This window comes from Thermobia domestica, chromosome 1, assembly GCF_964235325.1.
Source record: "Thermobia domestica chromosome 1, izTheDome1.hap1.1, whole genome shotgun sequence".
Classification (NCBI taxonomy): Eukaryota; Metazoa; Arthropoda; class Insecta; order Zygentoma; family Lepismatidae; genus Thermobia; species Thermobia domestica.
The window spans coordinates 6057820-6129908 of NC_137454.1; the positions used below are offsets into that span (position 1 = coordinate 6057820).

At 35.0% G+C, this 72089-nt stretch overlaps 1 pseudogene; it reads left to right on the forward strand.

The window, feature by feature from the left end:
• Window positions 1-5998: 5998 nt before the first annotated feature.
• LOC145668442 (uncharacterized) lies at window positions 5999-46928 on the forward strand (annotated as a pseudogene).
• Window positions 46929-72089: the final 25161 nt, after the last annotated feature.

A 72089-nucleotide genomic window follows, 5' to 3' on the forward strand; every position in this document is an offset into this window, starting at 1 on the left:
CACTTCAAATATTACCCAATATTTAGCAAATGATGAGTCGCGTAAAGAAACGGCCTTTAGCAAGCAATCTTATTGGCTAAGTGCTGTCACAAGCTCGTTGTGTGCCGTAGTGATCTTTACATTGGTATTATAGAGTAAAATGAATACAAAAGGGATTTAATTTAAGATTAGAAACAGCGCTGTTTCCTTCTATACTGTTTCCTTCTATATTATTATTATTATTATTATTATTATTATTATTATTATTATTATTATTATTATTATTATTATTATTATTATTATTATTATTATTTTGGTAACCTATTTACCTTCCTTTTTCCTCCCTGTATTCCACTACAGTATATTTTTGCGATATTGAGTTGGTGTTTTCTTAATTTAAATGATCTGGTATTATGGTTAGTCTTTTGTCAATGTCATGTGATTGCTATATTTAAATTTGATTGGTTGTCTACCCTTCCGATGAAGGAGCTTTGAAAATAAGTGATTGGGCCCGTCACTTGTTCTCTTCGCGAGGTATGTGTTACACCATATTTAATTTTGTGTATAGTATATTTTATTTTGTGAATTTAAAATCTATTCTGTTCTTTTTCCGTGAGTATATATATAAAAAAAGCATGTAGATAGAAAATTGATAAATATTCTAATTGAACCATCAGTTCAAATATTGGTATTGAATTTCTATAATATAAATATGTGTATTTCAAATATGGTTTATTCTGAATATGTCTTGTGATAAGGCAGGAGCCATCTTGGACTTTTACTTCATGCAACATGTGCCTGATAAATTTTTCAGTAATTATAAATTTCTTGTGGTTTTTGCATGAATCGAAATTGTTTAAATCTACTAGTAGTTGAAAACATTTTTCAAAATCGGACAAACTTTTACGAACTTTACAAATTCGTTGTTAGATTCAACATTACGTTTATATTTTTTTTACAATAATAATAAAATTTGTTAATGCTATCGGAATTCTTTTTGTGTTGTTTATCAAGTAGAGTTATGTTCCTGCAACCTTTGAAGAATTATTATTATTTGTTGAACTTTAGCATACCATTTTCTTTCAGTAGCTCATATTTTTACGTGCGTTAAGCGGCGTTGTAAACCACATACCTGGCCCGGGAAACTCTTCTCGGAGGGGCTACTTGTTTGAGTAGAGGGAAGGGAACGTAAAACTTTCTTTCCTGATTTTCAAAGATTTAGTTTTTCTGGGAAGGGACGGTAATGGCAACATTACCCACCTTGGCTGTTACAGTTGAATTGCAAATTTATGATCTAATGATATCGAAAATTCGCTTTCCTGACATATCAATAGTTGCGACTTAATATCATTTTATTACAAGATATATTTTCTAGTAACACAATTCTGATCATTACATCACACCGAACTTTCAAGATCATGTCAGTATTTTCCAATCTCACTTTCGTAAATTCTGACGTCACAAAAAATGACATACGTACATTACAAAACAATGCATTTCCCATTTCTACATGTTCAATAAGCAATAAGAAAAGAGGTCAATATATGTTTCTCATGAATCATGGTGACAACATTAGATATATTATACGCTTATAGTACAAAAAAGTAACATGATGCGGCCGACCTTAAACGTTTGGTTTGAAGTTAAGACACAAAGAAGCGTTTGAAATATATTTCAGCATTGGATTTAATTCACAAAAAACAACGATATTTATTAATATGTTACATAATAGGGTTCTTAATGCCAGCTTTCACAATTCTTAGACAATATATTTATCCTTTCAGGGATAAATTATTTAAAGGTTATGCAACATAGTTCGGGATCCACTAATCAAACTTGAACTTTGACACTCAATATTAACTACCCCTGCTGAAAGTTTTCGATTTTTGGTAATTTTATACCCATTCAAGGAACGAAATCAGTCCTGCACAAATAATAATATTGACCTTTGCCCTTCAAATTATCTACCTTTGCCAGGTTTATGAGATGACTGAAATTTAAGAGGAGTATAATACATTCTGGACCTTCATGTAGCCATGATCTTATCAAAGAAAGTAAAAACCGTCGAATTTGTTACCTGGAAAAGGAAAGGATAATATTTAAGAGAGGGCTATACATACACCATGAACTTTATCATATACAAAAGTGCTCATCAAAGAAGATATCAATCTCTAAATGTTATACCCGTGAAAGGGAAGGATCATATTTAAAGTTGGCTTTCGAGGGGTACTTCTATATTAAATCATAAAACAATATAAGGTACAAAAGAGGATAACCACTTTCAATTTTCATACCCGTAAAAGGGAATGAAATAAGCACCACCGCTTTCCTAATTTAAAAATCGTGGTAAGAAGAGGAAATGAGGGCTTACCTGGAAGGGTGGAGCCTAAGACCACTTGACCTCATGACGTCACAGCACATGAATTAGGTGAGGAGCTAATTTTGAATTTTCCGCATGTAAGGTGTCTAGAATCACGTGACCTCTATCAGCCAATCAGAATCGATAAAACTTTGCTGACTCAACTCGATATAATAGGCCTCTACAACTGTTACGATTACTGGTAACCATTTCCCATAATTTGCTGCAGTTCCGGTTGCTGGTGTTGTGAGTCTAGAGATCGCTGCTTCTGGAAACGCTTGAGTCGATGCGATACGTTTCTCCGTTTTGGATATCAAACGCAATTAGAAAACGACGCAAGTAAATCATTCTCCATCATTTTAAATACTATTAGGCAAAAACAGTATAAACAATAAGGGAAGGGAAGCGTATCGTAAAAAAATATATATGTAGCGGCTGTGTGAGTGATGAAAATTCTAACAGCCTAAATACGAAAGTGTTTGGTTGACCTGACTTCCTGCGAGGAAACATATAGAAATAAGGTCAAAAAGGACAAAATATGGATTGCAGGGAGTGATGGTGGTTCATGGGATAGGACACCGAAAAAAGTATAATTCCAGAGAAAAAATAATAAAAAATGGATGGATAAAGGACCACGAAAGCAAGTGTGAGTCAATGCCCTGATTTTCCCCAAAGATAAGTAGTTGGCAGGGGGAATAGCTCAATATTTAGTAGTTTGTGATGAAGTCTGTAAAAAAGAAATGCATTGATATCGGATGCATAATAAACATATTGGAGAGCTGCGGACTGTGGACAGAGGTAAATAACGTGAGAGTAAAAACGTTACATTGAATTTATGAGTCGGGTTTTGGCTGGTAGACGATTGTTTGATAGTGAGTAAGCTAGAAGAAGTTATTTCAAAGCAAAATGATAAGCTGCATCGGCACTAATTCATAGCAAAACATGGAAGAATATGGTCTAGAGTGAGGAGCAAGTTTGTGTATCTGTGATACTATAGTATACGGTGATATTTACCAAAAATGTATAGCAAGATTTTCTTGGGTTGTTCAATACAGGAAGAAGGATTTTCTCAAACTCGTTTTGAGAAGGAAATAAATGTAACATAATTTTTAGGAATTGTATTTTCTAAAAGGATGTGAATATCAGACGGTTCATGCTGGCACAACTGGAACAACCTGAAATATCAAAAAGGTATAGGTTGGCACCAAATTAATTCTGACTTGCGAAGACTAACGTTTCGTTGAATGGAGATGATTATTGACTAAAAGGGAAACAGTGCAAGGTATACACGGAGAAACCCTGCCCACAAATGTTCAAATTTGACCATTCTAGAAACGTAGGTTGACTCAACACATATATTATTATCTTGAAAAAAGTATTCAGTGATAATTATTCTATACCCATATCCGACTGCTGAGACTAGTAAAAATGAAACAACAACGTAGAAATACACGTATAGTCATGAAAGATGTTCCTACAAGACAAAAATTACTACGTGAGGATAAACATCGCAGTATTTTTCTCTTTAAACTAAACGAGATGGATCATTAAAGTAATAGAGGGATGATGGAAGAATTTGTGAAGTGAAAATATTAGAGAAAGCAAAACATACTTAGACGATGTTGACCAATGCAATCTAGCCGCGTTGAAAATCCAACCAGTATACCCAGGCACTATATGGTAACTGCTCTAGTTCTGGCCGACAGAGATCCCAAAAATAATATTTTCAGTTATAATTGTAAAATAAATGTGAGAAACAAATCATTATATACATTATTTTTATGTCTCTTATATATTTCTAATATATCCGTTTGTATATTTCTTATTATTCATTGTTTTAAGTGTTTCATGACCTTAAATTTTAGATATTGATTTGAGTTACTATATGTTGTAAACATTTATAGTATGACTCTTAGAATGACACAATAAGAACTACAATAATGATAGAATTAATAGGAAAGGAATCTAATCGTTGAAAGAACGACTTTTAAAAATATTCAGTTCAATATTACTCTGAAAGTCCTTACAGTATTTTAGGTTCTATTATTATTAAGACATTTATGCCTGTTAAAACCAACTAAGAGTTTTTAAGTAATAATTGTCTGTAAAATGTTTTCAAGCAAATAATGATTTGATGGTTTGTTTAACGAATTTGAAGATAACAATTACTTATACTATCTAGATGAAAGGGCCTCAGAACATTTTGGCACCAATGCAACAATCGTACATAAAATAGTACACCAATTTTTAATTCAGTATGTTTTGAAATGTCCAGTTTGCATTTTTAGTATCGTTGTATTCAAAAAAGTCTCTCTCTTTCTCTCTCTCTCTCTCTCTCTCTCTCTCTATCTATCTATCTATCTCTCTCCCTCCTCATGTGTAAGGAACCATTTATTACTTGAAATTTGTTAAAAACCATATATGCAAATTACAAACATATGAATTTAAAAGAGATTTTTAAAAGAATATATTGTGTTTATTTACCATTCAAATTGACATCTGGAAAGTAAACTTGATTGTATAAATAAATCACATTCAGATACGCTTATCATTAATATAATTAATTTCTTATATTTTGATGTATTATTTAATGAAAAGAATATAAACTAAGTACAACGTTCTGATAAGCTTTCTTTGTTTTAAAACATACAAAAGAATAGGATATCATCTAATACCAAAATCTAGAAAATAAATTTTTAATATGTCGAGTTATTTTTATACTCACACATGATAAGAAAAATATACAAATATGACGTTCTGGAGTCTCTATTCTAAGTTTTATAATCAACCATAATACAATACATGTGAATTTAATAGTAACCGTAAAAATTTGTATACATATATATATATCAAAAGGCACTCTAAAACCTTAATAATTTTGGGACATTTTTAAGACAAAGCATGAATAAAATACCGTTTAAATTATTACTATTTTCAAACATTATTCTACTAGTAAGTTATTTAAAGTTTCTGCTCTACAAGATCATTTATCTTCCATTTTTCATAGTTATTGAACTCATAGTTCTATGAAACATAACGACTATTTATTAAGGTCTAGATATGAAATGTGATGTTATTCATATGACTGATTTGTTTCTTTCTCATCTAATTTTGTATTACATATGCATTGTAGAAAGTGTGTGTTCCTTTTGAATACGATTCTTGATTTTCGTTCTATAGAGGTTCAAAAATATACAGAGTATAAACACACACACACACACACACACACACATATATATATATATATATATATATATATATATATATATATATATATATATATATATATATATATATAGTATGGCACTAAATTCGGTGTAGAAAAGCTGAGGAATGATTCCTGAGAGTAAAACAAAAAAGTTCCAATAAACATTGGGCGAAAACCCGCATCGTTCACGCATTATAGGCTGAGAAAACAAATTTTAGAGTTAAATATTGGACAAACTACTGAGCTAGTCGTGATGTGGCATGATATCGTCAAACGATCCTAACCAGCTCTATCCAAATTTGTAGTTTTCAGATGTGTACAAAGACGGCGCAAGGGATTCTTCAAAGGATTTTAGGGATTCCTGGACATTTTAAGCGCAAATTGAGTGGACGTCTCACTGGCTGGAGATAATACTACGTAGCAGGTCAGTACTCATACACGTAGATTGAAAGATGGTGGATAAGGTAATTGTTATTATGCATGTCTGCATACCTCCTCAAGAAGTACTAGTGAAGAGGTTGTACAAGAATTCACTAGAAACGTCAAGTCGCTTCCACGTAAAAATATTTACAACACAAGCCAATCGGTAACAGAAAATAAAGACATTTCAATTGCTGATCTGCTCATATTAATAATAGAGCCACGCTTTTAATGATCTGTCACTACTGCTACTGTCGTTTAGTTTGTTTGTGTTTTATAATGTACTACCATGAGCAAAATAAAAGATGCGTCTCTTTATTCTGAAGTTTTTTTTTTTTGAAAATATCTCTGTTTTCTTACCCGTTTTTAATATTTGTGTTAGATATTAGCTTAAAATAAATAAATTAGAAGCAAAAAACATTAAATCAACAGAAATCTCGAGAATTACCAACTCTGCTAAAGTGGGAAATTTTCAAGAACGCGAGGGAATTCTGCAGTTCAACACGAAGCAGCGACATCTATGTCATTGAGAGAGACGTCGATTAGATCTACAAACGAAACTTTTAACGAAACATTTCTAATGTGTCTTATTGCATGCATTATCAGCGAAATCCAAATATATGAATCTATGCTAAGTATTAACGTATAGATAGAGCAAATAGTGGAAATTACCTATGGAAAAATACGAATTCTTAGCACAATCGTAATGAAAAATCGTCTTTACCGTTGAACAGGTTCAGTTCACGTAAAAAAACAAGTAGCTCAGTTAGTTAAAACAACTAGTCTGTATGCCGAAGGTATTGGGTTCGAACCGCATGGAAGTGCCGTTGTAATTCTTATTACTGTGGTTATTTTATTTATTTTTTATGTGGGAAAAAATCAAATTGTAACATATGTGTAAAACTCATGACGATACCAAAAAAAATGCCGTTCTCGCACTTGCATTAGTGTCTCTAATTTTTGTTTGCAAACAGTTTCGTAATAATTTCCCCTGTGCTCACTACTCACTACATGCTCACTGGGGCATAACGAATGTTTTCCAGTAAATGTTAATTCTAATTTGGAGAATTTTATAAAGTTTCACAGTTTCTCGCTTGATAGTCTTCTATCTACTTTTTTGGACACTTTGATAACATATTTCTCTATTAAATGTTTAATTTCCCCTATATATATTTAATTACAGAAAAGTTTTACATGTATTTGTCTTAAATTGAAATTGTCTTGAATTTACCACATGAGGTAAGTAGCCCGAAGGAGGAGAATTGAAGTAACTGATATTCTACGTAAACGCAACCTATTGTAGAATTATTATGCTTCTTAACTTCAGCACATAATCTTTACGTTGGTCAGACAGTGAAAAACCCTGTTTTTTCCTCTCCTATGACCACTGATCTTAAAGCTCTACATGTAATGATTCGTGTCACATAATTTCGGCTCTATAAATACATTTATTATTATTATTATTATTATTATTATTATTATTATTATTATTATTATTATTTTATTATTATTATTATTATTATTATTATTATTATTCCTGAATATTCCACCCTTACATAATGTAACTTAAAATATCTTGGTTTAAAGTGCTTTCTTTAGTAATAATTTGAGCAACCATGTAACAAAATTTAAAATGTATGAGGGGGCACGAAGTTTTATTTCCCCCCTCTCTTTTCAGCACCGTTTCAACAGAAAGTATATAATTTCTGACAAGCAGAGTGGACAAAATGAATAAGAAATATATTTAAAGTAACCTTTCCTCCTTCGTGAATGGAATATCACGTAACATTTTTTATTCTACTGAAGACGACCCTAGGCCGTTATGGTTAGGTAACAAAAGTTGCTGTGACCAACTGAGTTTCGATTTCTTACGCGAAAGAAGTCTGTTATATTACGAGGCATGCTTTTCATTAGCAAAACTGTTCGAAGTAATACGAACATGGGTCAAGAACAGAGACGGAACTGAATTACCACTCGATTGACCTTGAGGCCAAATCACCAAAGAGTAGCTATAAACGTAAGTTCAGCATGCATTTCTGTGGAGTTCTGTTCAGTATTCCTATCTACCAATCACGCTTGTTTGTAAGAGTAATATTTTACAAACCTAACCTTTCGATAGAGCACAATAGGAAAATAATAAAAGGGAAGGAATTCATGCTCTTGTGAACGTTGGATATCACCATGTGCAATAAAACTGTCGCGTCTCCTTGAAGTGATATTTTATCGAAAATAACTCTTTCCCTTTATATATCCGAAGTTTTTGAGGGTTTCAAAATGAGGAAACGTTACTGACAAACAAGGACGCATTTAGAGGTGGGTACAGGGTGTCCGGACCCCCTCTGAAATCCCAACTTTTCTGTAAATTTAGCCTGTAAATTTTTGGGATTATCTTTTAAAATTTTATAATTTATCCTAATATTGAAGTCGGGCCCCTTCCGAAATAAATTACTGTATACGTACCTGCTGACAATTTTCAATATATTCGTTAAATAATAAAGTAAAATAATTAAATTAGGAGCAAAAAGCTTCAACACGGCTAACTTTTGTCCACTGCCAATATTGTTAGAAGGGATATTAATAGCAAAAACTGCTAGTCAATGCTGAACCTTGAAACTTCACCCCGAACAGCAAGCCTATTATTGAGAACTATATATGAAACATTTTATCAAAACTTATCTAGCTTTTATCTGGCATGAAATTATTATATACACTAAAATGCACTATCCTAAAATGAATGAAAATGAAATGAAATCTTTGTTTTACGTCCCGCGATTATGCCGGTTAGGCTAAAGGAGACGGTGATTATGAGAAATGAATGAAATGGTGGAATGAAGAAAGTGCGAGGAAACGGGAGAACCCAGAGAAAACCCACGCACACGGTGTTTGTCCACCACAAAGTTCACTTTATCCTAAAATGTGTATCTAAACATTGCTCTACGTATCTACGAAGCAATGAAATTTTTTTATCGAAATATTTGGGCAGGAAACTCTAACAGCCAGCCATTTTATTTAAATCGTAATAAACCCTGTAACCGTGCGTTAACGTGAAGTCAAAGCTTGGTCCATTGGTAATGTGTTGGAAGAATGAAAACTCAATGTTCGTAGGTTCGAATTTATCCACTCACCAGAACATTTTATTCTTATGTGTAACGATGAAATAAGAAAGAACAAATGTATAACCGTTAAGACAAAACTTCAAACAAGTCTGAAGAGAACAATACTAAAATAGTAACACAATGACGTCAACCAAGAATTATTTCATGTAGCGTTTGGACGAAATTACAACTGTCAACAATTGCAGAAGTAAAAACAGGCTGATAGGCGTAATGTAGTCTAGACTTCTGAATGCATTTACTTCCTCAAAACTTCCGTCTCGTCATTGGTATGCCGTTAGTCATGGTAAAGCCTTTCAATTGGAAGTGAAATGACAAACTAAAACAGTTTTAAATCAATAAATGTCTATGTGTAAAAGTAGGTGTCTCTTATCTATAGTTCTGAGTTCCTTTTACTTTGAAGTGACAAATGAGAGAAGAAAGTATGGTGATCGAAAAAAAATCAAATTTGAGATTTCAACGAATTTACACGTATTGTAGCCCCTAATACCGAAAAAGTTATTTTCTGATAAATGTCCATCTGTTCGTCCGTCCGTTCGCTACACTTTTCTGTGCACTCGCCTAGAGGTCAACCGTTCAACTTATCTGCACCAAATTTTAGTTTAAGATTTTCATAGTATTTCCTATAGTTTCTTTTATTTCCCTCCTACTCCCAAAACAAGGGTAGTTTCCTGTACGATGAAAATAGAAAAATATATTTTCTAATAACTGGCTCTAACGATCTTGTTTTCTTTCTTTTTTTATAAATCAATATTTAATTAGCAACCCTATTTTGTGGTATAAGGCATTTATCTGAGAAAAATCTACAAGGGGTAGTTTATGCTTAGAAGTGAGGTTTTTCTCAGTGATTTTCTCAAAATGGACTCAAGTGTTTTTGTTCATATTTCATAAATAAATATTTCATTAATAACTCAACAATATGGCATAAATAACTCGTTTGTCCTAAAAAAATGCGAGGGGTAGTTTATTCTTGGTGGAGTGTGTTGTCTGGGTGATTTTCTCAAAAATGGCTCAAAAGAGTTTATTCGTATTTCAAAAATGCATCTTTCGTTAATAACCAAACAATATGGCAAAACTCGTTTGTCCTGAAAAAAAATATACGAGGGGTAGTTTACTCTTGGGGGTGTTTTTCCTCCACGGTTTTCTCTAAAGTGAATCAAGCAATTTTGTTCGTACTCAGAAATAAATATTTCATAAAAAACCTAATAATATGGAATAACTCGCTTGCCCTGAAAGAATCCTCAAGAGATAGTTTATTCGGGGAGTTATTTTTCCCTCAAAATTTTCTCAAAACTTATTCAAAACTTATCTCAAAAATATTTCATTAATAAGCAAAAGTATATCTTAACTCATTGTTCGAAACAATTCACAAGAGGTAGGTTACTTCTGACGTGTTCTTTTTGAACGACTTTCTCGAAAATGACTCATTTGATTTTTTCATATTTCATAAACAATTATTGCATTAATTGCTCTATTATATGTCTAATGAAAATGTGCTCAAAGTATGAGTTAGTTTTGTAGTGTGGATTTTCTTCAATCGAAGTTTTTTATTCGATAATCTGACATTCGATGTATTTGAATAATACGATATTTTTTTTTCGTATTATCCAAATACACACTTCAGTAACAACTGCGGCCTAACACAGTTAAGAAATTGAATTGAAAACGTTTAGTGCGGTGGCCCTGTAATTGAATATTTTTTGGTAAACACCCTAGCTTTTTGTGGTAAACTCAGGCTTTTCTTTTTCGAGCGACAAAAGAGAGAAGAAAATATGGTGATTGTGAAAATAGTATATCAAATTCAGATTTCAACGGATTTACATACTTAATGGCGTCTACATACCGGAAATGTGATTTTTCGATACCCGTCCTTCCGGTCCGTCCGTTCGGTACACTTTTCTGTGCACTCGCCTAGAGGCCATACCATTCAACGTATCTACACCAAATTTTAAACTTAGGGTTTACATAGTATTCCTACAGGAGATTTTCCCATTTTTTCCTACCGCCTAAAATAAGTGTGGTTTACTAACAGCCGAAAATCGAAAAAAGCTATTTTCTCCAAAATGGTTTTAACAATTTTGTTTATTTTTCATTAATCAATATTTCATTAACAACCCTATATTGCAGTATCAGATATTTCTCTTAGAAAAATTTACGAGGGGTAGTTTATTCTTGGAGGTGACTTTTTCTCGACGATGTTCTCAGGAAGGACACTGGCAAATTTTGTACACACTTCATAAACAAATATTTAACCTTGCAGCATGGTATAAGTCAATTGACCTGTAGTAGCTTATTCTTGGAGTTGAATTTATTTCCAGTGAGTTTCTCAAACACGACCAGTTGGCAACCCTGTATCTCGACAACGAAGCTGAACTCGAAAACTGCAAGAGGGTAATTTGTCTCCTTTTGATGTCACGAATCATCTCCCGAAGTTTGTGGACATCTTTCAGGTTCACCCTTAATGAAGCTTCTTTTCGAAAAGTTAACTATTAACTTTAGACATTGTTTATTTTTTAAAAAAAAATCACAAATGCCATTATTAATTTTAAGGCAGAGAGCTATTTTTGAGAGAATAGATCTTTAAAAATAATTTTAAAACTTAGACTTTTGTTTTCGAGACATTCCAGACAAGATGAGACATTTTAAAAGCTATCTCGTGTCCAAAACATTTGTTACGTCTTCTTTGGGATGTCACAAAGCGCGTCTCGTCTCTTTCTCGAGACATGTCTTATCTCGTGCGCATTCGTTAACACTTGGGAAGGATTATCTTTCTACTCAAAGCATTGTTTTTATAATGGTTGCATCTTTATGATAATTGCCGTCAACATAAATTACAGTTCTTTCAGTTGAATTAATTGTTTATTATTATTATTGAAATTAAAATTAAATGGAATATCTAGTTTAACGTTGCACGATTATGCACCTACGCTAAGGAAGAATGATGATGAATGAAATGATGAAATGAAGAAAGTGGGAGGAAAATGGAAAATTCCAAGAAAACCCATACCCATGCACACGGTATTTGTCTACCTCAAATTTCACTTGGCGCAAAGTGGAGTCGAGCCACGGACCCCATGAATGCTCTATTATTATTATTATTATTATTATTATTATTATTATTATTATTATTATTATTATTATTATTATTATAATTGAAGTGAGCTTAACGAGTTTCAACCGTCCGACTCAACCAATGTTTGGGTGCCTGTTCGTTCGTCTACTCCATGACAACTTTTCATAAAAGACATTTCCTTTTAATGAAACTAGTAAGTGCCTTTTAGCTTTGAGAAGTAACTATGCTTGGAATTTGAAATCTGCAAAATATAAGAGGTAAAATTAACCAAATGGTGCAAGTTTACACTAATGTATACAAAACAATTTTGCAATATCAATTACGTGAATCTTGTCCCATAAAGAAGCCGAAACCCCTACATCAAAGAGCCCTCCGAGATTTGATAATTGTCCACAAGGACTGAAATTGTCATTTGAAGCCAAGACTTTAATATGAAGCCAATAATTTCTTTAAAATAGACGGAAAATTCGAAAGTTATAAGCATTTTCATATTTTTGCCTTTTCCCATAATGGAGCCGTAGCACACTATACTGATGAGCCCCCCCCCCCCGACTCCAGGATTTGATCATTCTCCATCGGACTGAAATTGCCATTTGGAACCAACACTTTAATACGAAGCCCAACAATTCTTTAAAATAGACGAAACATTCGAACGTTAGAAACATTTTAATTTTTTTGCCTTTTCTCATAAGGGGCCCGTATTAGCCTACACAGAAGAGCCCCACGAGATTTGATCCTTGACCACTGAGACTGAAATTTTTATTTGAAACCAAAACTTTAATATGAAGCCAAAAATTAAACTTTTACATCAATTTAAACTGACTGGGTTCCAGTTCATCCCACTATTATGTTTAGTTTAGTTAAGTGGTAATTTGTGACATCTTCACATCATCAAAAGATTCTTTCACTACCCCCCCCCTCCCAGAAGTTTGTGCTGGATCTGCCACTGGATTAAATAGACATTTTTCCTATTCTTTTTATCACCTTGTTGGGGCTCCCTCGTACAAATAAAGAAGCGGTAATATTACAATCAAGGGGCGCTATATATTAGGTATTTCTTTAGTTACCTACCCCTAACCGCACAGGGCCATCTTTGGTAGAATAAAAAAATGCTACGTGATATTCCAATCATGAAAGGGGAGAGGATGCTGTAAATATATTTCTTATTCATTTTGTCTACCCTGCTTATGAGAAATTACTTTCTGTTGGAAGGGTACTGAAATGAGAGGGGCAAAATAAAACGCCGTACCCCCTCCTACATGGTTGTTCAAATAATTACTAAAGAAAGCACTTTAGACTAAGATATCTAAGATTTAAACTAAGAAACTAAGATATCCTTACATTATGTAAGGATAGCATATTCAGGATTATTATTATTATTATTATTATTATTATTATTATTATTATTATTATTATTATTATATGAATGTTTTTGGAGCACCGAAATTTTGTGAGACGAACAATGGAATGTAGAGGTTTAAGATGGGTGGTCATAGGGAGGAAAAACCAGAATTTTTTTTTTTTGTCTGACTCTCTAACGTGAAGATTATGTGCTGATGGCAAGAAGTATCATCATTCTACAATAGGTAGCTTTTACGTAGAATATCAATTACTTGAGTTTTTCTCCTTCGAGCTACTTATCTCATGTGGTAAATTCAAAACAATTTCAATTTAATACAAATACATTGTAAAACTTTTCCGTAATTAAACATCTAGGGAAAATTAAACATTTAATAGGGAAATCTGTTATCAAAATATCCAAACAAGTAGATAGAAGACTATCTAGTGAGAAATATTGTGAAACTTTATAAAATTCTCCAAATTAGGATTAACATTTACTGGGAAACAACGCGCCAGCGAGCATTACGTATAGTGAGCAGTGAGCACAGGGGAAATAATTACTAAACTTTTTGCAAATAAAATTAGGGATGCTAATGCAAGTGCGACAACGACATTTTTTCTTTTTTTGGTATCGTCATGAATTTTACACATATGTTACAATTTGATTCTTTCCCACATAAAAAAATAAATGAAATAACCATAATAATAAAAATGACAATGTCACTTCCATCTGGATTCGAACCCGCTACCTGCGGCATACAGACTAGTTGCTTTAATTAACTGAGCTATTTGTTTCCTTACGTGAACTGAACCTGTTCTACGGTAAAGACGATTTTTCATTACGGTCCTGCTACCAATTCGTCCTTTTCCATAGACAATTTCCAATTTTTGCTCTATCTTTACGTTAATACTTGGCGTATATTCATATATTTGGAGTTTGCAGATAATGCACGAAATAAGACATATTAGAAATATTTCGTTAAAAGTTTCGTTTGTAGATTTTATCCACATTTCTCTCAATGACATAGATGTCGCTGCTTCGTGTTGAACTGCAGAATTCCCTCGCGTTCTTGAAAATTTCCCACTTTAGCAGAGTTGGTAATTCTCGAGATTTCTGTCGATTTAAAGTTTTTTGCTTCTAATTTATTTATTTTAAGCTAATATCTAACACAAATATTAAAAACGGGTTTGTTATTAACCTGTCCTGCTGGGGAAACCTTCCGAAATTTCGAACATATAAAGGAAACAGAGATATTTTCAAAAAATTTCAAAATAAAGAGACGCGTCATTTATTTTGCTCATGGTAGTACATATTAGTCTCTCATTCTTTCCAGTATCCTTTTGACCTCATTCGTGACTAAGCGTTCATCGTAAGCGCCTTTTACGTGGAATATCCCTTTTTGATTCCCGGCGGGACATCATGTGGGTCGGATTCCACGTTAACCAGTAGGTTTCATCCCATATAGCGTCGCTGCTGAATGGAACGTTAAGCTCAAAATGAACTCATCTCTCCATTATCAATGCAAGAAACAACGGAACTTCGGCAATTTGATGTCTGTTTGGTTCTTTTGCGATCCTCTTTCATTTCTTTGCTGCGTTTGAGTGCGCTGGTGTCGCTGCACATAAGTAAGTGACCTTGTTTGTTCTCCACTTGGATAAGAACGCGGATAGACGCCACTTGAATAAGAATATTTCCGAACAAATGCATCGGCAGAGAAGGACCAGTATCTTAGCCACCTCGCACAAAGGACCTTAACCTCTGAGATTTCTTTTTCTGGGGCCATATGAAACAACTAGACTATGCTACGGCTGTACAATCAGAGGAGAATTTGGTTGCTCGAATTGTTGCTGCTGCCTGGAGTATCAGGAAAACGCCAGGAGTGTTTCAACTCCTCCGCCGCTATAACCTTAGCATTGAAGTGGCGGGTAAAAACTTTGAACATCTTTTGTAGTGACACTTCCGATATCCATCCTGTTTCCATTTCAATAAATACTCCCTTCTGTATCTTGCTCCCAAACCTCTCTTCGGTATGTAGTCCCGTTATATGATTTCGGACGAGAAATGTCAGTCCCTGTTACATTAATATCGCGAGTGCAACGAATGGGTTGTTTCACCTCCGCCAGTTTCGAACACTGAAAAAAACGTATTGTAGTTGCTTTTGTGTAATTTACTGATGGAAATAAATGTGTTGAAGCAGTTATGTGTATTATTATTATTATTATTATTATTATTATTATTATTATTATTATTATTATTAATAATAATAATAATAATAATAATAATAATAATAATAATAGTTCTTTATTTCTCTCTTAATAGGAGTCTTTGTTCAATTCCTGTAGTAGTAAAATTATACGCGTTCTTAAAAGCTTGGTCATATTATAAACATGACCATATTAGCAATCGAAATATTTTATAGTTCCTAATAACGATCGGCTTGAGCTGTAAATATTTTTGCATTGTAGCGGTTTGACTATTTCCAGTAAATTCTTGTACAACGCCTTTACTACTAACTTTTGAGGAGGTATGGAAGCATGAACAATGATTATTACGTCATCGGTCATCTTTTAATCTACGTGTATCTGTACTCACCTGCCGCGTAGTATTTTTTCCTGGTAGTGACATGTCCGTTACATGCTCTTGTCCACCAAATTTAAGTCATACAATGTCCGAGAATCCCCAACGTACTTTTTGTGAATCCCTTATGCCGTCTTTACACAAATCTCAAAACTGAAAATTTGGATAGAGCAGGTTAGGATACTTTGACGATATCATGCCGCATCACGTCTACGCTCAGATGTTTGTGCAATATTTAACTCTAAAGTTTGTTTTCCCACGCTTTCGGCAGCCTATTACACGTAAGCGACGCAGTTTTCCCCTTATGTTTATTGGAACTTTTTTTACTCACAGGAATCACGAATTACCCATTTGTCTTTGTACAACGAATTTAGCGCCATATTATATATATACATATATATATATATATATATATATATATATATATATATATATATATATATATATATATATATATTAGCAAAACTGAAATGAAATATTTGTGTCTTATGTCCCACGCATATGCTGGTTAGGCTAAAGAATACGGTGATGATGAAAAATGAATGAAATGGTGGAACGAAGAAAATGGGATGAAACAGGAGAACCCCGAGAAAACCCACGAGCGCGGTTTTTGTCCACCGCAATGTCCCACGGCGCGAGCTGGGATTGATTAAGGTGCCCGAATAGGAACGCTCTACCACTGAGCTACTGTGCCCTCCATATATTAGCAAAGCACTCTTAGGTTTCATAAGGTATGTCTTTATCAGAATAAGTCTAAAAGCAAGGAAAAGAGATATGATAGAATTTTGATAGAAATTTGAACAAGTAACCTTTCTTTTTACCCAATGTATTTTAACAGTGGAAAACATATATAAATAAGACAAAAAATGTCAATTTTATCTTTATATTTAACAATGCACTGCGTAGTATTTTACGTAAAAAACAACCTGGCATAACCGTTCCTCATCCACAAAGCATACATTTATATGTAATATAGGGTGGCTTAAAAGTAGGTGTACATTTATGTACTGATCAGCTCACTGTATTACACATTTTCTGGCTCTTTAAAGCTGTTAAAAATGGAAAATATACACTTTTGGGAATTTCCTATATAGTTCCTGGAGGCTACAAACTTTGACAAATATAATCGTAGTAGCCCTACTGGAAATGCCTAATCATTTTTGGCTGCACAAAATGTTCCATAAATACCTTGGGAGACTTTAAATTGAAATAACTAACTAACTAACTAACTCTATTGCCTATGGAACCCGGAGGTTCAATGCCGCGTTCACAAAAGCTCTCCATTGACTTCTATCCTTAGCCAACTGCATCCAGTTTCTACTTTGTATTCCAATCTCTGCGAGATCAATCTTATTATTGTCCTCCCATCTGCGCCTAGGTCTTCCTAATGCTCGTTTTCCGATTGGTCTTCCAGTCAAGACTTTGAAAGCGCTTCCACCTTCTTCCATTCTAACTACATGACCCGCCCACCTAAGCGTCCTAGACTTGACGACCCTAACAATGTTGGGTGAACCATATAAATTATGTAGTTCCTCGTTATGAAGTTTCCGCCATTCCCCATTCCCGCTCCTCTTGGGTCCGAATATTCGTCTCAGGATCTTGTTCTCAAATACTTTCAGTCCATGCTCTTCACTCAGAGTAAGTGACCATGTTTCGCAGCCATACAGAACAACAGGCATGATTATCCTTTTATATATTTTAAGCTTCAAATTCCTCGACAGAATTCGCGACGACAAGAGATTTTGAAACGAATAGTAACAAGAATTTCCTGCTTTTAGTCGACATTTAATTTCTTCGTGAACACGATTTTCGTCTGTTAATATTGATCCCAGATATTTGAAACTATCCCCTTTATCAAAAGTATTATTTAATATTTTAACGCGCCCATAACTTGCTGTATTCCGGTCCCGACGCACTTCCATGTATTTAGTTTTCTCTGCATTTACGTCTAAACCCATGTCCCTGCAAGCGTTTAACAAGATCTCTGCATTCCTTTATATTGTTCTCCTATCATTCTCTATTAAATTCACATCATCAGCATATGCCATAACCTGGTGAATACCGTTCAACTCTAGGCCATGGTTCCTATCTTTGATTTTCCTTATAGCGTATTCTAGAACGAAGTTAAATAATAATGGCGAAAACGCATCTCCTTGCTTCAGGCCATTTTCGACGTAAAAGCTCGTGGACGAAAATTTTCCTACCCGGACTTTACTTTGGAATTCATTTAAACATATCTTAATTAATCTAATTAGCTATCTCGGTATTCCAAGTTCTGTAAGAACGTTGTATAATGTTTCTCTCCTAACCGAGTCGTACGCCTTTCTAAAATCAATAAATAGTTGATGTACCGGGGTATTGTATTCCCACTTTTTTTCGAGTATTTGGCGAATGGTAAATATTTGGTCGATAGTTGATCGATTTCGTCTGAATCCGCACTGGTAATCTCCAATAATTTCATCTACTTATGAGGTCAATCTTGCTAATAAAATATTTGAAAGGATTTTATAGGATGTTGACAGAAGAGAAATGCCTCGATAATTATTACAATCGGGTTTTGTCGCCTTTGTTGTGAATTGGGATAATGATAGATTCTTTCCACTCTTGTGGCAATTCTTCCTTGTTCCAGATAAGAAGAATGAGTTTGTGTATCTTGTTCCACAATTTTTTGCCTCCAGCTAAAATTAGCTCAGCCGGAATTTCATCTACACCCGGAGATTTGTGTTTCTTTAATTTCTTTATAGCGGTTTCTACTTCTATTCGGTTGGGATCTGGAATATACGGTTCTGCGGTGTGTATCTCTTTTTCTTCACGAACACTAGTTTTTGGTTGCGTGTTAAGCAAATCGTCAAAAAAATCTTTTCGTCTATTTAAGATGCTACCCGTGTCAGTGAGAACTGTACCGTCGGATTTCTTTAATATATAACCACGAGGTTGATAGCCTTTCTTAAATTCGTTGATCCCTTATACATGTCCCGGATGTTTTTATTTTTACTATTATCTTCAAGTTCCTTAATTTTAGCTTTCAGAAAATCGCGTTTCTTTGTTCTAAAAGTATTGGAAGTTTCCGGCCTGATATCTGCCAAATTTTGTGTAGTTATTTCATTCGGGTTTTGTAGCCAGCGTAATTTTGCCTGTTTTCTTTTCTCTGCTAGTTTTATGCATTCCTGGTCGAACCATGGTTTGTTCCTACGTATTACCGCGTGTCCCAATTTTTCTTTTGCTGAAATTTTAATATTATCTCTAATTTAATCCAGGTATCCTCAACAGTAGTGCATTCCGAATCTTCTAAAGCCAAAAATCTATTCGAAACTTCAATCTGGTATTTCTCTCTTACCTGGGTCTCTTCTAATTTCTTTAAATTGAATCTCTCCGTTTTCGGTCAATGAATATTACCTTTATTCAACGATAACCTCTCTCGTATCATCGCGGCTACCAGGTAGTGGTCAGTGTCACAATCAGCCCGTCTAAACGATCGGACATCAATTATGCTAGATTGCCTTCTTCTATCTACTAAAACGTGATCAATTTGATTGTGTGTTTTCCCGTCTGGTGATGTCCAAGTGTATTTATGAACGTCGCGATCTGGGAATTTTGTACTCTTCACGATTAGGTTTTTGGATGTTGCAAAGTTCACGAGTCTAACTCCGTTGTCATTACTTTCCTTATGCAGACTTTCGTTCCCTATAATCGGTTTGAAAATATCCTCCAGTCCTACCTTCGCATTGAAATCCCCTAATAGAATTTTCATATGGTATCGCGGGAGCTAGTCAAATATCCGTTCCACTTCTTCGTAAAAACTGTCTTTTATATCGTCATCCTTATCTTCAGTTGGGGCATGCACATTTAAAACAATAATATCACACCACCGTCCCTTAAGAGTAATAAAAGAAAGTCTGTCATTAACAAATTCAACCCGTTTAATTGCTGGTAATATACGTTTATGAACGAAAAACCCTGTTCCTAACTAGTGATATTTTTCCCTTCCCCATAAAAGAACGTAAAATTTCCGGAAATAGCAGATCCATTTCCTTCCCACATAACTTCCTGATCTCCTACTACGTCCATCCTGTATTTCTCTAACGCTCTCGCCACGGATTTTAACGCGCCTGCCCTATAAAGACTCCTAATATTCCATGTTCCAAATTTCATGTCCATTTTCTTTTGCTGAGGTCGTGCCAAGTTATCAGTCCTTGTCCGAGGCTTTTGGGAATATTTCTGAACAAGTGCTTTTTTTTTTACTGGATGAGGTTGTTAGCCCTACCCAAACACCCAAGCTGGAGGACCACTCCTAGTCGGCTGTCCGCGACTGCTTATTCAGTATATTCGCAGCTAACCTCTATATCTAGAGGCCTTCTCCTCGATCCGAAACCTGAGGACGCGCCATGCCGTGGTGACAGGAACCCACGTTAAAATTGATGGAATTATTTTCAACGCCCTATAAAGCACAACTAATTTTTTAAACTGTTATTTTAATTATTTATTTATTGTAATTTTCATAGTCAACCCTATCCAGACCCTACAATACCAAATTTTAATTATTTTTTTTCAAATTTCAATTTGTGAACCCTCTGGCGTAGTCGCTAACGCGCCGTATCCAAGAGCGGTGCCGTTTTTGATTCCCAGTAGGGCCACTAGATCAAATAGGTGTACAGCCTTTTTAGGCCAGCTATCCCGAGAGAGGATTTTCCTGGGTTTTCCTCACTCACATCAGGCAAATGCCGGGGTTTGTACCTCACATATAGAACCCACGCCGCTTCCTTCTCCTCCTCATTCCTTTCTTATTTTTCCCTCCCGGGATTCAGTGCTCCTCGAGAGACGCCACTCATCAAACGTGACGGGCTTAAGGCTGTCGATGCCACTGACGCCAATACAATTGAATAAATATATAATATATAAAACTATATGAACTGACAGAAAATAAAACATACTTCAGGTTAACGTGGAAACTTCAAATTTGGTATGTTTGTTCATTTCCGGAAACGACCTACAGTAAAAAGTGCCAAAAGTGGACATTTTTAGTTTTTAGAAGGTCTAATGGGAAGGAGAAAATTGTCTCCATGTTATTCTTATGGATTTTTTTGGTCATAAAATGTCATGATTTAGGTACCTAGAATTGAAGTTAAAAGTTCAAAGTTGGTATCCTTGTACGTTTCCGATAGCATCATAGGTGTAAATCACCAAAAATAAAAAATCCAAATTTAATAATGTTTTAGGGGCAACTGAAAAATGCCACTAACCAACAAGAAAATTAATTAAAGTGAATATTTTGTGTTTTTAGGATCTAATGGAAAAGCAAAAATATTCCCCACGCTATTCTTAAGGGAGATATTTTGGCCACCAAATTATTGGACATTTCGAATAGGGCCCCAATGGTCAGCTACAGTATGAGTGTAGCATTTCGGGTATAGTGCAGAGGAAAATTCCGAGAAGTGAATAGTTTCAGTTTTTAGGAGGTCTAATCGGGAGGAGAAAATTTTTCCCATATTATTCTTATGGCAGATTTTCTCAGCCTAAAATCTTATGTGTTAGGTACCTAGAATTGGAATTAAAACTTAAAAGTTGGTACCCTTGTACGATTCCGATAGTATCATCCAAGTAAATAACAAAATATTAAAAAAAATCCAACTTTGTTGAGGTTTTGTGGGCAACTGAAAAATGGTTTGCATAATATTTAAATGGGACATAATTTTCCACCAAAATTATTGGGCACTTCGTGTAGGGCCTCAATGTTCAGTTTTGGCACGATTGTAGCAGTCTGGGACTAACCCACAGGAACACTCAGAAAAGTGAATATTAGAGAGTTTTTAGAATCTAATGGGGAGAAGAAAAAACCCATGTTATTTAAATGGACGATTCCTTGAGGCATAAGGAATTTAAAATTTTGCATGGTTGTAGCATCATAAGTTGCAAGGTCGAGACCGAGCTGAAATGGATTCCCCCTCCCTGTGCTCCTTTGTTTCCAGGTCCATTCGGCTGAACTTGGGCTTCACTGAAACTAATCGTTTGATTTCCCCAAATACTATTAATTAGACACTAATATATATATATATATATATATATATATATATATATATATATATATATATATATATATATATATATATATATATATATATATGTGTGTGTGTGTGTGTGTGTGTGTGTTTGCATGCGCTTGTCAAAGGAGACCTTAGGATAAACTAATAGTAAATTGAGAAGATTTCTCTTGAAACCCGATTTCCGTACCACAAAATGCAAGGATTTTTAAATAATAAATAAGACGTCGGTGAACACGGCTTGTCTAGGAACTGTTTAGTGACACATTTTAGTTTGAGATATAGTACATGAAAGGCAATTGGTGTTTATTCCGAGAAGAAATTTAAAAAAATCTAAATAACAAAGTACTTGGTCGAAAACCTTGGGGGGCGCCCCCCCTGGGCCCTCTCCTTCGTGTACAAGATTGGGAAGATGTATGCTTATGTTTCTGTTTTCGATTATATATTTATGACTATCTGTCATTTATTTATATCAACAAATCTTACTATTCTTCTGTCTATATTGTATCATGCCATTAAAGTAGTAATTATTTGTCAATTGTATGTTACATAAAGGAAACGATTATAACACAAAAAATGAACTGATGGAATCAATTGATAATGTAAAAATGGTAATGCAACAATTCCTCTTAGTTCACCAAATAAAATACATACAAAAGATCAGTTTGAATTTACTGTTTACTCTTACTACACTAAGAATAACACCATATATTTGACTAGTGATACGTAACTTGTATGTTGGAAAGAAAAAAATACAGTATACTGTATCCTTTTTTCTCCTCTACGATCAGTGCCGACTTTGAAAACATTCATCGTCCATATTTATGCTCAACCAGTATACGTAACAACAACTGTACAATGTTCTCCGAAAGGTAATGTAATAGTTAATACGCATTACGAACAATAATACAATTGAACGATAAACGTGTTGAAAAAAATAAATATGATATTATTACGCAAGTTAAATCATGTCATCTTTAACGAACGCTGCACTTCAGTCCTAAAATATGAATCACTCTGTACAGCGTGTTGGATATTTACAGTTCATAATATTATCGAACACTCCTTTATACTATTAGGTTCATATAACTCAAGTTCCAGAGCGCTTGGAATATATTGGAAAAAATAAAGTAAAGTCGCAGAAATTGTATATGACATTAGTGTCATGGAAGTGGTGGAATATGTACAGGGTGAACCATTTTTCTTGAAACGCACTTGTAACTAGTAAATCAATGAATATAGAATGCTGAAATCGGCAGAGGGATGAACCAATGAATATCGGTAGAGGGACAATTTATCATGTACAGCTCTATACCAACAAATTAACAGTGTCGCCAACCCAACACAAAGTTATATATATATAAACGATACAACGTCAGGTTATTACAACTTTTAAATTTACATTTAAAGCAAAACAAACACACTTGTTGTGCAGTGTTACAAACCAAGGAAGCATCAAATCACAAACATTCACAAATATAAAAATTTAATAGGCATTTACAAGAATAATAACTAATGTGAGACGGACGGGGCAATACACATCCTACTTACGTTAGTGTAGTATTCTACTATCATGGTATGACGTATTCCGAATAAATACGAGCAAAGCTGCAACGATTTGAAAATTTGACTTTAAAAAAAAATACTCTATTTCAAAAAAGTGCTCAGATAAGTATCACATCTCATTACATAGACTAGTTTCAAAAGACTAAGAGGGGGTAAATTGAAGAGGAGGTATTTTGTGATATTAAAGGGAAAAGGTTAAGACGTTGATGAAACTTGATATACCGGTATAACATCCTTCCTAGTAACTTTATTAAATATATCTTTGCCTGGAAGAAAACGTAGATTATTTAGAATTTTTAGGTGCTCATCTTGCGGGGGGAAGAGGGGAAGGAAAAGGTTCAAAAGGGAAAAAGAGGTAAAAAGTAATGCAAAATTATAATATCTTACGAGGTGAGGTGATATATAGCATGTTGTCTCTTTCAGCAGCGACTCTATGTAAGACGTGAATCTACAACTTAGCGTGTATCCGAACAACACGAATCTCATCGGGGATTGAACTCGGAAGAATACATATCGAGCCCCTTATGTTAGGAATATGAAACTCAATACAGTATATAAGTTTCTTCTAGGTAAATTCATCAAGAACATCATAGAAAAGACTGGTTAAGACTGTAGTAAGTCTATATTTATTTATTTTTTTCTTGCGGATCGTAGGGGCGGGGTTCAATGGGGAGAGGTTTAAACTTTGTCAAAAATAAAATATCTCAGAAAGGAGAAATTAAGTTCAAGTATACCTTGAGGCACTTCCGATAACTATATTTCCCTGTGCATTTCAGCTAGGATTTCATAAATGAACGTCAATGCTTACATGTATAGGTCTAAATATTACCATTCGATATTCTTGCTATCTTCCGTTTTCTGGTTCAATTCTGTGTAGATGCCTGCCGAACAAAGTTTAATTTCATTTGGTACGTCTGACGAGACTACACTTCCTTACCCAATAATGACCTAACCACAATTTGTACATTGAAAATGCACTAAAATAGTTTACGAAAAGATATTTTCTATTACTCAACACCTCCCGTTTAAATATGACTCATACCTAGGAAGTGGCGTATCGAAGGGGTTTTGGTGGGAGTTGTAAATCCTCCCATTGAGTTTTTCATACACTACAGAAGGTCAATTCACCTAATGTGGTCAATTTTACAAAGCCAATAACGAGCACAGCGTAGGAGAAGGAACCAGAAGTCAGTAGCACGTGAATCCAAAAGTGAGTCACGTACACCGCTGTGTGGAAGTTGTTGTGGTGAACAGCCAGCATGTCTTCGCAATAAGGTGTCGCTTGTTAAAGTGACACCTTATTGCGACGGTCACATATGTGCACTTTCCGATGCAAAATGCAAAGAGTCAATGATTGAAGAAATGTGTGCGGCTAGCGGTAACAATAAAAGCATGCGTATAGTAGGAAGGGTAATCCAGCGCTGTAAAAGCACCGTCTCTAAACATCAAGATCAAGTTGTGAGAGTGGAAAGAAAACGGGCATCTCCAGTCAGGAAAAACGCGTTGTGAGAAACATCAGGGCAGCAGTTGTGAAGGAGAATGGACCCACCCAAAGCAACCTTGTCATCTTATGCAGTGTGTGTATGTGAGCACAGTATGTTGTATCATCGAGGACGATTTGCGACTAAAAAAAACGACATAAGGCGATGGGTGATAAGTTATCACCAAGGCATATTCAAGAGAGATAATGAAAGTTGTATGAACAGTACTTTTCAGATGACAATTGGTAGTGAGATGTTACTCTGGATGAAGCCTGGATCTACCTCGATGACACCAATAAGCCCAGGGCAACTTTTATTCACTACATGATGTGAACGGACGCGGCGACGTATATTTTTATAAAAATAACAAGACTTTAGAATAAAGTTGAAGTGAAGTGTAATGAAAAAGTTAAATCAATAAATGAAAACAATAAAATTTATAACAATAAAATAATTTTAATTACAATAATAGTATAACACTACAGGCGAACTCTAAAATGAATGCAATCAGAGAATGTTTGTTAATTCAATTTTACAAGTAAACACGATAATACATCCACAAAAACCCGCAATTCTCCCAGAACATCTAATAATGTTAGTTAGTTTCAACACTTCTACTCATCTAATTCCGATACTCATCATTCGTTTTTCACATTCATTATTATTGCACTTTCAACAGTGGCATACTTAACAAAACATAGCAATTAAAACAGTAGCTAAAGGATTTACATTAATACGAAGTTAATAATTTTCTGGATAAAGTTTCTAGAAATCAAATTAATTTTTATTGGTACATTACGTATTTTGTAAAATATACAAATCCTACATGTGTACGATAACATGATAATACTTTAGAAATATTTTTTTAAATAAAGGCTTTTATATATATAACTTTTTTACACATGGTTTACTTATTCTATTAATTATAATAATATCAGTTATGTGATATATGTTTGTTGTGAATGTTTCTAAAAATACTTTATTTCTAAGCACAATTGAAAGACAAGGGAAAGACAAGGGAAAGAAAATCGCAACAGTTACAAGTGAACTTATTACTGACGCTTACTTTGATAAAATTACTACCATATTTAATATGATCGGAACTTCTATCAGTTTGGGAATTTATAATAACAAAATTAGACACATTATTGTCTTGAATTAATAGTGCATTGCACAAAAGGGAACGAATATACAGTTTTGGGTTCTTCTAACACTCTAATAATTCTAACTTGTTCTCATAGCGAAATTTGTATTCAAGAATTGACAGTGTTATTTACATATTGATTATTGTTATCTGCTGGACCTTCTCTAGTTTTACTCTACATATTGTAAACAGCAGCAATAACCTTTACTGAAGGCTGTTCTCAACCCTGAATTTACTCAATTTTTAAAAGAAGTGTATCAATTATATAGTATTGTTCGTATTTCCAACTATCGATCTGCATCGAAACAACTTTACGGAAAACCTTTTAAGTTGAGAGATGTTTAAAGTTCCAGCAAATACGATTGAAGTTACTAAAGGTAATTACATACTCCTTATCTTCTGTTTTATGTCAATCAGAAAAGTGGATTATTTATAGTTTTTGTGTATCGAGTTCATTGTATGTTTCTTCAGACTCATTGCAAATACTACTAACAACTAATATCTTCTTTGTGAAGATAAATAAACGCATCAGTAACTTCCATATGAAACTCTTATTTCTATAATGCTCATTCCGACTATTAAATGGACGTCTGTTTATATCATTTTTGGGGGGGGAGATTTTGCAATGAAAAACTCTTAATATACTCACTCCTATCCATATGCTTTAAGGAAATGTCATCCACATCTTTTTTACTATATCAATTCTTTAATATTGTCTCTCATTAAAAGAAAAATTAAATATAGAAATGTTTGTATACAATTTTATGATATAATTCACATTTTTCTGTATCCTTAAGCATAACTTTTAACAAACTTCCATTAGTACACTAGCACAACCCATATTAGAGTAATCAGTGATTTTGTCGGAAGCGTGAGTTTTTAGTAATTTTTCAAATATGTTATTTTGATTTCCTCTATTTTTGGCATGCTCAAAATGAGGAATAAAACATATATTCTACATTTGTAAATAGTTATCTTTTACACGTTTCCAGTTTCTGTTGTAAACCATTTTCTAGTACTTATATGTAGAATTTTAAAATATTATTATTGACATTTCACATTGCCCTTCTAGAATAGCAATTTCTCTATCATCATATTAATTCGATGTCTTTATCTTCTTATTCTCTTGCTAAAGAATATACTACAAACATCGTCGTAACATATATTATTATTGTGTAATTCATATGACATCATTCCTTTATTTTTAAATTTTTACCAGTCAATTTAAAAACCTTACGAATCCATTAAGATATAGCAAAGAAATATGGTTTATTTTCCAGTGTGTATACAAAGGAAGAAATTAATAAATTTTGAGTAGGTATTAACTGAAAATTAGAATGGAATACAATGAAGAAAAAGAAAGGATTACATCTTTTTACATGTGCTTATGACGGCGTAATCACTTTATCTGCCACAAAAAAAATTTATCAGTATATGTATTCGTCTTCTTATTTAGTCAATTATAACAACCTTTTGGGCCATAAAAACAAGCGAATTACAAGTTTATCATCAACATTTAATACTAACAAGAAGAAATATGATTATAATGATGTTTCTTTCTTACACAACAATTGGAAATGATGTTAGGCCAAAGTTTAGAGTCTGCTTGATGTAACGTTACCCTCTTAGATATGTGACGATTTACTAATTAAGTACCACATAAAAACGTAAGCTCAATTGTTTAAAGATAATGGATCATAAAATATCTTGCGTAAAAATTGTAAATAAACCATCCTGAGGTCGTTGATGTAACTCCCATTCCAGGATGCTTCTTCACAATATCAAGAGAGGAAAAAAAGAAGAAAAGAAAACGTAAAATATAATTGTCAATAATTGGAAAATATGTAAATGAAAGAACTGTTGAAAGAGTCTTCTAATCGCTTTGTTTTAAAAAAATCATTGGCTAATTGTTCTCCTTTTAAATAGGGGTTAAAAAAAGAATAAAAATGAAGAGTGCCAATGTATGAGTCGATTCGGTAGTTCGCGTGAGTCGCTGTAAGCGCGGTTCCCTCCCCTCCAAGTCTTCCTCCTAGATACGCCAGCTGGTTGCTTTGTCTTAACGTTTTGTCCTTGACGTGACGAAGAGTTTCCGCTCTGTCTGTTCCTGTTGGAGTGGTCGTTTCCAGCTTTGTTCTTCTTCGTAGAGAATGACTGTATACTGGAGCAAGTGAGTATCGAGCAAAATAGTTTGAATGCTGAAACTTATGTTACTATATTTTTCTGTTTTTAGTAACATGGTTAATGTATTTTTGTATTTAAGGAACGAATTTTGTAACCTTTTTTCAAGAATGAACTAAGCAAGGTTCTAAGAGGATATTCCTGGAAGTCACAAACATAGTTACTTTCAATATTACGTATAATATAGGTTATATATATATAACCGTAACCGTATTTTCCTCGATTGGATGTTTTTCCTTTATCAGTGGTCACAATTTTTTTAGACCCTCGAATAAATCAACTTCGTTGTGCACTTTGGTGCAAATAATGTTACAGGAAGAAGCCGGTTGGTTCCAAAGATCAGGGTTAAAGTAAGTAATACTTGGCTTGTAATTTCATATGGCACGACAGTGCAGGGGTAACCTAGTGGCCTTATGAATAATACAGCTATCGAACATACCTTGAAATCCTGTTCACGCGAAAGTTAATCTTTTAAGAAAGTTATTGTGAAGAATCGACTTATCATACTGGACAAGCAATGCATAAGAATGTGGAAGCAAAAACCTGTATCATGATAGACACGATTTACGTATGCTGGTTGGGAAAGAGCAAGGGAATTACCAACACATTCCAAAGACAATATTGATCTGCAGTACAAACTTTTCGTGTTATCGTTCTCAGAAAGAACCACTGCACCATTTGTTAAACAAAGATTGGCTAAAGCAATCGGTGATGTAGTGGTAACGTGCCAGACTTTAAAATTGAAAACCTTGTTTCGATTCACCAACAGGTAGTATGATTTCTTCGCATAAAATAATGGCTGCAGAGATTTATCTTCTGATGGAGAAGTTAAAAAGCATCACTGGCGATAATTCAAATAAACGGTGTGTGCATTCTATATCATACGTGCAATGATAAATATGTTTCATATTTATATTCGTTCCCCTCTCTCTATTTCTTGAAGTTTCCCTATTCTGTCTTTGCATCTTCACTTCTCCCCCTCTCTCCCTCTCACACATACACGCACTTCATCTTCCAAAGTTAAAACGGAGCAAGAGCGCGACGTACCTGGTCTGGAGAATTTAATTAATTATTAACTTTGGCGTCGTGTTTTTCGTGCTCTGGGGATAACATCTCCAGCCCTGGTGATCTCTGACAAATACTGTTTAAACGCAAGGGAATAAGTAAAATCTCTTTTTTATCCTCCGGGTTTAACGAGTCTCAGTCGAATTATCGGGTCACTACGCATTTGAATCCTCGACCCAGTGGTGGTCTATAATTTAACCAACATCATTCGACTGACACGATGAACCGCTTGAATTCTTAGCGTGTTCATTTTATCTGTGCAAATTACGTTATATTCGGAAGAGATAAAATCAAAGTTGGATGTTCGGAACAGGTAGATCTTCGGAAAAGAGTAGAAAATGTTGTTTATTTGAAAAGAAACTTTTATTTATACTAATTGGACACAAACTTTATTCCCATTCTTTAATTTAATGTGTTTTTCCACGTTGAAATTTGAAACATGCTACGTCTATGAGGAACATTAATTTTTGCTTTCCAAAATTTATAACTTTTCATTACAATACAATTTGGACTTTTAATATGGGATATTTCTGATAGAAATTAACAGTAAAATGGAACTCTTTCTTCTTTCTTTTATTTTCTCTTTCGTTCTTTCTCTTTTCTTTTCTTCTGTTTCTTTTTAATTTGCACTAGTAGTCCCCAACTCTATTAGGGGATTTCAGTGCGAAGGTAGGACGAGATGACATTTTCAAACCGGTTATAGGGAACGATAGCCTGCATAAAGAAAATAATGACAACGGTGTTAGACTCGTGAACTTTGCAACATCCAAAAACCTAATCGTGAAGAGTACAAAATTCATAAATACACTTGGACACCACCATACGGAAAAAAACATATTCAAATTGATCATGTTTTAATAAATAGAAGAAGGCAATCTAGCATAATTGATATCCAGTTGTTTAGAGTTGCTGGTTGTGACACTGACCACTACCTGGTAGAAGCGATAATACGAGAGAGATTATTGCTGAATAAAGATAATATTCATTGTCAGAAAACAAAGAGATTCAATTGAAAGAAATTAGGAGAGAGCCAGGTAAGAGAGAAATACAAGATTGAAGTTTCGAATAGATTCTCGGCTTTAGAAGATTCGGAGTGCACTAGTGTTGAGGATACCTGGATTGGAGTTAGAGATAGCATTAAAATTTCAGCTAAAAATATTGGGGCACGCGGAAATACATAGGAACAAACCATGGCTCGACCAGGAAACTAGCAGAGAAGAGAAAACAGGCAAAATTACGCTCCTACAAAATCCGAATCAAATAACTACACAAAATTTCGCAGATATCAGGCGGGAAACTTCGGATACTTTTAGAACAAAGAAACGAGATTTTATAAAAGCTAAAATTAAGGAACTTGAAGATAATAGTAAAAATAAAAACATCCGGGACATGTATAAGGGAATCAACGAATTTAAGAAAGGCTTTCAACCTCGTGCTTACATATTAAAGAAATCTGACGGTACAGTTCTCACTGACACGGATAGCATCTTAAATAGATGGAAAGATTTCTTTGACGATTTGCTTAACACGCAACCAAAAACTAGTTTGCGTGGAGAAAAGGAGATACACAACGCAGAACCCTATATTCCAGAACCCAACCGAAGTGCAGTAGAAACCGGTATAAAGTAATTAAAGAAACACACATCTCCGGGTGTAGATGCAATTCCGGCTGAGTTAATTTTAGCTGGAGGCGAAAAATTGTGGAACAAGATACAAAACTCATTCTCCTTATCTGGAACAAGGAAGAATTGCCACAAGAGTGCAAAGAATCAATCATTGTTCCAATTCACAAGAAAGGCGACAAAACTGACTGTAATAATTATCGAGGCATTTCTCTTCTGTCAACATCCTATGAAATCGTTTAAAATGTTATATTACCAAGACTGACCCCATACGCAGATGAAATTATTGGAAATTATCAGTGAGGACATAGATGAAATCGATCAACTATCGACCAAATATTTACCATTCGCCAAATACTCGAAAAAAGTGGGATTACACTACCCCGGTACATCAACTATTTATTTAGTTTAGAAAGACGCACGACTCGGTTAGGAGAGAAACATTATACAACGTTCTTACAGAACTTGAAACACCGAGAAAGCTAATTAGATTAATTAACATATGTTTAAATGAATCCCAAAGTAAAGTCCGGGTAGGAAAATGTTTGTCCGCGAGCTTTCACGTCGAGAATGGCCTGAAACGAGGACATGCGTTGTCGCCACCTGGACATGCGAGGACATGCGTCAAAGATAGCAACCAAGACCAAGAGTTGAACGGTAATCACCAGGTTATGGCATATGCTGATGATGTAAATTTAATAGGTGATGATAGGAGAACAATAGAAACAAATGCAGAGATCTTACTAAACGCTTGGTGGGACATGGGTTTAGAAGTAAATGCAGAGAAAACTAAATACATGGAAGTGCGTCGTGACCGGAATACATGAAATTATAAATGCGATAAAATAATAAATAATTATTTTGATAAAGTGGATACTTTCAAATATCTAGGATCAATATTAATAGACGAAAATCAAATTCACTGAGAAATTAAACGTCAACTAAAAGTAGGGAATTCGTGTTATTATTCAATTCAACATCTCTTGTTGTTGAGGAATTTGAAGCTTAAAATATACAAAACGATAATCATGCCTGTTGTCCTGTATGGCTGCGAAACATTGTCACTTACTCTCAGGGAAGAACATAGACTGAAAGTATTTGAGAACAAGATCCTGAGACAAATATTCGGAGAAGCGGGAATGGGGAATGGCGGAAATTTCATAACAAAGAACTACATAATTTATATGGTTTACCAAACATTGTTAGGGTCGTCAAGTCTAGGAGGCTTAGGTGGGCGGTCATGTAGTTAGAATGGAAGAAAGTAGAAACGCTTTCAAAGTCTTTACTGGAAGACCAATCGGAAAATGACCATTGGGAAGACCTAGACGCAGATAGAAGGACAATATTAAAACGGATCTCGCAGAGATCGGAATACAAAGTAGAAACTAGATGCATTTAGCTAAGGATAGAAGTCAGTGGAGAGATTTTGTGAAAGCGGCATTGAACCTCCGGGTTCCACAGGCCATAGAGTTAGTATATACCAACTAGTATGGATGCCGTAAATCATTTGCTTATGGTATAAAACGTTAATACGTTCTGGTTATGGGTTCTGAAACAAAAAAAAAAAAAAAAACATCGTTAGCACATCTTTGAATGTGTTCTACCATTAAATTATACAATTAATTGATTTTAAAAAAATGCAAATCAGGTACAAAAGATTAGTAAAACGCTGGCAGAGGCTTAGATGATAACTATAGTTTCATTAATAAAAACAAGATGATTAGCGAATTGGCTTCAACGATGCTTGAATTCATCTTTTCTAAATATCAATCCTCAACATGGCCAACCTTTAATAGCTTTATCAATATCACGGTTTTGAGTGGTTCGAGAATGTGAACCAAGCAAGGATAACTTAAAACAATTTAAACTAGAATTTAAGCTATTACGTACAACATCAATTATCACTGTTGAGGGAGAATTAAAGGAAAATATGAAAATAAATAATAACGTTGAAATAGTTCCGAGAGATCGCTTCGTGCTGAAGCGTACGATACAGTAGTAAGGGATCATTTATATCGGGTCGAATCAGCAAAAGGTTGACGATTCTGATTGACTGATAGAGCCATGTGATTATTGGACCCGCCATGAAGGGGAATTAGCTCCTGCTCTTGAGTCACGTGTTATGACATCATGAGGCCATGTTGTCTTAATACTACACTGCCGGGTAAGACTTTACTATCTATTGAGACTAATATTTCTAAACTAGGGGATATGCAATGGGGCTTATCTCTTTCTCTTTAACAGCCATAAAATTTTGAGATGGTTATCATCTTTCTTGCCTAATATTGTTATATGATCGAGTAGATAAATTACTCTGAATGACCCACCTCAAATAAAAGTTATGTGTGTATTCTCCTAAAAAATTAGTTACTTTTTGATGGTATAAATACTGATGTTTTTTATTTTCTTTTACGTGCAGGACAGAAATGCACTCCTCCTCAATTTGAGAATCATCCCTTAAATTTGACATGGGTACCTAATTTCAGGGTCAAATATCAAGATTATATTTTTGGAAGACTCGCGGTTTTTTACAAGGACTAACTTCGTTCCACTGGATAGATATATAATTATGAATTTTTGGTGCATACGCCTTTAAACATGGAGCTTATTTGTCAACCAGTATGTGCCTATAAGGATACATTTATTATCTAAAATTTGTGAAGGGTAACTTTTAGGACCCTCTTCAATAGAACATTAAACATAACATTGGACTAAAAAAAGATTATGTCGCATTTACTCTTTACTTAAGTCTGATAGTTCCATTGTAACAACTATTCTAATGACACAGCAATTAGTAGGAACAATTGTTATAACGTTTAGCAATTTAACGGCTCAGAATCTTTCTGCACAGTAACAGCGTTGCTTCGTTCATGGAAACAGTGTTGCTAAGTCTTTTTAACTAAACGGCTCCGACTCTTTACAGAACGGTTCCGTTAAGTGCAAGAAACTTCAGAAAAATCCCAAATTGAAAGCTTGAAAACCAAATTTTTGGAAACTACAAATTTTCAAGTTAACAAATATTCAAATCAAAATTTTGGAACTAAAAAGTTAATAGCGAATTCTGGAAAATGAAAGATTCATAAACGAACATTTCCGAACAAATCTTGTTCAAATCAAAATTGTCAACGAAATTTTGAAGTATAATTTTAAAACCAAAATTTATGAACTAAAAGTTTAAAACAAAAAATTGAAAAACTAAAAGCTATTAAATAAAACTTTCAAACATTTTCTTTGCACAAAAAATTAGAATAAAAAGATCAATACAAATTATTGAAACTACATTTTTAAACACAAATTGAAAAATAGCCTAAAATTTTCAAACCTACGTTTTAGAACTAGAAACTAAAAAGCAAATTTTGAGAATTTAAAACGTTTCAAATCAATTTTAGAAATATAAATTTTCGAACTAAAAGTGTAAATGAAATCTTTCGCATCCACATTTTTCTGAAACCAAACTATTCGAAATAAAAATCTTGGAACTAAATATTTTCGAGCTTTCGTTTTAAACACAATTTCAAACTGAAGACTTTGAAACACTAAAAACTCTCAATTTTAATTCGAAATAAACATTGAAATCAAATATTGCAAACTAAAATTTCTTAAATCAGTACTTAAAAATCAAATTTTTCAAACTAAATATTTTGGAACGAATAGTGTTCAAACTAAATAACAGTAAAAACAAATTTTGGAAACTACAATTCTTAAAAAAATGAAATATTTTTCTCGAAATAAAATTTTCAAACAAACTTAACCTTAGCGAAACATTAGAACAGTTTTCAAAAATTTAAAAAAATCAGATCAAAATTTTTGATTTCAAAATTTCAAATTTTTGGTACTAAAACTGCAAACATAACATTTTAAAATATTAAATTTTGAAATCAACAATATCAAGCTAACATTATTTAACACGAGAGAAATGTATTCAGTGTTCCTGAAGATGTGTTTGATGAAATCAGAGAAGATGTAACATTTTCAGCTAGTTGTATTTTAATTAAAGCCATTTGCTTATTCATAGAATATGTAGTTTCCCCGATACGAATATTGAATAATGAAAATGTTGAAGAATTAGTACGCTAAACGTGTCATCTTCGAATCGTGCAGTTGTACCTTGAAAAGAAAAAAGAAGCAATATATTACTTTGTATACTGGTACAAATTTGTTTTTTTCGGAAAGAAGAGAAACAAAGAGTCGTTGATTTTAAACATGATAGAGAGAATAAAATTATGAAAAATTTACTCGTATTGGCACATGTGTCGTAATCCTTGCCCTTGCTCGCTGCTCACTATTTTTGGCATCCCTCGTCTGGGTTTTATTGTATGATATGGATGTATTCAATTTTTAGTTCGTTGTTGCTCCCTTACGCCAATTTGAAAAGGAAAAGTAGGGAAAAAACTGTTATACAAGGGAAAAATATTTGATCATGTATTTACGGTTTTCCATGTTCACTTTCGTGCTTGTGTTTTCGCTTTTCAACGCACTCATACCGAACCGTGTCATACGAGTCGATCACAATGATACGTCGCTTTTTCATAGTTGATAAAATATTTTTTTTCTTTTTTGCGGGTAACGATACTATAACCTTTGGTACGACTTAATTTATGTGGACTTATGATGGTCATTGTCCACGGCATTGATTAGAAATCTTTTCATCTAATGTGTTGAAATTTAAGTGTTTTCAAGCTTCATAGTTTAGCGTAAATAATATGATCTTGCATATATTGCTCGTTGCTTTGATGTCTGGATTATATATTGGTAAGCCGTAGTCCTCTTGGTCATTCACTAACATATGTCTTCATGTAGACTCCTTCTCCATACGGTTGCGTAATATCTGATGTAAAAAGCAAAATAAATTGATGGTTCAATGGTTGCATTCTCGGGGTTTTGTGTGAAAATTACATAATACTTGTCAAAGTATACAACAATTTTGTTAATTTCCTTAACGCCGTAGATAAGAAATAAAAGGGTACAATAAATGTTATGTTTTTTAGTGTTTAAGGGCGGCCGCATCATGTTATTTTTTGTACTATAAGCGTATAGTTGTCACCATGATTCATGATAAGCATACATTGACCTCTTTTCTTATTGCTTATTGAACATGTATAAATGGGAAATGCATTGTTTCGTAATGTACGTATGTCATTTTTTGGGGAACCGGTCAAACCCCCCACAGCCAAAACACCCACACTCAAGAAATGTCAAAATGCCCACACAAACGGTCATAAACCCCACACAAATGGACAAATCTCCCAAACACACGAACGGTCATAACCCCCACAGCCAAAACCCCCACACTCAAGAAATGTCAAAACGCCCACACGATCGGTCATAACCCCCACACAAATGGACAAATCTCCCAAATACACGAACGGTCATAACACCCACAGCCAAAACCCCCACACTGGTAATCGGTCATAACCTCGAACGGACATAACTCCCACACAAATGGACAAAACAACCACAAATAGCAACGGTCACAATCCCCACATAAATGGACAAAACCTCCACAAAAATGGACAAAACCCCCACACAATCGGTCAAATCTCCGCAACTCTGAAATGATTCTGGTTGTATGTCTTGCCCTTGTACTTTTTAATAACAATTTTTATTCCACTTAAACTGATGTTGCAACTATTCTTCTTGCAGCACTGTTTTGTTATGACAGAAACACTAAAGTGGGCGTCGTAAAGAGCCGCAACAAAGACGTGCAATCACTATATTTTCAAAGTGTGTGGGATTTGTACGATTGTGTAGGGGTTTTGTCCATTTGTGTGGCAGTTGTGACAATTTCTGCATGTGGGAGTTTTGTCCCCCACATAATGGGAGTTTTGTCCCATTTGTGTTGGAGTTATGACCGATCGTGTGGGCGTTTTGACATTTCTTGAGTGTGGGGGTTTTGGCTGTGGGAGTTTTGACCTAGACCCATTTTTTGTAACGTCAGAAATTACGAAAGTGAGATTGGAAAAAAATGACATGATCTTGAAAGTTCGGTGCGATGTCATGATCAGAATTGCGTTACTAGAAAATATATCTTAAAATAAAATGATGTTAAGTCGCAACTATTGATATGTCAGGAAAACGTATTTTCGATATCATTAGATCATAGATTTGCAATTCAATGAGCTCGTGACAGCACGTAGCCAATAAGATTGCTTGCTAAAGGCCGTTTCTTTTCGCGATTCATCATTTGCTAAATATTTTGTAATATTTGAAGCGACATTAATTCTTATTGGCTCCCAGTTACATCACTCGTTAATCTCCTCATTTCTAATTGCTTGAAAGTGAAGTCAGCTAATATTGATAACATTTGTGATCTACATAAAAAATCAAAACTTAATTTTATATACTGCATCAGTGAAGATTGTTAATCTAACAAGGTGTGCATTTTTTATCACTGTGAATTTAAAACTACAAAGCAGCCAGTTTAGTTGGAAATAATTTGAATGACGTTCACAAGATATTAATATTAACATTTAAGATTTTTTCCACAGGCATATTGAATAGTTTTTGCGAAACCTTGTTCCTTGATATGAGTGGAACATTTTGTTTTGCTCCGCATTGTTTTTCTAAAACTAGGCATGATTATCATATTGTTGTTCCCTAAGAGTTTGTTACGCACTACTATTTATAAGCTGTACAAACTTATAGAATTGTTTCGTTCTTGTAAATTCGTTAAATGCTGTAACTAATGCACTCATATTAATTTTACTTTTTCGGAAACCTATTCATGAAATATTTCGCTTTAACGCTCCAGGATTGTGTCCTCTTAGCTAAAAGAAACAATGATTAAAAGAGGTGAATGATAATGAAATAAGTGGGGGAATGAAAACGTCTAGCAAGAAGGGAGTACTCACCTCAACGTGGATGCAAACCACATTAGCGCCCACCGAGATATGGACCCAGACCGTCGCTGACCGCTTAGCGACGAGGAAGAGCAGTATTTGAGAAATATCGCATGATATTTTGGTAAAAACTTTTAAACTATACAGATTTAAAAAAACAAAAACATCAGAGTTTGTTTTCTTTTTTTCTTCTTCTTCTGGAAAATTACGTTTTTGTAATATAAGAGTTTTATTTATATCTTAGGCTTACTAACGCATCAATTTGAAGTTCACTGTAAGAAAAAAAAGCTTACTACAATGATTCTCTCTCACGTCTCAGTATAGCAAGAAAACAATCTCATTCCTGCATTGTTTTATCTATACAGTATCTTAGATCAGTTACACGCTGATGTAATTTATATTACTTTTTACTAAATGAGGTCTACGAATTGATTTCCAGTATGGTCACAATAACACATTTTGAGCATCAATTTCAGACATGGAATACGAAAAAAAAAACATCGTTCGACATTAGACACGATTTCATATTGAAGATCGAATGCTGGAATTCCAATTCAATATATCACACGCAGGGACTAATATCATTGATTGAGTACATAATAGACTTCAAGCGATACTGGATAACTTATTGCACAGTGGCAGTCGTCAAGCTATGATAGGCTCATTTATAATATCTCTATGTAATACCAATAAACCGTATAGGGTGAGTTTCTGTCAGGACCGGAATATGAAACTGGAGACTACCTGGGCCTCGAATCTCTTGAACCACCCAACCGATCTCGATCAAACCTTAAACATAGATAAGCTTTGGATCTGGGACGACTTTTATCATTTCAGTTTGACGGTGCAACGTAGAGGAATATATAACTAAAAAATGAAAATGAAGGTGATTTTCTTTGTAACTTCATCATCTTGAACCACCAAACCGATCTCGATTAAATTTTCAACATAGATGAGATTCGGGTTTAAGATGGTATTTATCTATTTACTTTGACGATATAACTTAGGGATGAGGAGTGGGATGAGTTAAAAATAATAAATGAAACTTGATACCTAGTGAAACAAAGGATCAATCACGATCAAATTTTTAAACATAGATGAGGTTCGGGCCTGCGATGATTTTTATCGTCTCAATTTCACGAGAGAACTTGGAGAGGGGAATTTAAAAAAAAGAAATAAATATATAATAATTAAATAAAACTTAATAACTCTTGAACCACCAAACCAATCTCGATCAAATTTTAAACCGAGATGAAGTTCAAACCTGAGATGGTTTATGTCATATCACTTTGACGGTGTATTTTTGAGATATGGTGGGGAAGTGACATTAAAAAAAGAACAAAAACTTACCGTAGTAAGTGGCGAATCTATAATGTTTTGAGTCGCTGAGATTAACAGTGCTGTTTAAATGCAAATTCAGCCCCTAAACGTGGAGGAGGGAGAGACATGTAAAAATGATGGAAATAAACAATATCATGGTCGAATTTATAGTTTTGCGGCTTGCTGAGATCTACAATGACACTGCAGGTGCCGTGCCCCACAGCATAGGGTGGCTAGGGTATATATAAAAAACCTCCAAGATGCTCGATATAAAGGAGTGCTTTAGTAATCCTAAACAGAGACTGACTAACGGAACATATTACTACTTTTTCTCAATTTAACCCAACGAAGCGGGTAACTAATGATGATGATGATGTCGATAATAATAATAATAATAATAATAATAATAATAATAATAATAATAATAATAGAAATAATATAGTACTGCACTATGAATTGAACATTTATTATTATTATTATTATTATTATTATTATTATTATTATTATTATTATTATTCACGTGCTTTTGAACTTGCACGACGAAATTACTCCAAAATCAGTTTTATTTGTGTAATTTTTTTCTGGATTGTATATTTTTCCTGTATTAGTGGGCACTAATTTCTCTGTAGGCTGTCGAAAAATTCAATTTCGTTGCGTACTTTGGTTCGTACCAAAGATCAGGGCTAAAGTAAGTAATATTTGGTTTGTAATTTCAGATGGCATTATAGTGTAGGGGTAAAGTAATGGCCTTATCAATAATGCAGGTATCGAACATACGTTCAATTCCTGTTCACGCCAAAGTTATTTTTTTTTACAGAGTGATTGTGAAGAATCGACTTATCATACTGAACAAGCAATACATAAGAATATGGAAGCAAACACCTGTATCACGATAGAGACTATTTAGAAATGCTGGTTTGGAAACCAGGACATTCCAAAGACATCATTTATCTGCAGTATACAATATTTGTGTTATCGTTCTCAGAAAGAACCACTGCACTTTTTGTTAAACAAACTTTGGTTAAAGCAGTGGCTGGTGTAGTGGCAGCGTGCCGGACTTTAAAATTGAAGACCTTGTTTTAATTCCCCAACAAGTAGTATTTTCTTTCGAGTAAAATAATGGCTGCAGAAAACTTAAAAAGCATCACTGGCGATAATTCAAGTAAACATTGTGTGCAATCTACACCATACCCTGCCCATAAGTATGTTCCATATTTATATTCGTTTCCCTTTCTCTATTTCTTGAAGTTTCCCTATCCTGTCTTTGCATCTTTCACTTCTCCCCCTCTCTGCTTCTTCCGAACACACGCACTTATGCTCCAAAGTTATAACGGAGCAAGAGCGCGATATACCTGGTCTGGAGAATATAATTAATTGTTAATTTTGGCGTCGTGTTTTTCGTGCTCTGGGGATAATATATCCAGTCCTGGTCATCTCTGACAAAAATACTATTTAAACGCAAGGGAATAAGTAAAATCTCTTTTTCATCCTGTGGGTTAACGAATCTCAGTCGAATTGCCGGGTCACTACGCATCTTCATCGTCGACTCAGTGGTGGTCTATAACCTAACTAACATCATCCGACTGGCTCGATGATCCGTTTGAGCTCTTAGCGTGTTCATTTTATCTGTGGAAATTACGTTATATTCGGAAGAGATGAAATGAATGCTGGACGTTCGGAACAGATAAGTCTTAGGAAAAGACTAGAAAATAGTAAATTCTTTGGTTATTTGAAAAGAAAATTTTAGTTATACTAGTTCGACACAAAATTTGTTGCTATCCTATAATAGAATGTTTTTTTTTTCACGTTGAAATTTGAAACATGCTATATCTATGAGGAACATAAACTTTTGCTTTCGAACATTTCAAACTTTTCATTACGATACAGTGGACTTTTAATATAGGATATTTCTGATAGAAATTTGCAGTAAATAGAACTATTCTATTAACTATTTCTTTTATTTCACTTTTCTTTTCTTTTCGTTTTTTTCCTTTTTTGTTCACTTAGCATTAGTAATCTGAAATGGAGGATATGACCAACGCTATCTACTGGGTTTATTAGTATGTATTTTGAAACAGTACGTCCAATGAAAATCTACCGGAATTTGCAATCGAACGACGCGGAAGAAAGCATGTGTGTTAAACTTTTGACATTATCCTAGATGTGTCTCAGAGATCTACAGTTCTACTTGAAATTGAATATGCTGGGCATTGTGAAAGGGACAAAATGAATGTTTAACACTAGAACGGCGGTGTTTTTGATACTCTCTAGAACGGCGGGAGTGGGTCAAAAATGACCCAATCCATTTTTATTAAATATTTGTATTCTAAACCACTAATATTTATTGCATAATAAAACGTGAGTGTCATTCAATAAAACAAAAAACTTCTTTGAACTCTAGCTTAATATTTATTGATAAATGTGTTGTTGCCAATAATACAAATTTACGAAACGCTATTTGTTATGAATATAGTATTATTACAAAAATATTATTGAATGTATTATATACAATGTCAGTTTATTATATTGTGATGTTATATATCATTCTAATTCCTAGATAGGTATTATTGTTAGATAATTTGTTCAAGCGCATTACCTAACTGAACTAAACTAACCTAATCTACACACATCTAAACTTGCAGTCTTACACAGAACAAAGTTCAGTCACTCCTCTACAAGGAGAAGGGTCATACAAAAACGTTGTTCACAAATAAAAACATGTCGTATTACACAAAAAATATTTTACTAATATGGTTGTAATACGGATCTATGCATTTCTATAACTTTCCTTTCCCTAGTTAGAACTTGTGGAAACACATAACCTGACATAACCTAAAATACCATACACAATCGTAAACTTGCAGTAGTTCAAACCAGAAAAAGTCAGTATAGAGTGATTGTTTTATAAATAAGATTTGCTAGGTTCTAATCATGAAAGCTCTGACATGAAAAAAAATGTAAACTGTTCTTTCGAACAACTCCTTTAGAGATTCTACTTCTTTGGTTGAAATATAATTTATACAAACATAAGAGAAAGTAAGTTGTCTCCCATTTAGACCTCTAAACATTTTGGTTTCGGTAGCTTTCAAATTTCTGGTTACGGCACAGGCTAGTAGTCAAAGAATTCTTGGTATCGCCGGAAATTCAACTCGGGATTTCCTCAATCCGTACTCAGCCACGTTCACCACTAGACCAGCGAGGCGGTCATATAGTGGCGATCACAATGAGAGCTTCGGATTTCTTCTCCCAACTCGTCTGGTATATAGGAACCTTGTCCCAACCCGTCTAGTCAGCGTGGGAGCAGTAGACCAAGTCCTGCCTCCGGGGAGAGGCCTCATCCAATATTGGATCGAATATGGCTGTGGTTTATTTATTATTATTTATTTGTGTTATAAACGTCTTCTCATGAAACGTTCCAACATAGTGATACCAACACAAAAACACACTAGCTATATATTTTCTCAATAGCATGCAAATTGTTTGCATTTTTTTTGTTAAAATGATTGAAATTATTATGAATATTTTGTTACGATGTAAGACATATATTTGTGTTCAATAATAATAATAATAATAATAGTCTTACCTATTTTACGACGCTTATTTGCAGAAGTATGTTTTTCTGTGCTTATCTCTTCCTCTTTCAATATTTCATCCGGATCATCATATTCGTTGTTATTCGGCAGGTACTCTTCATCTGAAGAAATATCAAGGCATTCAGCGTCAGACTCGGTCTCACTTATGTCATTGAAATTTCCAAGTATTTCGTCCAATATCATCAGTTCTTGCTCATAATGAGTGTTTGAAATAGCACACCAGTCCGAAAATAATGAGATTCTCCTAATCAACAGACTTTCTAAAGTATTACTAACTCCAACTAAACTGACAAAATTGCTGAGAAGCTGTTCTTGAACACGAGGTGGAATGGGAGAGTTTTAGAAGAAAGAACGGTCGCAAGATAAAAACGCTAGCCAGCAGTATTGCTACAATGCAACAAAATATCACTAACAAAAGAGTAGGGTCAAAATTGACCCACGCCGCCGTTCTAGTATAATTGTTTGTTATTTCAAAAGGCAAAGTGTGGATAAGAGTAATACTTAGTACAAATATTTCTTCAAGAGAACGAGTAAAAGTCACAAAAATTCGATCCGGTTCGTAAGAAAATAGAAAAGTTGTTAAAACTTAAAGTTTGAAATGGGTCAAAAATGACCCAGCCGCCGTTCTAGTGTTAAAGCATCCTCTATATAGAGGGTGGACCCTTTTAATCAATCTACGGAAATATCTGCAAAATGATAAAACATAGAATAAATGTTTGAAGTACCCGTTATATATTGCTAAGGGGGAGAACCAATCCCACCAAAAGTACCCCTCCACGCTCCCCGTAAATGGGGGTAACGGGGGTAACTTTGAAATGTCAAACGAGAACATGGGTGGAGAAATACCTCATCCGAAAGGTCTTGGAAAAGTAAGTAACGCTGTACCAAAAGATGTTCCATATGGAGCACCAGTTCAAAATGGCCGCCATGATATAGTTCGAAACTCCAGTACCCGTAGTATGAAAATCGTGGAACTTAAATGAATGAAAAAAATTGAAATACGTAAATATCACAGGGAATAGCGAATGGAGTGGTCCCTGTGATCCTAGTGGCCTCCCTGAAGGGGTCTTGGGGGCTAACTTCAAAATTTCAAATGGTAACATGAGTGAAGTGGTACCTCGTTCAATAAATCTTGCAAAATGAAACATCATGCAGGAGAAAACGATTGAGGTGAAATGGCACTGTTCTCAAAATGCCGCCGAAACATAGTATCCGTGTCAGAGAAAAGGTTTAGTACCCGCAGTATGAAAGCGATTGGAGATAAATCAACAGAAGAAAAAATGGAGTAGCTAACTGACGTGAGGCACATCGAGAGGTGTTGATGGGGTGATTTCAAGGTCCAACTTAAGGGTATCCGGGGCCAACTTGAAAATTTCAAGTAGCAACTTGAAGCGAGCAACATCACGTTAGATAGACAAGTGAATATTAAGCATCTTCTGTAAGAATATTTTCGACATGAGACACCGTTTTCAAACTGATCGCCAACTGGTGACTGTGTCTGAGAAAACTTCTAGTGCCCATAGTATGAATACGGTTAGACATAAATGAAAATAACCAAAATTAAATAGGAAAACCACAGACTGCATTAGATGGCTCGAGAATGATACAACCTAGATAGAAATGTTAGAGTAAAATTGCCATAAGGTATAGAGAGAAATCCAAGTCCTGCAAAATAATCTCTCCCTGCGCTATATATGTGAGTGGCGTGAAAGGTAACTGTGAAAGTTCAAATGAGAACTCTACTTTAATTCGCAAATTAAGGCTACGCTACAAATAGGTATGGAGCATTTAGCATAGGTGGTTGGAGCATAGGTGGTTGAAGCGTTTATTTGTAAGGATGATGCTTTAGTGACTTAAAAAGGTGAAATTTTATTTGAATGGTAACCCATATCTTTATGACTGAGTATGATTTGATCCGAAAACAGAAGGAACGTTATACGGAAGAAGTTGTTGAATAATGCAGTTGCAGGAACTTACAAACCTGTGAATTTGCCAATCTCCGTCGCCACAGAAACTTTAATGCAGAGCTTGCTGGTATTCGGAAAGCATTTCGGGGATGTACGTACGCACCGTTTCATCCCTGAAGCTCACAATATGACATGAGTGATAATAGTTAATCAAAATGTAACTGTGAACATCCGCATTAACTCATTGCACCAATTCTCTATCCCTGAAGTCTGCTTTCCAAACAACATTGGGTAGGTCAAGCGTACGCCCGAACCATTATCCGGTCGGATATTCTGAGTGATAGTACCTATTTTTCAGTTCCACTACACGAATGTCAGGATAAAACCGTCTGTAGAAGGCTACAGGCGCTGACTTTCCTCATCCGTGTTTCTCTAATACGGCCTGGGTTTAGATCACTAAACGTGATAAAATAAATTCAAGTCTCTTGCTACAGAACATTGCGCATGAGCTCTAAAACTCCAAGCAAATCTTTCAAATCCATCTGAAAAATATAGTTTTGAGAAATCAAAATAACTAAAACAATGTTGTGTGATTTATGAAATAACGAAGTACCAGTACTTTGTACACAAAAACGTTTGTAGTAATTGCGGTTATTAGCGTTGTTCCTTAATCCTCGTGTAGAACGCCGTCATAGAGCAGACGCACCTCCGTTGCCTCATGCGCATTGTCCCAACAGACACTTGTGCCCAACACACACACACCGGTACAGTACATGCTGTCTCCAAGCTTAGAGCCAAGATTCTACAGTCGAAGCCTGTTAAATGAGAGTGTTAGCAGCAGATTTGTGAAAAGCAAAGCTTTAGAGTGACTACTTATGTAACTGTCGGAAAAACACTTTTCTCGTACGTATTCTTATTATCTCTACGAATTAGTATTATTAGTATTTGTTGTACTTCTTACTTTGTTTTTATTGACTGTCTGAAATACTGTTGTTCATAAGAATATTGCACTCCAAACGAAATTGTTGCCACGCTACTTTTTTTGGGTGAATGTAGCAAAAATTATCGTCAAGCTGCTGCTTTATATCAAACCCGTTTTCCTGATCGACGGTCACCAAACCATACAGTGATCCGACATATTGAAGTAAGAGCCCTTGAGGGTCGCCTGATGCGTGTTAAGTCAGCTCGCAACTACAACGATGATGCACGAATGATAAATATTTTAGCAGCAATTCACATCAGTCCCCATATTAGTAGTAGGCAGATGGAGAGGTAAATAGGGATACCTAGAAGAACTGCCCTTTGGCTGTTGAGAAAGGCAAAATATCGTGCCCATCACATAACTCCTACTCAAGCTCTTACTGCAAACGACAAGTTACACCGTATAGAGTTTTGTCAGTGGTCACGGGAAACGTGTAGAAATTTTCTTGTTTTTTTTTAAATGTCATTGTTTCGGACGAAGTTATATTTCGCAGTACTGGTGAAAACAATAGGCGTAACTGTCACTACTGGTCAGTTGTCAGTTATCCTCGTTGGCATAGGGCAGTAGATGCTCAAAACCGTTGGACTATTAATGTCTGGTGTGGTCTGGTGTGGTTGGACTATTAATGGATATCTAATTGGTCCACACTTCTTGGATGGAAACGTAACTGGTGACATTTTTCTGGGCTTCCTCAGACACGATTTGCCAGTTTTGCTTGAGGATGTGGGCTTAGAGACATGACAAAGAATGTGGCTGCAGCTAGATGGAGCGCCACCCCATTGTGCACGGAGAGTGGTGCAGTATTTGAACACGCCTGTTAATGGGACATGGATTGGGAAGAACGGACCAGTACTATGGCCTGCACGATCCCCAGATTTAACCTCACCAGACTTTTATCTGTGGGGATATTTCAAGAACATTGTGTATGAACGTCAACCAACAACTGGAGAAGAAATGATACAGCAAATTCGATTAGCTTGTGCACAAATCCCACGGAACGTTTTATTGAATACTGTAACACATTTTCGTAGAAGGATTACTTTGTGTATTCAAGCACAGGGAGATGTCGTTGAACACAATTTAGTCGTTGAACACTCACGAAAAGAAGCACCCCGTACGTGAGAGGACATGGGATTCACAAAGAAAAAGCACCCCGGTCGTGATAGGCGTGGGAATTCACGAGGTGGGTCCTGAACTGATCTCCCTTGCTACGTGACTCAAGCGCGAAATTGAGCAATCGGCGGGTAGTACTGCCTCTGACAGAGCTATATCCAACCACATACCGGTGAATATCTGCTACGCCGATAGAGTTATCCGCTACAGCTGTAACCAAGAGGTGCTTCCAGCTTGTATCCAAAGTTAGTGTGTCACGACTTGGAGACTCTTGGTGAAATCAGGGGCGGATGATCTCCTCAGAGGGCTTGCGAGTCCATATTAGATTTCACGGTTTTTCTGTCAGGGTGGTCAGTGCTCTTACATACTCGTGGTCGGGACTGTCCACCATCCAAGGGAGTAATTCCTTGTGGATCCCGGGGACCACCGTGTGATCAGTTAGGCTGATCCCACTGTGGTCTCGGGTGACGCTAAAGATATAACCTACTTGGAGGGCTAAAAGAGCAATACATACCCCATATACCTTTTCCTTGAATCCTATTCCTTTGTCCTTACTTGTATCTCATTGTAACCCTTTAACATCATATTCTCTTCATAATGAAATTGCCGAAGAACAGCAAAGTAGAGTGCGTGACCAGACTTCCCGTGTTTTGCGCTGGTTACAATGTAGAATGCACAGTTGGTGATTCACACATACTTTGGTTTTAAGTTAGTTAGCGCGATCGATGATTACTTAAAGGACTCACTAGGCTGTTGTTCCCTCTAACCGTATTCATACTATGAATATTAGGCGCTTTCTTAGACACAGTCACCATCTTGGCGGTCATTTTGAAAACGGTGTTCCATGGCGAAAACATTCCTACGAAAACTGTTCAATATTAAATTTTTAACGAACGTGGAATTACTCGCCCAAATTTGCTATTTAGTATTTTCATTTTCGCCCCGGATACCCTTCAGGCGGCTTCGGAAATCAACGCGACGACATCTCTCGATGTCCCTTACCTCAGTTAGCTATTCCAGTTTTTCTTCTGTTGATTTATCTCCAATCGCTTTCATACTACGGATATTAAATCTTTTGCCTGACACTGATACTGTGTTTTGGCGGCGTTTGAAGAACAGTGCTATTAAACCTCAATCGTTTTCTCCTGCAAATTCTTTGATTTTGCAAGATTTATCGAACGAGGTACACTCGACTCATGTTACTATTTGAAATTTTGAAGTTAACCCCCAAGACCTCTTCAGGAAGGCCACTGGGATCACAGGGACCACACTGTTCGCTATTCCCTATCATATTTACGTATTTCAATTTTGTTTCATTCTTTTGCCTTGCATGGTTTTCATACTACGGGTACTGGAGTTTCCGATCCATATCATGGCGTCCATTTTGAACTGGTGCTCCATGTGGAACATCCTTGGTACAGCGTTACTTAATAGTTTTCCAAGATCTTTCGAACGGGGTATTACTCGACCCATGTTCCCATTTGACATTTCAAAGTTACCCTCCGTTGACCAAATTTACGGGGGGCGCGGAGGGGTACTTTTGGCGAAATTGGTTTACCCTTAGCAATGTATAAAGTGTACTTCAAACATTTATTCTATGTTTTATCATTTTTCAGATATTTCCGTGGATTGATTAAAATTGCCCACTCTGTATATTGTAATAGTTCTTCAAAAAATATGTTAAAACAAACGTTATTTCTATATTAGTATTGTATTTCTGGAAACGGAACTTTATAGTGTTAGTTTCTTTTCTTACTACGTTTGAATTCCAGTTTTATCTGTTCTGTCTTTTTCTTTTTCTTCTCCTCTCCTCTTCTCTCTCTCTCTCTCTCTCTCTCTCTGCCTCATTTCTGAATCTCTGTGTAATAGGCATCCAATGGTTTCAATTTCTCATTGTGTGTGTTTCAGTTTCTCCCTACATCAACCGATGATACTTGTTTCGTCTCGGTTTAGTTATTTTATTTTGTCGAAGCTAATAAATGTTTGAAATAAGTTCGGTGCTCATGTTGTTAGCTAATTTAATATAGGAGAGAGAGGGGTGTCATTACCTGACACGATTATGGGATAAGAGTGTGTATATTGGGTGGCCTAAGTGCACGGAGTTAGCTGTCGTAATTTTTTTGATGCGGAATGTAGCGGGAAAAGTTTTGTTTGTACCCTGATAGTTTTCGAGAAACAGGGGATGACATTTGGGGGGCTATCTTAGCACCAAGATAGCCCCGCCCCCTATCGCAGCATAAAAATTGGTATAAGCCATTCGAAAGCAAATCATTTGTACCGTTTGTACCGAAAAAAGTTTTGTTTGTAGCCTGATAGTTTTCTAGAAACAGGGGATGACATTTGGGTCTGCAAATCAGTCCCTGCCAATTATAATTGTTCTTGCCTAACTGCAGAGCATTTCAAAGCAGACGACAATTTGTAACTGTAGTCATTATATTGGATCCGCCAATTTGAATTTTGTAATTTACAAGTCCGGTTCTGAATATTCTGTTCTAAAACCCCCTTGTTAGTAAGCTGGCCGTGTAATTTAATTTTCTAATTTAAAGATTTACTTCCGTAGTTTAAGGGTGAATGATTATTTTCTGTCTAATGATTATTTACCAAACATTGTTACGACCATCAAGTGTATGAGGCTTGGGTGGGCAGTTGGTGCAGCAAGAATGTAAGCAACGGAAAACGTTTTCAAACTCTTGACTTGAGATCCAATCTGAAAACTTCCGTTACGAATACCTAGTCGCGGATGGGAGGACAATATTAAGATGGATCTCGCAGAAATAGGAATACAAAGCAGAAATTATTTGCAGCGCGCCAAGGACAAAACGTTGGGAACTTTTGTGAACGCGTCATTGACCGCCGGGTTTTATAGGTATTAGTTAGGATAATTGAACCAATGTTTCAAATCTATACCTTCACTCAGCATATCTACTTTAATTCCGTATCGAAAATAAAACCTATCCTAGGTAATGGCATATTCCTAGGCAATGCGCTCTTTCTTGGTGTCATTCTCGATTACAGTAATCACAAAGATGTAAAGTCACTGTCGGCGATGAAGACGCAATTTGAAAAAATAATTTCACACGCCCTATCCTTAAGAGTAATAACAGAAAGTAAATTAGAAACAAATTTAGCCCGTTAATTACTAATAGTGTTTGTTTGTAAACTAGTTGATGATTTTTATTTTCCCCCCAGAAAAGAATGTAAAATTTTGGAATCATTCCTTCCCATCTATCTTCCTGAGCAGCAACGAACTCTATCGTATAATTCTCTAACTCATTTATTATAGATTTTAACTCCTCTGTCATTAAAACACATTATTACGTATGTTTAAAATCTTATATTGATTAACCATTGCTGAGTTAGTGCCTTATATCGGTTCAGATCCGAGGCTTCTGTAAATGTGTCTACAAAGGTGCCTTCTCTACAGGATGTGGTTGCCAATCACACTGCGAACACTCAAGCTTCTGCCCATCCCTTCTGTCTGCGTCTGCTTATTTAATATATTCTATTCGCACCTAAGCTGCCTCGCTTTCTCTCTCTCTCTCTCTCTCTCTCTCTCTCTCTGTCTGCGTGTGTGTGTGTGTGTGTGTGTGTGTGTGTGTGTGTGTGTGTGTAACGAAACCCAAAATCTGAGCTGCCCCCAAAAAGTATATTATGTATATTTTCTATGGTTTCCATGGTAAGGTATATTTTCTATGGTTGGTTGATACTGAAAGAAGAATTTTCTGAAACACGAGTTGATAAAAGATTGAAGTAGCACGATTATTTTGTTCCTGGGCAGTTCAAAGTATGAAACCGTGTAATGCTGACCCCATACTGAACTTAACTTACGTTGACTTAATGTTTCGTTGTGTATTGACCCGTATTTACTAAAAGTTAAATGATACAACGTAAATATGAGAAATGAATTCAGGGCTGGAAAGAACACAAGCTGATAATAGTAGAGACGTTGGCAGCTAAAGGTAGCATCAATAGTCTTCAATAATATTGGAAGTAGGGGTATGCGATAGCCACTGCCGAATGGTGATATAAGTCCAGAAAAGGTCTCTAGGAAAGTTCCGCAATACAACCTTTTTTTCTTATACTCTTTCAAAGTACTTTCCACCACACATTACACATTTTTTCTATTCTTCAATACTTGTCCTCGATGAAACTCGGTCATTTTTCGGCAGAGATGTAACACAAATACCGTCCCAAGCCCTTAGTAAGGTGTCATCACTTGTGAAACGAATTCCTCTGAGTATGGTCTTCAACGGCGTAACAACATGAAGTCACAAGTAGCATGATCTGGATTCTACTGAGTGTGCTTTAACAGGTTTAATCTAGTGTCAGCCAATATTCTGAACGAAATTTTTAACACTGCGCTGGAGTTCTATGTTGCTGAAGATACCATGTGCCCATCCTTGCGTTTAGGCGTAACTGTTTGAGAGCTGTAAGAATTTTAGGTAGACATTGCAAGATATACCACTTCGTTTGATTTTGTTCTGTGTTTCCATCACAAAATCGCACACTACAAAACACCACCAATATCTTTTTCGCTGATGTGGTCTTTCGAACAGTAAAGGGGAGGGGCGTTCCTCATTTTCGAACAAGCACTCTTTGTTTTAAGACTTAGTCGGGACGTCTAGTAATAATGCAAAGTTTTATCACCTGTCACCTGTCAGATGAAACATGATGTGTCATCTGTTTGTCGGTCAAGTCATGTGGTTTCCAAAGGGTACAAAACTTTCTAACTCGAATGTGATTGCGGGGAATAACACGACCTTCTGGTGCATTAATGCCAGAACATACCTCTATTTACCGGTATGAAATCCGTCTGTTTGTCTTTAGCACTTTCCTTACTGCAGCAATGTTTTGTTCAGTTACAGATGAATATGGTGCACCTGGCTATAGCGCTTCATCAAGGCTGAAGTTTCTTTTCGGAACTTTCGGTATACCTAAATATCGTTGTTTTATTAGGACAATCCTCTCTTAGCACAGCACACATATCATCTAAACACTGATCAACATTAAACAACGTGGAAATTGTAGCGCAAAATTCCCCGGTATTCAGTTTTGACCTACACATTATCCCCACTTCTTGATACCAACACAGCCGAAAATCAACTGACACTGACACAAGGCCTATAGATACTGCAATGCAGATTTTTCCCTGTCTCAACACCCGCTAATTTACAAACATCTCTGATGATCCCTACTGTTGTATTGCAGAAGGGTCATACTGCCCCATAGACGTATAGTTATGAAATCTTTCTTACTAGCCTTCATTAGAAATGTGAGAAATGACGTTCCAGGATTTTATTGTTTAATGCAAGTGAGGTGGATTCTGAAAGTAACTGAGTGATAATAGAAGATTTTGTGAAACATAAATGTAACTGAAACAGGACTAGGGCGAGAAAGCCTAGTTAGAAGATGTTCACCATAACAAAATTATTTTGGCGAATTCTGAATGCCTCGCACAATATGGTACGCGTTCCTCAACTGATCAACTGAGCACCCTAAATGGATTTACTGAGTTATAAATACAAAATATAAGTAAAAACAAATTTCTACATATATCTCTGATGGATAAATTACTTTAAATGTTTTAACATTACCGTTTAGATATTAAATACAAGTAATAATTAGAAACATATTTGTAGTACGACTTCAAGTGTCACTCGATTTCAATTAAGATAGTGGGGGAACGGTGACTCAGTGGTAGAGCGTTCACCTCCGGTGCTTGGGTCCCTGGTTCGATCGCTGCTCGAGCCGTGTGGACTTTGTGGTAGACAAACACTGTGCTCGTGGGGTTTTCTCGGGGTTCTCCCGTTTCCTTCCACTTTCTTCATTCCGCCATTTAATCCATTTCTCATCATCACCGTCTCCTTTAGCCTAACCGGCATAGCCGTGGGGCGTAAAACTGAAATACATCATTTCATTTTTTTCAATTAAAATGTTGATATAAATATAAAAAAATGAATGTGTCGATAAAGCAACGATTTTTATATTGGCCGGTAGTATGGAGCTGTAACGACCTTATATATTCTATGCCCATTAAAATTATCTAGGAGAGTAAAAGTGATAATTTTCTCAAAACGGTTTTCAAATAAATAATGTGTTGTATGTTTTTTCAGTGAATTACAGAATTACCATTGTGCGTACCTTCCAGATAACAATCTTTCATAATATTCACTCACCCATTCAAATCTTACATGAAAGTGTTCAACCATACCCCAACATATCTTTTATAATTCATAATCATATATAGATCTTGTTAAATATTCAGAACAATTGTGAAAGTTTCAATGTGAATGTTATAAGTTCAGTGCATATTTAAACATGAAATTTGTGTTTCTAGAGTCTTATAATTCAAAAATGTGTTTTTGACACACAATCACAGACCCAAACACAAACATATATGAGCTCCCTCGTGGCTAAGCGGTTAGCATACGCGCCTTCGGCGTGGGAGACCCCGGTTCGATTCCCAGCGGAGCTCATGTGGTTCGTTAATCAGTAGGTCCACGTCTCACATAGCCTCGCTGCTGTAAGGGACGCTGAACTAAAATCAGCTCAACAAACATATATATACATATATACCGAACGTCAACCGATTTTAATAATGTGTTCAGTTATTATTCAAATTGAGCTCTTGAAAGTAAAATTGATTACACATATAAATCACACGATTTCATTGATATATTTTTCAGTTTGTAATGGATTATATAATAATAGCAATTTAAACTAAGTACAAAAGCGATGATAAGCTTAATTTATTTTATAACATACAAAAAATATAACATAATCTCTCGCCAAAACCAAGAATGTGAATTATCACTGTATGGTCTTAATGTTATTTGGTCTAGGAATTAATTCGTGCGGGTGGACAAGAGATGGCGCAACGAACGGAGCGTCCCACAGTTCCGTGTATCCACACATGTGTTGCAAACCCCTGTCATCGCGTATCGTTCGTAGTATAGGGCAGTGGATTAAAGCGTCAACAACACCAGTTTGTAGTTAAGTGAACATGGCGCAATTTGTGACTGATAAAGTGTTTTTGCGGGGTGTCCTGCTGCATTACTTTAACATGCAGAAAAGTGCGACTGAAAGTCATCGTATTTTGGTGGAAGTGTATGGTGACCATGCTCTAGCTGAGCGAACGTGTCAGAAGTGGTTTGCACGGTTTAGAAGTGGTGATTTCGGCTTGGCAGACCAAGAGCGAGCTGGACAGCCAAAAAAATTTGAAGACGAAGAATTGACAGCATTGCTCGAGCAGGATTCGTGTCAAACGCAGGAACAACTTGCAGCAGCATTAAGCGTTGATCAAACAACAGTCTCCAAACGCTTGAAAGCCATGGGAATGATTCAAAAGATGTCACATTGGGTTCCACATGAATTGAAAGACAGAGACGTTGAAAGACGAAAAACCATTTGCGAATTGCTGCTTCAACGACAGAGCAGAAAGGGGTTTCTGCATCGAATTATTACGGGTGATGAGAAGTGGATCCATTACGAGAACCCTAAACGAAAAAAGGCCTGGGTGAAACCAGGTGAACCAGGTCCATCACAACCAAAACGAGATATTCACTGTGCAAAGTTTATGCTGTACATATGGTGGGATATGAAAGGTGTGGTGTACTATGAGCTGCTGCAACCGGGTGAAACTATGAATGGAGAACGTTATCGACGACAATTAATGCGTTTGAAGCAAGCTCTGGCCAGAACACGACCAGAATGGGAGAACAGACATGATAAACTTATTGTTCAACATGATAACGCTCGCCCACATGTCGCAAAACCGGTCAAAACCTATTTAGAAAATGTCGGATGGGAAGTTTTACCCCACCCGCCGTATTCACCAGACGTTGCTCCTTCGGACTACTACTTGTTCGATTGCATGAACAACGATTTGATTGGACAGCGGTTTACTTCTTCAGAAGATATCGAAACATGGGTCTCTGACTGGATCGCTTCCAAGGATGAGGACTTCTTTCGCCACGGAATCCGTAAATTGCCTGACAGATGGGCGAAAGTGGTGGCTAGCGATGGACAATATTTTTCTTAAGGTATTTATGTATTTTGTGTTTGTACTACAGCTTCAATGTGTGCGTACCAACCGCACGAATTAATTCCTAGACCAAATATAATTAAGACAATATAAGAAAAATACACATTCATGACGTTCCGGTGATAAAAATGTAAATCTAATAATCAACCATAATAAAAAAACGTGTCAATTATTTTATTAACCATGATAATTCTTTAGTATAAATGTATCCAAACCCACTCCATAACATTATTAATTTTTGAGGAAAATGAGTAAAACAAAGTTTGTGATATTACATTTTTTAACCATTATGTTGCAAGTATTTTCTAAGGTAAGTTGCTTAAAAGTTTATGTTACCCAAAATTGCTAATCTCAAAGTTTTAAGATTAATTGAATCTTATAGACAATGTACTCAAATATAAACAGTATTTGTTAAACATTAAATATGAAATGGACTCTGAGGTATATCTACATTGTATTAGTAACACCAGTTTCGTAACAATTGCAGCACTTGAAGACCTCCCATTACTATTCGATGAGAAAGTTACACTTCCTGATGACACCATTCTCACTCTAAAGAGTGCTATTACAATACTATTTACTCTTTAGAGTTTTACTGTAGTAGCAGATTAGGAGGTTTCTAATCTCCCAGTACTATCTTCAAAACTATTCTCTGTACCAAAAAATAATTACTAGTCAGCAACACTGTGCTTCGAACTTATCATGTTTAGATTTTTTTTGTTAAGTATTATCTTGTAATTGACAAACATAATACCTTTAATAGATTATACATACACGCGTGCACACACACACACACACACACACACACACACACACACACACACATATATATATATATATATATATATATATATATATATATATATATATATATATATATATATATATGAAGACTACAGTGAAAAGGGAGGCAAGTATTTGTCTTTAGATATCTTACAATGACTGCATATAATCGAAAAAACATATATTTCTTTGGTATAAAATGCAATAATAGGTAACTCTTGTAAATACAATCACAACACAATAAAAAGTGTAAGGTTTTACAGCAAAAGAGGGAGGTACGTCAACAAATCTGTTATGGTTGTAGCAAAGTAATCACGTTATTGTCCCAACATTTGTTTGCTTCGTAATTTTGGTTCATGAGGGAGATTCATGTAGTAGATTTGAGCCTCGTTAGAACAAAAAGTTTTCAGTTCTTGGAGGTCTTTGAACTTCTTTTCTGTTATCGGCAGACGTTCCTGGTATGCTCTAGGGAGATAGCGAAATCCATTGAGGTTCATATCACCTACAAGGCTTCTTCCTGATCTCTTCTTGCACACAACAGTGGAGATTCATGCAGCATTGTACAGTTCCCGGTGGACGATCCGGCGTGGATGGTGTGCTTCAACTTTCAATTCCCTTATTGGCCTGGTTGGTATGGGACACTTCTGAAGGTAATAGTCATCAAGGAATCTACTCCAATCTCTGATCATTCCATCGTCTACTTCTATAACAGTGAATGGTTCAGGTTTCACTCTTGCACGTCGGAACACTTCAACCCAGTCCTGAGAGATTTCTGTCACAGTTTTTGTGTTTATCAGTGCCATATCCTTGTCGCATTCCAGGTATCAATGCCCTCGTATTGGGAATGTAACTTGAACAGCCTGTAGGCGTTTCTGCTCATGAACAAAATAATGTAAGTATCGGAACAGGGTAAAATTTTTGTTCTTTCCAGCTGTAGAGTCACAGAAGATATTTAAATGCCGGACTTCTGGGCTTAGAATGTTTGTAATGTATTCATTAAGAAAAGATGTTACTTCATTGGCTCCTTTCCTGCCATCAGTTTCAGGATATACATAGAAAATAGCCTTGTTGTCAGACAGTTGGTGAATGTTGAAGGAAAAAACGCTCAACTGTCGCTTATAGCAAACCATGTTAGTAGAAATATTTGGGCAGGGTAGATTTTTTGGGGGGGTGGGGAATCTAAGGAAGCTGATTGAGTTCGAGGATCCTTTCTACTCGTCTTCCTTGCTTCTCTCTTGCGATTGTAAAAAGACTCCTCTCTATGAATGTGAACTTTATTTTGGGTTTCGAGAAACGTGATCTTCTTCTCTAATTGTTGATTTTTCTCTTCATTTGCTGTACTTAGCTGGGATAAGAGTGATTTCTTTTCTGCAAGAAACTCATCACAAGTACTGCATGAATCACTTCTCGGATACCCGAAGGAGATATTGAACCGAGTATTGAAAAACATACTGTATGTTTCATAGGACACTAGATTGTCTGGATTCCGTTCCATATACATGTTATACATTTTAGTAATGCTTAGTTCTTCAGGAAGGTACAACTTCTGTGCCCTCTTTCTGCTATAATGGCTTTCACGGCCCTTAAATGATGCGATGTGACCTACAACTAGCTTTTCTGTTTCTGCTGATAATTTATTGTGCCGGTTATTGTGTTTGCCACGCATGTTGATGCCTATTTGTGTATTACTTTTTATGGATTTCTGGATATTTTCGAGTATCTTTTTAGAAATGCCATGCAAAGACCTGAAAGCTTTTTGACACTTCAATTTCTTTTGCATCATTCCCATCTGAAACCCTTACCTTGTATGTGAAACTTTTAGGTCGAAGGATGGCATCTCGTTCATCTTTTCGTGGCCTTTTGTGTTTAATATCGTGGGATGTAATTAAACCAGCCAAAAGTAAAGTTTGTTTCTCCCAACACTGTAAACCATTGAAGTCATTGATGATTTTATATTGCTGCTTTACGTCAATACCGTTGAAACATTTTAACCTACAATTACAAGGATCACCAATCTCATGAGACTGGGCTCTCAGTTTTTGTTTGCATCCTTGATCCTACCAAAACTCTTCCTCTTCTTACTACTTTGATACGATACACACGGTTCTTGTTCACCATCACTGTCTGCACAGGTATTTGAATACATGTTGTAAGTTAACTAACACACACCACAATTGCCAAAACAACACTATGTAGATGTAGACCTTTGTCTTGCGCAAACACATACAGCAATGCAGCATATAAATGGACGTCCAGCAGTGTTGCCACACATGACACTTACCACGCTCCAAAGAGCTACATTCTACCAGCTGCAATAAAATGACCTAAATCCCTTGACTCCTGTTTACTACTGACTTACCTCCCTTTTTCCCTGTAGGTGCAATTTTCAATATGAAATGTCTCACTGACTAGCCTTCCCTTTGCTCTGCAATTTAGCCCATACAAAATACACCGCTAACGCTATATGGCCTTGTCCTTAACTAATTTTATCCCAGTTACTGACTTACCTCCCCATTCCCCTGTAGTCTTAATATGTTCGGATTTAGCGACAAAAAAGGCGTTATATTTACTTCAAGTACTGTTTTGTTATCCTCCTAGATTATACTGTAATCGCAAGAAAGTGCATATCATACGTCATCTGAGATGTACAATGACCAAAACATCTTATGAAATACACTTGAAATACACAAATTTCGTAAAGCGAATCCAATTTTTGAAGAGATCAAACACAAAATTAAATTGTTTTCATGTATATTTCACCATTGTAAACCACTAGTTTGTCAAAAGCAAAGTTATTATGTTTTAGAAGTGTGAAGGGTAAGGAGTAAAACTTGTCGCCTATATATCACGAGATATGTACAGTGGGTCATATAAATTCTTGAGGTACAAAACCCGTGAGTTAGACAACCCAACTAACGCCCGTTCCAAGATTACTTACGCCTGGTAGAGTAGCTAGAAAAGCAACATGAAGATGGCAACAAGAGTTAAAGAACAAATCATAAAGAGTGATTTTGTGCAGGAGTGAGACGATACGCTGGCTGACAAAAGGGACTTCTTTGATATTTGTGCTCAAGAAAAAATATTCGGTCACTGGAGGCACCGATGAGAAGACAACAGTCGGTGGACTTAAATGATCTAATAATTACTTCAAATGAGGGATTATATAAACAAGTGAACTGACTTGAAATGATTAAACATATATGCGTATCACATAATATACAGATAGATTATACATGAAAAGTAGTAAGATATTTTTAAGTAAACACAAAGTCTTCCGCTGTTTTCAAACTTTTGATATCTTAAATAACTTTATAAAATATTAAATATTGCCAGGCAGTAATTTATTTGTAAATATTAAAAAAAAACAAAATTCTGAAACACTAAAACGAGTTGGAGAACTTATCGGTAACCCCTAGATTGTAAATATAAGTTACTGGTTCTGAGTTATATGATATTTGTGAAAATTTGCACATTGAGACACAAGAAGAAAAGGGGAAAATGTATTGTCAATAAACAACAATTTGAAAATGTCCGAAATAAACTCTTGTTAGATGTAGAACCACTAACACAATTCACTCTGTAATTCCTATCTCCATTCATTTTTATTCCTTTATTTGCAGCATTTCATCATTACTGAATTTCTCCACTGGAGATTGTCTTTCATTTATCAAGATTAAACTGGAGCTCAGCATTATAAATGAAACAGTTTTAAAAGTTAAAAGGCTGAAAAGAATAGAACACCGAACGCGGGATTAGGAAACCATAACGCTAACCCCTCATCTAAAGTTTTACCTTTTCCGGCTTGCCTATATGAAGAGTCTTTTCTTTTCGCAAGGAACAGTATCTTGTCAGTAGTCAAATTGATTGGCAAAACACAGGAATACATAATTGAGGATTTGGGGGGTATTATGTCATTGTATTAACTAAGTTATCAAAATTGAATTTTATTTTAAATAAAATAAAACTTCCTTCATTTTGAATCAAATACGGCCCGTATATTATATCCGTAAACAAATTAGAGACAAATAAATTATAGGGTTGTAGTAGTAGAAAAAGGGGCGTTCTGCGCCACTGACCCTCTACCCACTTTCTCAGTCGCGCCTGAAGCAGACAATGAATTTCCCAGTGCTGTCTGACACACTATGCCGGACGACACACGGGGGATACGAGAAATCGAGCACCTTGAACTGTACACCCACGGTCTTTTACGACCTCCATTTTAGGGGTGTATTTGTTCCCTTTCATGAGCATTTTTAGGGGGTGTACTCGTTCTCTTTTATGAGCACATTTTAATGGGTGAACTCGTTCCCTTTTATGATCACTTTTTCCAACCCCTATTTGAACATAGCGGATAATACATAAGACTACTTTTTCAACCCCTATTTTAACATAGCATAAATTACACTGAGACTACGAACACATAGCAAAGCAGAGAATACATAAGATTCATTTTCTTTTATGAGCATTTTTTAGGTGTGGACTCGTTCCCTTTTATGATCACTTTTTTCAACCCATATTTGAACATTTTACCATAGCAGAGACTACGAACACATAGCAGAGCAGAGAATACATAAGATTCATTCCCCTTTATGAGCTTTTTTTAGGGGTGGACTCTCTTTTATGATCACTTTTTTCAACCCATATTTGAACATTTTACTATAGCAGAGGCTACGAACACATAGCAGAGCAGATAATACATAAGACTACGTAACATGGCAGGGATGTATTCGTTTCCACCCCTAATTGAACATAGCATAGATTACATAAGACTACCTTTTAACCCCTATTTGAACATAGTCCATGGACTCGTTCTCTTTTATGACCATATTTTCCATCCCCTATTTTAACACAGCATCGTTTCCTTTTCCAACCCCTATTCGAACTTAGCAGAGAATACACGAAAACATAGTAAAAACTACTCCATCCCTTATTTTAACACATAAGACTACGAACATGGCAGAACATAACAAATTCGTTACAACCCTATTTAAACATAGCAGAGCTAATAAAAGAGTATGACTTATTTTCCACTCCTTATTTTAGCATAGCATAAAACTAGGTAACATAGCAGGGATGTATTCGTTTCAACCCACCTTTGAACATACATAATATTACGTAACACCCTAAACCGTCCCTCCAGTTTAGGGGGTGTATTCGTTCTCTATTTTAACATAGCAAAGGGGTGTATTCGTTCTTTTATGAGCCTATTTTTCCACCCCTATTTGAACATAGTCAATTTTAAGGGTGGACTCATTCCAACCTCTATGCGAACACAGCAAAAACTAGAGAATAATGGGGATGCAATTGTACTCCTATTTCCCAACCCCTCTAGCAGAGACACATAGCAAAGGGGGTGTACTCGTTCCCACATAGCAGAGAATGAACATAGCAAAAAGGGGTACAACCGGCAATGGCGGAGTTTAAAAAAATAACACCATCATCATACTCTCATAAATAAATAACGCATAATATCATTAGCATCAATAGTGGTGAGTGGGAATTTGTTTAAGAAACCGCGCAGCGAATAACCAAGCGCACCATATGCTAGATGTAGAAAACAATAATGTCCACAAAATTGAGATAAATCACATAGAATACGTCTATTTTTCCATGTATAATAAATACAGTTTCGTTTCAAAAACCATAGCTATCGAAATATTCTCCCACACACATATTAGATATATAAACAGCAACCAATGTTCACCAGGCTTATCACTAGAATCAGTGTTTATAATTATGGCGGCTGGAAATGTATGAATAAACAGCGGTAGCTCATCTGCAGCATACACACCAATAACATGATCTTTAGGAATTTTGTTGAAGTGCCTCATAAAGTTCAAGTGTATTTAATTTTTTCAAATTAATATATATTTTTCTCTGGAAATCAATTTCTAATTCTGAAGAGAATTAACCATAAACAATTGCTGTTACAGGAGATGGCAGTGCTTCTTTAAAATGAACATCTGAACGTTGGCGTTATGGACTAGTACGAAATGCAGAGCTTGCGCTAGAATCAAACACCAGTAGAGTACAACCATTAGGATATTCGCCAAGTGAAATATCATTACCTTGATTAGAATAATAAATACCTGAACCTGTAAATAACGTAGAATATGCTTGTATACATAGCTTATTATCAAAAACAGGTTTTAACTGTTTTGATGGTACAGGCGTTCCATCAACATACAGTGTAAAAAACGACATACTAAAATGTTGAAAATTGAACGGATTTGTTCGATAAGTACCATTGAAAGCAGTATTAGTAGCAAAACCAATAATAATACGTTTAGGCACTATGACTGAAAACAGATCTGGAAATGTACTATCCATAATTCCTTGTGACAGAGTTTCTGTCTTCACCTGCACTTTTGTTATAAGATATTTTATTCTAAATTTAGGATTTTGTAATACTTTATTTTGTGCTATTTTAACTGCTGGTGATACATCAACCTTTTTAACAAGCAATGTTGCATCTGTAATTACAACCTTTCCATCAGCATCTGCGTCACCCATTAGACAAAATGTAGGTTTAGCTGGAATTAGTTTAATACGGAGTGTTACACCATTCAGTAAAAATTTCTCCTGATTAAATATATCAGCATGAATATAACCCAAAAATTCAAATGACTGACGTAAAGTAGTGAGAAGACAAGTTTGTTTGAATCATACCTTACCATCGGCCACACTGTCCATATGACCTGCAGTATCTTTAAACCACATTGATGTTTGAAGATGCGTTGTTTTAGCATTAGCATTATAATTTAGTGGTTTTTCAAGATACGATCGATATGGATATGTACGTGAAGAGTAGGAAATGAGTTGATTATTCAAATATAATTGTACTTCACTGAACATTGCATTGAAAAAGTCATTTAAGGACCAATTTTCTTATCGGCAGAAGTTAAATTAGAACCATCTGATTTAGTCATTTTCCTTTAATATATAACATTGTGTGCAGTAAGTCCATATAGTCATCCCCATGACCGGGGACAACAAATTCTATTGGTGCATTATCAGATATTGAAGCCACAGGCTTATATGGAACTATTTTATCACCTATAATACTAGTTTGAGTAGGTAAACCAGCAAATAAAGCTAATTGTGATTTCATACACTCACACTGCATTTTTGTTTCTTACTATTAATATTCACACATGGTAAAATTTACAATACCGTATTGCGTCTACGAAAATGTAATTTTACACATACACTGCCATATTGGAAAGGAAGTGGATTACCTGCACTATCTCTTAAATCAATAATAATTTGATCAAATTATTTACGTTGCACGGTGACATAATAAGGAATGTCAAAAATATGTATATTATTAATACCATGCTCTGTAATATTTGAATTTATAATACGTAACAATGGAGCTATGCTGTCACCTACCATTTGTCGTTCTACAAAACCACTGTAAATATACATAAGTGTAGGTAGCGATATCTGTAAATCAGGTGGATAACGAGCATGATGAACAATTGCAATATCTTCCTGTTGTATATGACCAAACCCTAGTATTCTGGTTAGTTCAGGAGGTAGACGTACTTCTATATGCTTCTCTTGATCTTTTATTACTCTGTTAACCTCAATTCGTTTTACTGATGCTTTAACTTTTAATTGTAAATTTAATATATCACTTTTATAATTAATTTTAGATAGAACATCATCAACATGATAATAGTATCCTGGTAAGATTTTAGTTATGTTCCAGCTTTTTGTATTCATGATACGGTAATAAATATTATTAGTATATTTGTAAACATTCTGAAATGAACTTGTATAATGTACTTCAACAACAGCTGTTTCCCACACTCCCTTTTCCAGTACAATAGGATGATAAAATTTAGTAGTATAACAACCAAGAGTATTTTGAGGAAAATATTCCATAGAACTATTGCTAGGAAGTGTGAGATAAAAACTATCACTTTGCTCAATAATCAATCAATCAAAAAATCTTTGAGTCCTTTTATCCGCTTCACACCACAAACTATTGATGTAAAATGAACTTTCTTTTTTTTCTTCCAGATCCTACCAACACCTGATTTAATTTATTTTGAGCTTACCTATTGAACAATTTTGAGCTTTGTTTTTTAAATTTGTTTTAGCTTCTTGCCACCAATCTTGTAAAGACTCTTCAATAGGTCTATTATTATCTAGTACATCTCCTGCTACATTAATTCCTGTACGTATCAACTCTTTACCAACAGTTTTTGCAACTTGTTTTAATAAAGGAAATACAGAGCGGAATAAACCTCCTAGAAAATTACCAATGTCATAACCTTATTGATATGCTGTACCTTTATATACATTGTAACCACCTCCTGCTTGATTGGTGTAATAACGAAAATATGGGTTATTCACATTTCTTTCTATATACTCAAAACTATCAATAGATTACAATAGAATATTAGTATTATTGCTTATAAGTACGCCATTTACGATTACGGGGTGGATGACCATCCTCTTCATTCTCATCATCATCATCGTCCTCTGTGAGTTTTGTAATATATTCTATTCGTTGACGATTACCAATGTACTCTAAGGGTATATTGGCTTTTGCTAATAATGTAGGAAAAGGTTTCCAACCGGCAACTGAAATATTTTTCTTAGGACATCTAACAAAATCGGATACAAAATCCACTACATTTGCACCTGAAATTAATTTATTATTAATATTCACATTTCCATTATCATCCTATTGAATATTAGGATTTTGTTTCAATTTACGTAATAAAGGTCTTGCTTTACGTTTACAAATTTCAGGGAGAGTAGTTATTATTTCATCATCATCCTCCTCCTCTTCTTTATGAATAGTAGTAGTAGTAGTTGTTGTAACTGCTGCCGGTTTTTGAATTATATTTAAATATTTTTGTAAGACCTCTCTATATCGTACCTATTTTTCTTCTGCATTTAAACTTTTATTATTTAAAATTTCTTTTATTTCATCATCAAGATTAGATATCGTTTGAGAATGACGTAATTTTTCTGGTGAGATTAAAATAAGTTTTTGTGCGTTTTGCATAATTACTTAATTAAACTTGACAATATACCTCCTAAAATAGGTGCAAGCAATGCAGTAAGATAACCACCTTTTTGTAAGTATAATTATTTGTTTTTTCTTTTGTTTTACTGACGGGCCTTTTTTCACCAAATATCTCAGTTCCCTTTTATATTTTTTTAAACTTTATTTATCTCTGTTTTGTTTAACGGAACATTTCCCTGTAATACGTTATAGGAACATTCGCAAATAGAGCGAATTAATTCAGGATCTGCATTTTGTAAAATTGCCTTACGTGCTTTCGATTTTGACTTTGCTAAAAGTTTTAACAAATGTGCATTTTCCTTACTAATCATTTTTACGGCTAATTTAGCACAAATAGTTGCTAGAACATAAACCATATTGCAATTATTTTTTACAGGCACATAAACATAATTAAAAGAATCTGTTGGAAAGATATTTGTTCGAACTTGCTGCTCATCAGGAGTATTTTGTTTTAAATGAAAAAGTAAATAACCATGTGCAATTTGAGTTGCATCTTGATATGCTTCTTGAATAAATTTTGTATTACCTGGATAGAAATGTCGTGCGAGATAATTAATTTGAGCTTGGTCTCTAGGATTTTTAAAACAAACAATATAATGACAATTTAACGAAATATCCCGCATTCCCTTTTGTTGATGAAAAATATTATGTTATAAATATTACATTTATATTTCTATGATGGCTACCCTTAGTAAAAATATCTACAATCCGATGGTCATACTCAAACATTAAATCATCAATAATTACAAGATGTGGACTCTCGTGTGCTTGAAATTCATTATTTTGAAGTAAACCTTCTTTAAACGTTCAGCCTGAAAGAGTATCATACAACGGCTACCATTCACCATAACACCATAAAATATTTTTAAGTAACTTACTATAATGGTCAAGAAATGTTTTAATAAAATATGATTTTCCACAGCCTGTAGGACCTGCTACCATACATGTAAAAGGAATTTTCCATTCCATAATTTTTCTCTCTTTCTATTACACATATCTCACATTTATTTTTATCACGTTTTTAACCATTTTGCTTTATTTTCTCCTTTACATAAAAAGACGGCGTTTGTTGAAGAACAAATTTGAATTAATATACCTTTTAAATGTGATACTGATAAACATCGTGATGACGATCACAATTTAACTAAGCAACGAAAATTTACAGTGTTGTTAGAATTTAAAATATAAAATTCACCTTTTGAAAATATAACATCTACAAGAAATACTCGTGACGACATGATTCACTTATAAAGGCTTTGAATTTTCTTTTTCTACAATAGAGAATGATTTAAATCAATCCAAGAGTTTCGCTTTTTGGAAAATGTAACCATTTCACATAGGCTTTATTATTGTTCTTCCGCAAAACTTTTTCAATCAAATAGGTATGAGGATATTTGGTTTTTCTTTAAGTCCTGTTCATAAAAACGTCCCTGTATAGGTTGTTGCTTGCTATCTTTTAATTGGTAGGTCGGTTTGTTTGTCAGCAATACTTTAGCTATTTGAAAGATTTCAGTCGTCCAATTACGAGTAAATCCTCTTTGATATTGCTTCTTCGCCTTACTTATGACAACATAATCATTCACTTTAAATTTTGGTTTTCCTTTAAAGTAAGCGAATTTTTTACAATACACGGTTGATAATAAAACCTGTTCATGGTTTTTGGTTACATCTGTATGTCTCATTTTGATAGTGGTGTGTTTAGTATTATTATATTGTTTTAGTAATTCTGGTAATATATCGATCCATTTATTATTACCTTGTAAACTAAAGCGTTTCCACATTAAATTACGAAATGTTTTGTTACATCTTTCGGCAATACTAGCTTTATTTCAGTATATGTAGAATAATGCTTAATATTATATTTTTTCATTAATTGGGTAAAGTGTGTGTGGTAGAATTCTTTGCCTCTATCCGTCTGAAGAAAATTAGGACTTATCTGATTTTGTTTCAAAATCGACTCAAAACCTTTGGCAACATGTTCACCAGTTTTTTTGGTTCACAGGCACCGCCCATGCTTTTTTACTAAGCGTATCTTCCTTCTCTTCCACACTTTCACATGATTTACATGACAAACCGATTTTGTCAATAATTCGCATATTTGTTATATTTTTCGACATATACTATATTTGGTACATTGCCATTTGAAAATAATTTTGACGTGATGGAAACAAACTAAGGCCATTTTTGGATTAAGCGCACAAAGATACACAGGAATCCATCATCAAATGCTGAGAAACAGAACCATCGCAGGCTAGTGTTATACGTGGTTAATATCGACTTGTTGTACGCATGTTTATGAGGCATAAAGGTCACTTATCTTGTATTATGTGAAATGCACAAAATCATCTGTGCGAAACAAGAAAATTAAAAACTGCGTTTAATGTGACTTTTATATAATCATTCATGATTGCTAATAGAAAATTGTGTTTATTTTTATAACGCAAAGAAATGGGGATGGATTCATATACGCATAATGAACCAAGACTCATGTATTGCCTTCTCTAAAACATTAAGTTAAACGATTTTCTTCATAATAAAAATTACAATTTGCAGCAGGTGATTGAATCTATAATTTAACTGCATGTCTAGTCACTTGCAATGCATTAGCGTTTGAAAACGGTTCAATATACTATCAACACTTTTCAAATCGCATACATTTCTTTGTGTATATTCATTTAGTTTTTGTTTGTAAACTGTTCATCATTGAGGGTCGAGACGATATGAGACATGCTGTTCTAGCCTCTGTAAATCAAACTCAGATCTCCAGTGTTAAGGTCACGTGAGACAATAACCTACAACTTAACGTCGGAATCAAAGCAGGCGACCTCTAGAGTTTTTCATGTGTCCTCTATTCTTTTAAAAGCGAAGCGATACGAGACATGCCTCCTCTCACGGGTACTTTTAACCATACTGCTAAAGATATTTCAGCTTCGAGGAACATAAGACGTGATCCTAAAGCTTAACGTGGTTTCTAAACTATATGGGCTTCAAACAAGGAATGCAAAAAAGATTTAAATTAGAACAAATTTATGAGAAGAGTGAAGTCTGCTCCTCTTAGCTCATACCAAAAAGCGATGTATTTTTATTAACCTTATTTTAGGAATTAATGTATGGCCTCTCATTATCTACTAAGTGTGAAGTTTGAAAATAGCCATACTTTAAAGTCTAAGATAAAATGATAATTGGTGACCAAGAAAGATGTAATCGATACTCCAAAGCAAAAATAGAGGGAAAGTAATATTTATAACCTACATCTTGTACCAATAAAGCGTATGGTGCGGTGGATGTAGAAATAAGAAAGCGATAAACTAATATCGAAAAATGAACAACGTTAAAGTAGTCATTGTACCACCGTTAAAGTAGTTCTTGTTTCTGCATTAGAAGGTAAGGTCCTTAATAAGGTAAATATGTTTTGCTTACCAGTCTTGGAAAACATTTGATTTCTTGGACAAGGTATGGTCAATCTATACGAGCAATATACAAAATTAAGGTGCCCATTTTGTAATATTATAAAGAGGCATGTTGAGGACCACAAATGAGGTATATATGTGCCCAAAAGAGACAGCAAAGGTGAACAAAGTAATGGGCAATGAAGTGAACAGTGTAAACAAAAAATCATTTTAGTTTCTTCAAGATAGTTCCAGAAATCATTGAGTTATTATACGTAACATATGAAACAGAAACATAACTTCCGAAGAACAATAAAACACGAAAAAAGAAGAATACTGATTAAAAGCTTGGTAAACAATGATTTGAAATATCTAATTCTTATTCCCTTAAAAAACATTTAAAAAATCACATTATTCAGATATGGTTTAATGTTTACTATATGAGTGTAAGTACTACATTCAGAACTTTTAAAACTATTTGCAACATTCAAGTATGTATAAACCCAATACTATGTCTAATTTTACAAGCTGTAAAGTACATTAAGTATAATCAAATTTAATTAGCATTTTTTATGTTTCGTAAAGTATTTTCAAGTTTATTACATGCTCTGGTGTAACAACATAAATGATACAAGAACCTAGATTTTGACTAACTAATTAATTAACCGTATGGCCTATGGAACACGGACGTTTAGTGCGAGTTCACAAACGTTTTCCCACTGACTCCTATCCTTAACCAACTGGATAAAGTTTCTACTCTGTATTTCTATTTTTGCGAGATCCATCTTAATATTGCCCTCCCATCTACGCCTAGGTTTTCCCAATGTCGTTTTCGGATTGGTGTTCTTTTCAAGACTTTGAAAGCGTTTCCACCTTTTTCCATCCCAGCTAGATGACCTACCCTTCTTAGCCTCCCAGACTTGATGGTCCCAACAATGTTTTTTAAACAGTATACATATGTAGTTCCTCGTTATGAAGTTTCCGCAATTCACCACTCCCGTCCCTCTTGGATCGGAATATTCGGCTCAAGATCTTTTTCTCAAATCCTTTCAGTCTATGTTCTTCTCTCACACAAAGCTTCTATGTTTCGAACCAAAACAGACCAACAGGAATGCTTATCGTTTCATATATTTTAAGCTTCAGATCTCTCGACACCATTCCCGACAACGAGAGATTTTGAATGGAATAATAACACGAATTCCTTGATTAAATCGACGTTTAGTTTCTTCGTGAATATGGTTTTCATCTGTTAATAGTCATCCTAGATATTTGAAAGTATCCACTCTATCAATAGTATTATTTAATATTTTAACGCATCTATCATTTGCCATATTACGGCGCTTCCGTATATTTAGTTTTCTCACAATTTTCTTCTAAACCAATGGCCTGCAAGCGTTCAGTAAGACCTCTGGATTTCTTTCTATTGTTTTCCTGTCATTCCCTAAAAAATTTACATCGTCAGCATACGTCATAACCTTATGAACGTCGTTCAACTCTAGGCCCTGTTTGCTTTGTTTTTCCTTAAAGTGTATTCCAGGACAAGGTTGAATAATAATGGCGAAAACACATCTTCTTATTTCAGGCCATTCTCGACGTGAAATCTCGGGTAAGAAATTTTCCTACCCGTGCTTTATTTTGGGTCATTTCAACATAATTTCATTAATCTAATTACTTTTATGGTATGACAAATTCGGTAAGAAGTTTGAAAAATGTTTCTCTCATAACCGAATCGTCTTTCCAGAATCAATAAATAGTTGATGGACCGGTGAATTGTAATCCCATTTTTTAAAATACTTCCCCAATATTAAATATTTGGTCGACAGTAGATCAATTTTGTCTAAACCCGGATTCGTAATCTCCAACAGTTTCATCTGCATATGGGGTTAATCTTCCTAATAGAATGTTTGAAAGAACTTTTTAGGATTTTGAGAGAAGAGAAATGCCTGGATAATATTGCAGTCAGTTTCGTCGCCTTTCTTGTGAATTGGAACAATGATTAATTCTTTCCACTCTTGTGGCAATTCTTTCTTGTTCCAGATAAGGGCAACGAAATTGTGTATCTTGTTCCACAATGTGTAGATTCAGCTAAAATTAACAAAGCCGGAATTTTGTCTACACTCGGAGATTTGTGTTTTTTTTAAATTTCTTTATAGCGTTTTCTAATTCTATTCGGTTGGGTTTTAAAATATACAGCTCTGCGATGTGTATCTTTCTTTCTCCACGAAACATTAGTGTTTTTCTGGGTGTTAAGCAAAACGTCAAAGAAATTTTTTAATCTACTTAGTATGCTATCTGTATCACTGACTCTCTATTTGACTGTTCCGTCAGCTTTATTTAATGCATATAAGCACGAAGGTGATAGCTTTTTTAAATAGTTGATTCCCTTACACATGTCAGGCTTTCTTTAATTTTTACTATTATTTGTAAGATCCTTAATTTAAGCTTTCAAATAATCGCGTTTCTCTGTTCTAAAAGTTTTGGAAGTTTTTCACCTCATGTCTACGAAACTTTGTGTAGTTATTTCATTCGCATTTTGTAGACAACTAATTTTTGCATTTACTCTCTTCTCTGCTAATTTAATCATTCATTGTGGGACTATAGTTTCTCTTTATGCCTTTCTGCGTGTCCAAATTTCTCTTTTGCTGACATTTTAATTCTATCTAATTTCAATTCAAGTATCCTCAGGACTAGTGACTTCGAACCTTCTAAAACCGAGAATTTACTCGTAACTTTAATTTGGCATTCCTGTCTTACCTGGCTCTCTTCTGATTTCATTAAATTAAATCTTCCGCTTACAGACATTAAATATTTCTTTTATTCAACGATAATATATTTCTTATTATCGCTGCTACAAAGTAGTGATCAGTATCACAATGAGCTCCTCCAAACAACTGGACATCAATTATGCTAGATTATCTTGTTCTGTCTACTATGATGTTTACCATTTTATTATGTTTTTTCAGTCTCGTAAGGTCCAAGTGTATTTATGGATTTCGCGATGTGGGAATGTTGTACTCTTGATGATAAGGTTCTTGGAGTAATAAAAGAAAGTTTGTCAGTAAAAAATTAAACCCGCTTAATTACTGATATTATTCGTTTATGAACGGAAATCCTGTCCCTCATTGATGATTTTTCTTCTTCGTAAAGGAACGTAAAATTTCCACAATTCACAGTTCCATTTCCTTCCATTTTTCTTCCTGAACTCCAATTAGATTCATCTTGTAATTGCCTAACTTACTTGTTACGGATTTTATCGCGCTTGCTCTATAAAGACTCCTGATATTCCATTTTCCAAATCTCAGGTAAATTGTATTTTGCTGAGGTCGTGTTAAGTTATCAGTCCTTGTCCGAGGCTTCTATGAGTGTTTCTGAATAAATTCCTTTTTTACAGGATGTGTTGATAACCTAACTCAAACTCCTAAGCTGGATCACCACCCCTTGCCGTCTATCTTCTACTGGTTGTTTAGTATATTCGCAACTAACCTCTGTATCTAGAGGCCTTCTCCTCGATCCGCTACCTGAGGAAGTGTCATGCCGTCGTGACAGGGACCCACACTTTAAAATAATCCATTATAATAATACACAGTTTCTCTGTCTCTCTCTCTCAAATTTGGTGTTATTTTTGGTTTAAAATAAATGGCAATATTCTTCAGAGAAATTTTGTACGAAATAAGTAGACTTGCATAATTATTAGAATTGACATGTTATTATAACACCCTCTATTATATTTAATTGGAAGTATGTAAGTACAAAGACATTTATAATAAAAGTGAAGAACTAATACTTTTCATTTTAATTGTAGTTAAATTTATAAGCAAAACAATGGGTGAAAATATATGTATGACATGTTGGGATGCAATATGAATGCTTCAGTAGCAATTAAAATTAGTGAAGTGAAACATCTAAAT